At 47.1% G+C, this 71872-nt stretch overlaps 1 protein-coding gene and 1 long non-coding RNA gene across 2 annotated transcripts; one reads left to right on the forward strand and one right to left on the reverse strand.

Annotated features, from left to right (window-relative positions):
- Positions 1-30873: 30873 nt before the first annotated feature.
- LOC105477642 (ssu-2 homolog) lies at positions 30874-56013 on the reverse strand. Its single transcript, XM_011734204.2, has 12 exons — positions 55511-56013; positions 45956-46054; positions 45489-45570; positions 45070-45199; positions 43392-43452; positions 42145-42269; positions 41003-41065; positions 38925-39010; positions 37475-37567; positions 36791-36896; positions 34813-34920; positions 30874-31288 (listed from the first exon to the last, which is right to left on the reverse strand). The coding sequence occupies exons 1-12, from the start codon at positions 55671-55673 to the stop codon at positions 31142-31144; spliced, it is 1263 nt and encodes a 420-aa protein (XP_011732506.2). The 5' UTR covers positions 55674-56013; the 3' UTR covers positions 30874-31141.
- LOC105477641 (uncharacterized) lies at positions 42853-47133 on the forward strand. Its single transcript, XR_984862.3, has 3 exons — positions 42853-42948; positions 43900-44180; positions 46961-47133. It is a non-coding gene; the product is annotated as an uncharacterized lncRNA (long non-coding RNA).
- Positions 56014-71872: the final 15859 nt, after the last annotated feature.

Raw genomic sequence — 71872 nt, forward strand, 5'->3', positions numbered from 1 at the left:
GTAGGTGCCCAATTAAAAGTAGCTTAGATGAATTGGGCAAATTCATTGTTATTGCTTCCCGCTGAGTGGAGGTTTCTCAGAGCAGATGTTTCCTGAATAATCTCCAAAATCCCAGCACTCCTGCAGTCTTCAAAACAAGAACCCGAGAGGGTGGTTACAATATTTGCCCCAGGTTTAACTGTGGTTCCAAAGAGTAAAAACAGAGCCCAGATTCCAGAAGAATTAGGTTACCTTTATGCCAGCGGCAGCTGTTCCAGATTAGGAAGGGTTGGTATCTTGCAGTAATTGTGCCCCAGCCTGCCTGAGAGGCCTTCACCACAGGGAAGGTAAATCCATCAGATCTCATAAATGGAAGTTTACAGGGAAAAATAAATGCCAGGTTCATTCATGACCTTCTTCTGCTGGCTCAGAGAGCAGCCACTATTTCAAAGCCCATACTTAGAGAATGAAACGAAGCATTCTAAGTCATTGTTGACTGCCCTGTGGCCATCCCTGTATTCGACTTGGATTTGTCCTACTATGCTTGGCTGACATTAAATTCCCATTCATTTCCTACTGTATCTTGGAGGAGGCATAGATCTGAGGATGATTCATGCCTGGAGAAGAAATGAAGAAAACTCTCCAGAGGCAGCCATTTATTTGGTTGCAGATAAAGATGCAAAGGAAACTAATTAAGGCTTTTGTTTTTAATTTATGTTCAATTTTGGAATGCACTATTATCAAAAGACCAAAGGAATATGTTTGCAGTGTCTCAATGATTTCACCAGCTAGGTTACAAGAGAAAGCGCTAAAACTTAAAGAATCTGCAAACAACTTTCCAGGGTTCAGTGGGATGGGGTCAGGAATGAGGCAAGAACTCCAGGTCTCTCCTTTCCTGGGACTCTCCTCTTCATAGAGAAAGTCATTCACAGTATTATTACACCCACTCATGCAGCAATGCAGACTCAACTACCAGCTCTGCCCCTTATTAGATACTGACGGGCTAGATGTTTAGCTTTTTTGAGCCTCAGTTTTCTCACCTGCAAACTATAATGTTTGCTTATATGAGTCGTTCTGAAAATTCCAATTGCTCATTGAGTGACAAACTTTGCAAATGGAGGAGTGCTTATCAGAGTTTGAACTTTCTTTAGTTGCATCATGTCTCATCTTTCCCACCTCTACCACCCCTCCTCCAAAGGGACAACAAGTTCTTTTAAGGCAGCATCTCTGTCTTGCCCAGTAGTGAAATGCTGTTCAAGATGAACAGGTTTTGAAATGAGACACATCTAGGCTTAAATTCTACCTTCAACATGTCATGGCCTTGTCAACTTAAGCAAGTTTCTTAAACTGAGACTCTGTTTTTGTCTTCTTGAAAATGAGCTCATACTATTTTTCTCCAGTGTTGGTGTGAGGATTAAATAAAATAACAAATGAATAGCAATGGCCACTTATTAGATCTGCAAAGGATGTTCATTCCATTCCTTTTTTGCTTCTCTCAAAATACCTGTTTTTATAGCCCTACAGTTGTCAGCACTGGGCCTCTGCACATAGTGTAGGCCAACTTAGCGTTTTCTAGATAAATAATTGGTACCAGATAAATACTTTGTTCTAGACTAGCTGACTAATTTACTCAGCCTTGTAGTGCAACAAGAGTCATTTTCCAACAACACATTTTAGTTCCCTAATTACTACTTTCTTTGTGGGAAACCCAGAGGCAACTAATAGAAATGATATCCTTTCAGTTATTAAAAGCAACAAGGTAGATTTCCATCGTCTGGTATGAAAATCATTATCATCTGTTTTGTAACCCTAAGTGCATAACAGGCACCAACCTAAGAGCTTTACAAACATTTGTTCCTTTACTCCTCGTAACAATCCTATAGTTGAAGCTGCTGTTACTAACCCCATTTTGCATGTGAGGAAACTGAGGCACAACAGGCATAAAGAAGGTCTCCAACCATATGAAAGATGAAATTCAAATCCCAGGACCATGAATGGAATTCACTATCAGGTAATTTAAATACGCACATGTATACATAGGTAAAACCACACACTGCAATTAGTTTAGGCAACTATAAAGTTAGAAGGCACTGTCCCCAAGACCACCTTCATTTCTCATGCCAATTGTATACTCAGAGGGATTCCCAAAACCCTCAGCTTCAATAATTTTCTTAAAGAAAAACTCACTAAAAGCGATTACACCCACAGCGCAGTTTATATTACAGTGAAAGAATACAGATTAAAATCAGCCAAGAGAATAAGCTGATAGGGCAGAGTGTAGGAGAAGTGCCAAAGGCGGGGCTGTCATTGTCCTCTTCCCAGGGAATCATGGACATGTTACTCTCCTGGCACCCATATGTGACAATATGCACAGAGCATTGCCTAACAGGGAAGGTTGCCTGAGCCTTGGTGTTCAGAGTATTTATTGAGGTTTCATTACATAGGTGTAATTGATTGATTGGTGGATTGTTTGCCCACATGGTTGATCTAGTCTCCAGGTCAACTGATACTGCGTGATTCAAAGCCCCACCCTCAATCACACTGTTGGTCTTTCTGGTGTGGTCAGCCTCACCTGAAACCACATGTTACTATCCGGCAAGCTTGGGGCCCTAGGCAAACAAAGATCACCTCCCAGGGGTTGAGGGCAAAACCAGACCTTCTTGTAGGCAAGGTTAAACTCTTTACTGTATGCACACATATATAGTTGCACTTGTGTTTACACAAACAATACAAAGTGTATTCAAATACGTAGAAAAAAGACTGGAATAAAACTGTTAATAGTCAGAATTGAATGAAATGGAACTTAAATATTTTACTCTACATATTCTTCCTATATTTATCTATCTATTTATTTATTTGTTTATTTAAAGACAGGGACTCACTCTGTCACCCAGACTGGAGTGCAGTGGTGTGATCACAGCTCAATGCAGCTTTGACTTCCTGATCCCAAGCAATTCTCCCACCTCAGCCTCCCAAGTAGCTGGGACCACAGATGCACACCACCACACCCAGCTAATTTTTGTATTTTTTGTTGAGATAGGGTCTCCCTATGTTACCCAGGCTGATCTCAAACTCCTGGGCTCAAGCAATCCTCCTATCTCAGCCTCCCAAGGTGCTGGTATTACAGGCATGAGCCACTGCACCCAGCCATATTTCTCTATTTTTAAAATCCTTTCCAGTGAGAATATATTTGCATACATTGCTTGCGAAAATAGCTATCTTTAAGACTTTCGGGAATAAAGAACAAAGAGAAAAGAGATTTTACTGTGGCCACCAGGTCAGCAGACATGGTGCCAGGTCTGAATTTCCACGTCATTCTATAAATAGTATAAAATCTGCTGACTTAACTTGGTGTGGAATGGCATGAGCTGGCCATATCGCAGGAATTCACAGTTGGGAAATCCTAGTGAAATGGCACAATGTTGGGATTCAGGAGGAAGGAGAGTAAAGGAGACCAATCCAGGAGAGAAATGATCATCAGACAAGGATCAGGTTGACCTGTGGTGAGCTGGCATCTAAGGCTGGCCTGAGTCCTACCAGAGGAGAAGTGGGGACAGTGGCTGGGATGGAGAACATGGAACTCAGGTCTTGGCATTGAAAATGGGGAATGGAAGGTGAAGGTCAGAGGTGCAGGAGGAATATTCTCCACCCTTCCTGCCTGAACCCTGGCCAGTAGCCCAGAGGTGAGTGGCAAAGCCACGTGTCTGTCCTGTGTGTTGCTGCATGGCACTGTTCCCTCCTCTGGTGCTAGCCACCCACAAGCACTTCCAGCTTGGCACCTTGGGAGCTCCCTGCTTCACACCACACCTCTCTGCACAGAGCAAGGCAGGCCTTGGTCCACCTGTCGCTGCTTGTCAGGAAACACTGCTGGACCCCTGGTCTGAGGGCCCTAGCTGTCCCAAACAAAGGCAAGGCCTGGAGGCTTTGACTTTTGAAATGCAGCTGCATTTTCCTCTCTATAAAGACTTCCTAACAAAACCTAGCAGCAAAGAAAAGCAAACCTACAAAATGTCACCTGCTTGAGAAACACACATTAGGAATCATTTTGAAAGCATAATTCAAGCATCATATGGAACCTAAATTATTTACATTTTCCAGCATTTTTTTCCTTTTTAAAAGAGTCACAGCTTTTTCAAAAGAGTTCATAGTACTATTAGAGGCAGGAAATGCAACAGTCTACTGTGTACCGGGTACTGCGTTCATTCTGTTAATCCTCGCAATGACTCTGCAAAATACTACTCCCATTTCACAGATGAGAAAAACTAAGGCCCTGAGAGGCTAAGAAGCTCAACTCAAGGCCACACAGTCAGTGACAGGAAGGACCACTGTGCAAACCCCAGACTAACTGATGTTAGAGTCTAGAGTCTCTCCAGACAGTACTGAGAGCTCCCAGCCCTCAGAGAGCCCGGTTAAATCTACATATCACACTGACCTATGGTCACTTGGTGCCTGTCAAGCATTGTCTCCAAATTCAACAGGACCTTGAATCCCAAAATGACCTGAGCTAAGTCATCTCTTCAGGGGAATGCATTTTTTAAATCAAAGAGCAAGCCCAGGGTCCAAGAGACGAATGTTATTCTCCTTCAGGTATAAAAGACAGTCTGGGAAGTTGTCATTTGGATACCAGAGTGTGGTCATTCCAGGGATAGCTCAATGGTTTTTGAAGGCCATGGGGCGGAGCAGCAGGTCTTGGGACAACTCAGTGACTCCATGCTCCCATAGTGCCCTGTGTGCCCCTCCAGCCTGCCTCTTACCACAGGCATGGAGGCTAGTGATTGCCATGTGTCTCTCCCACTGGTCTGTGACATGGAACACAAGTCAGTGTCTCAGTCATCTCTGCACCCGGCACCCAGAGTAATACGGTTTGTCTGTGTCCCCATCCAAATCTTATCGTGAATTGTAGCTCCCATAATTCCCACGTGTTGTGGGAGGGACCGGGTGGGAGATATTTGAATCATTGGTTTCCCCCATGCTGTTCTCATGGTAGTGAATGAGTCTCACCTGATCTAATGGCTTTAAAAGGGGTTTCCTGTTTGGGTTGGCTCTCCATCTCTCTTATCTGCCACCATGTAAGACGTGTCTTCTGCCTTCCACCATGATTTCGAGGCCTCCCCAGCCACGTGGAGCTGTGAGTCCATCAAACCTCTTTTTCTTTATAAATTGCCCAGTCTTGGGTATGTCTTTATCAGCAGTGTGAGAACGGACTAATACACAGGGCAATGGTGAATACGGAGACCATACTCAGGGAAAAAAACTTTTCAATGGAAAGGGAGGAAGGGAAGGAAGGGAGAGAAAGAAGGAAAGGAGTAAGGAAAATAAAGTAGAGCAATGTGAGACCTATTGTCCCTCTAGTTATGAACCCACTGAGCTCAGCCTCTGGAAAAGGTTCTACAGGGGAGCTGACCTGCACGAGGCCATAGGCTCCCCTTTCCTTGCACCTGTCGCTCAGGCTACAGCCCTTCCTTGTGACCTCAGTCAGAAGTCCAGAGTCTCCATCACCTGCTAATCAGCCCCAAGGACCCCACACTAGCAGCTGCCCCACTGAACGCCACTGCCTCGTGGCTTGCCTCTCTTCTGGCTTCCAGGGCAGCCTGGAGATTGTTAACCTTCTAAACAGTAGGCAGAGATCACTAGGAGGTAGCATGGGCTAGCTGTGCACGAGGCATAGGTAGTTCAGTTCATTGTCTCATTGCCTAAGACAAGATATTTCAGTCAGGAGTTGTGTGTAGACACAGAAAATCTAGACCACAACTAGGCTTCCCCTAACACTCTTATGAGTAGGTGAAGAAATGAGAGCTACGTGGCTGTACAACCTATAATGTGCTGAAAGACCACCCCCAAAAGGGTGCCGAGTAACAGCTTCATGCGAGCCTGAGAGGGATGCATGTGCCAGCCCAGACGGCATGTTTATCAATGACTTGGGGTGAGGCACAGAGCATGCTCATCAATGGCGTGGGTGGCACTGTGATGAGAAGGGCTGCCAAATGTTGAATGAGAAAATTAGGACCCAAAAATATCCAGGCATCCTGGAACAATACAGCATGAATCCAACAAGGCAAAACTTTAATGGGGACAGATGGTGGAAAGCTCTGTGCTTGGGCCCTGAAATGCAGCTGCCCTAATCCCAGAGGGGGTAGCACAGAGTGCTAGCAGCATGTGTGAGGAAGACGTGGGGAGTTTTGTTGCATGTACGGAGTGTGGGGTGTCTGCTAAGCAGAGCTGTGATCGCAGATGTGTGGTGGGGGGGGCAGAATAAAGTGAGTGTCCTCCTTTTCCTTGCTCTGATTCAGAGCCTCCAGAGCCCCACACTTGAAGGACAGTGAAAAACAGGTACCCATCCAGTGGAAAATGGTGAGGACTGATGGGGACTGAAGCCATGTCTTATGAGCAATGGCTGAAAGCGCTATGTTTAGCATAGAGAAGAAGCTCAGGAGGACATGAGAGCTGCTTTCAAATATCTGAAGGGCTGTCACAAGGAAGAAGAATTCAAACTTGTTCTGTGTGGCTCCACAGGGTGAAGCCTGTGTGTGCAATGCCAGTGACATCAAGGAAGATTTGGGATATGTAGAAGTCAACTCGGTACTGACCAGCAGTCAGGGCTGTCTAATCATAAAATGGGTTGTCTCCAGAGAGACTGAGCTCCCCGTCACTGGAGGTAATCAAGCACAGCAGAACGACCACCTCAGAGGGGTACTAAGAACGGTAGTCGCTGGCCAAGAGGTTCCCTGTGGGCCCTTTTATCTCCAGGAACTGAACCTTTTTCCTGGGAGGCCTCAGAATGGAAACACTGCCTCTAGGGCCAGGTGTAGCAAAGCACCTTTTTCTGAAATTCTCCAGCCAGCCCCTCTCAACAGCTGCCATCCCACTGACTCCTTCTCCTAAATTAGGCTCCCTGGGGCCTCACACAGGGGCTAGAGCTCGGAGAAAAGGGCTCCAGAAAGTAATTAAGTCCGTGATATCATCACTCAGCTTGTCCTAAAGAACACCGAAGCCCCAAGGGCAGGGGGCCAAGTTTCCTCAAATTACCATTCTTGTAGCAGATTTTGGCCTCTTGTCCCTGAGGGCCCAGGCCTCAGCAAGGCGACACCTGCCAAATGGCAACCAAAATAGAGCTGAGCCCTGGGACCCAGGCTATCACCCAGAAAGGGGACGCTTAGTCAAGGACACGCGAAAGTGGCTTCCCACATGCTTGCCCCTTCTCCCTCCACTGGGGGCTGCAGTTGTTCTCTTCTCAGTCAGCCAAACTGTCAGGAATGAGAGACAACCCCAACTGTGAGATGGAAGTGAGACGTGTTCAGATGGGCGAGACTGCGCATGAGTCTTAGGCGTGGGAGAACAGCAGGGCTTCAGAGCACCCAATCCCCTTGCTCGGCAAACATGAGCCAGTGCTCACTACATGCTAGGCATTTTGCTATAGGGCAGACTCGATTCTAATGGTGGGAAAGAAAGGGAATAACAAATGAACAAACGTTCTGTTTTGTGGCATTTGAATACACTGGAGCCCAGAGAGGTTGAGTGACTTGGCCAGGGTCACAGAGCAATGGCAAGGCTGAGGGTCAGACCAGGTTTCCTTCCACCTTTGGTCAAAGTGTTGTTAGAAATGTCAGCCCCACTGGGCCCAGAAGCACAAAGGAGGCCCTTGCATCCTCCAATCTACCAACTCCCTCATCTCTGGAACCTCTTTTTTTCAGGGAATCAGAGTTTCTTGAGAATGAAAACTCCTAAGGCGGTAGCCAACGCACAATCTCTGAGTGTCTCTAAGAGGGAGGTTGGAACCTCACAGAGCAGACAACACCCAGAAGAGCTTGGGGACTCCCAAGACATTTGCAGTAATCCCCCCTTATCTGTGGTTTTACTTTCCACAGTTTCAGTTACCCTAGGTCAACCACAGTTTGAAAAGATTGAGTAAAAAATTCCAGAAATCAACAATTCATGAATTTTAAATTGCACACCACCATTCTGAGTAGCATAACGAAATCTCACACTGTCCCTCTCCGTCCCACCTGGGACTTGAATGTTCCCTTTGTCAAGCGTATGCACACTGTCTGTGTCACCCACCATATTATACAATGTGATTGCATAGAGGCCGGGCATGGCGGCTCATGCCTGTAATCCCAACACTTTGGGAGACCGAGGCGGGCAGATCACTTGAGACCAGGAGTTCGAGAGCAGCCTGGCCAACATGATGAAACCCCGTCTTTACTAAAAGTACAAAAATTAGCTGGGTGCGGTGGCGCATGCCTATAATCCCAGCTGCTTGGGAAGCTGAGGCTGGAGAATCACTTGAACCCAGGAGGGGGAGGTTACAGTGAGCCAGGATCACACCACTGAACTCTAGCCTGGGTGACAGAGCAAGGCTCTGTCTCAAAAAGAAAAGTGATTGCATAGGAGAAAAACATAGTAAACATAATATACATAAGATTTGGTACTATCTGTGGTTTCAGGCACCCACGGGGAGTCTTGGAACATACCCCTTGCAGATAAGGGGGGATTACTGTGCTTCATTCCCAAATGTCCCCTGTTGGGATAACTGTAAACATAAGGGACATGGGAAGAAAGATGGAGACATGTGAAAGGAGAAAAGGCAAGATGAAGACGCTGCCAAAATGGGTGGACCACATTTGAATCCTCACCCAAATAAATAAACTTTAAATAAATATGTTTACCTACCAGAAATGACATAAGGTTCAACCTAATACATTCTGAAGTATTTGTGGATGAAATGACATAATTATAGGATTTCCTTCAAAATAGCCTAATGGGGGTTCCAGAAGAGGGAGAAGTGACAGATGAAACAACTGCAGTTAATAATCGTTGAACTGGGGGCTGAGTACCAAGGGGCCTTGTTATATTTGCTCTTCTCTCTACTCTTGTATACATTTGAAATGTTCCATAATTAAAGTTTGAAAAAATACATTGCCAATATTTTGAGCATCACTGCTAATGTCACAGCCTAGAAAGAGAATTTTAAAAGGATGTGAATATTTTGCAAAGGTCAATTTTGGTATCCATAATTATGTTAGTGCTTCTTAGTCTTCCTGGAAGTCATTTGGCCAAACTGCTATTGAATGGGACAGGGATTAGGAAAATTACACTCATCAAAATAATGGCAAAAAAAAAACACTCAACAAAATAATGGCAAAACTGTTTCTCATCCTCACTTCTTTTCCAGGGGACCAATTTACCAGCTTCGCCTCCTTCTTTGGGAAGAGGGTCCTCTATGGAAGCACCTAGAAGGGAGAAGCATTTCTTGTCCATTTAATTGCTTCATGGTGATCTCTGAGCTGGGCTATTGCCCCCTTGGCTCCAGTGATGTCACCCACAAGTCGGCTTTGGAGATTTAAGCAATCCTTCTGCAGTGCCTGGCCCATCCCAAACTCAGCTGCTCGGATGCCTTCTCTAAATAGAAGCCTTGTTTAGTGATGCCTACCCTTTTGCCTGCCTACAGAAGCCAGGCTGAGAGGCCAAGCTGATTAGTTATGATCTAATTTTTACCTGTGTCCACCTGTTGATGTCCATTTCCACAGGTCCTGAATAGTGTAGTCACATGGTGTGTAATATGACAGCCTGTCTTTGAAGCAGGACTGTCCATGGTATAACGTGAGTATCACTGGCCATTCAGGACATGGCTTTCAATGCTCCACAAATCTAGCATTAAGTAACATTGACTCACACAGTGAAAAATTGACCATATTCTTTTATCACTTCTCTGCCAATCTAGCTGGTTACTTCAAGGAGAAAGTCTCACTTTGAGCTAGGAACGTTGGCTCACGTGTGTTATCCCAGCAAAGGTGGGTGGATCGCTCGAGCCCAGAAGTTGAAGACCAGCCTGGGCAACACAGTGAGACCACATCTCTGAGAAAAATCCAAAAATTAGCTGGGCATAGTAGCATCCACCTGTGGTTCCAGTTACTCTGGAGACTGAGGTGGGAGGATCACTTGAACCTGGGAAGGTGAGGCTGCAGTGAACTGAGATTGTGCCACTGCACTCCAGCCTGGGCAGTAGAACAAGACCCTGTCTCAAGAAAAAAAAAAGTCTCTCTTTGTTGCCACTGTCTTTATCACCTTTCTGACATACTTAATTTCCCTTTTTAGCAAAAACAAAAGTGTTGGCAGGTATCTGACTAAATAGGATAATTTGGTTCGATCTCATCATATTTAATTCTGTAGCTACTTTCTATTTATAAAAGTAATGTTGGTATCATGTATAAGCATAAGACGTGATAACAGCCAAGTGATGCTGGTTCCCATGTAACACCATAAGACAATGTAATAAAACATAAAGTAAATATAATTCAGATATCCTGAAAATTACAAAGAAATAGATTAAACACACAGCTAATGAAGTTTGCATAGGTCCTTCCTGAAGCTGTCCCAGCACCACTCAATAAAAGCACCACTCAATAAAAGAGATAGCATACAGGAGAAAAAGCCAGAGTGAAAAGAGAAGGCAACCTTAATTGATTGGGATTAAGATATCCAACTTTTCAAATTCTAAAAAGCATAGGACCATATGAACACATTTTGTATGTTTTTCCCCTCAAAAAGGACTCCCTTTATCACCTAGCCTAGAACTTCAGGAATCATCCTTGCCTTTCCCCTCAAATCTCACTTATCATCTCCATCCTTCATAGTTATAACTATCATTATCATTACCATCACAATCACCATGCTCACTTTCACTGTCATCATCATCATCACCATCATCAATGTCATGACTGTCATCACCACTATCATCATCATCACCATCATTATAACCATTGTCATCATCATCACCATCATCATCAATGTCATCATTATCATCACCATCATCAATGTCATGACTGTCATCACCACCATCATCATTATAACCATTATCATCATCATCATCATCACTATCATCAATGTCATGACTGTCATCACCACCATCATTATTATCACCATCATTATAACCATTATCATCATCATCATCACCATCATCAATGTCATCATTATCATCACCATTATCAATGTCATGACTGTCACACCACCATCATCATTATCACCATCATTATAACCATTATCATCATCATCATCATGACCATCATCATCAGTGTCATCATTATCATCACCATCATCAATGTCATGACTGTCATCACCACCATCATCATTATCACCATCATTATAACCATTATCATCATCATCATCACCATCATCATCAGTGTCATCATTATCATCACTATTATCAGTGTCATTGCTGTCATCATCACCATCATCATTATCACCATCATTATAACCATTATCATCATCATCATCACCATCATCATCAGTGTCATCATTATCATCACTATCATCAGTGTCAGTGCTGTCATCATCACCACCATCATCATCACTATCGTCATTATCATAACCATTATCAGCATCAACATCATAAATATCACTGTCATCACACCATCATCACCATCATTTTCATCATAACCATTATCATCACCATCATCATCACTGTCATCACCATCATCATCACCGTTATCAGTAACAACAGCCAATAGTATTTACTGAATGCTTCTTATGAACCAGGCATTGTGCTTCACCTCTCTTTTAGTTATTTCAGTGAATCCCTCACAAGCAGAGATGCTGCTATCCAGTCTGTCTTACAGCAGATGAAACAGATTTGGAGAGATTACATAAACTGCCCATGCTTACACACCAGGTAAGCAGCAAGGTCAGGATTTGAACCCTGGTCTGTAGTTAGAGTCCAAGCTATTAATCACTACACCTTCCTGCCTTTAGTTTAATCACTGACTAGCTTAGACTTCCAGTATTTCTTTCCTCGACTTCAATACTACATAACCAACCTGCTGTACTCCTATCTCCTCCTTCTCGTATGGGAACTCAGTCATTCTTTCTAAGCCATCAGCATAGTCTACATAACACTCAAATATTTCCCCATCTAAAATCTTTCAAAGGGGCTTCACCCACTAAATAGTATAAACTCTTTGCACCTATTAGGATTTCTTGATGGAAAGCAACAGGAAAAACTCTGAGTAATTTAAGAAAGGAAAGAAAGGCAAAGACAGGGAATTTATTGGAAGGATCCAAGGTACTTCACTTAGGCTGAGCCTGGAGCCTAAGATATGGTGAGTACTCATCATAAGTTTGTTGAGTGGATAAATGAATGAAAGAATAAGTGAAGCAAGGGAGCAGGCTTAGTGGACCCCACTGATTTCTAGGCAGAACTGTAGAGATCCACAAAATCGCCTCAGAAACCTGTAATGGATGAGACTCTGGGCCACACCTACCCCCTCTCACCACTTCCATCTGTTTATGAATTGAGAAGATTTGTGTAGCCTGGCACAGTGACTCACACCTGTAATCCCAGCACTTTGGGAGACTGTGATGGATGGATTACCCGAGCTCAGGAGTTTGTGACCAGTCTAGAAACCCTGTCTCTACCAAAAATACAAAAAATTTTCTGAGTGTGGTGGTACACGCCTGTGGTCCCAGCTACACGGGAGGCTGAGGTGGGAGGATCACTTGAGCCTGGGAAGCAGAGGTTGCCGTGAGCTGAAATGGCCGCCACTGCACTTCAACTTGGGTGACAGAGTGATACCCCATCTCAAAAGGAAAACAACGGGAAGATTTGTTTAAGACACATTTTCTAAGGGAGTTTACCTCTTTAAAATCATGGGTAAAATAAGTAAAGCACCAGCCTGGAATCTGGAGGTATGCATTGTTTTCCTGGGTTTACCACTCACCAAGTGGATGCTTTGTGGCTAGACATGGCCCCTCTCTCAGCCTCAGTTTCCACATCTATAAGATGGTCATGTCCAGCAACTCTAAGTTGCCCACACTCAGGGAGAGGAGCTATGCAATATGACTACATAAACACTGGATAAGCCCAAACACAAGCCCTGAAGATCTACTTTCTTAATTGCATTTTTAAAGTTAACATTTAAATGAGCTATACCCAGTCACAGGAAATGGTGAGGCCCCAGGGTAGTGATGGGGGGGAGAGGGCCTTGTTCAGGGTTTCCATAGCTACTACTAATAATCCACTAAATGCATTTCCGGCATCAGGATAAGTAGTAGGAAGATGATAATTAAAATAGGTAAGAGTTGGGATTTATCCACCATCCAGCAAGTTCATAATGCAAATAAATTTGGGATGGATTTGTGTGTGTGTACGTGTGTGTGTGCACACTCATGCACATGGGTAAATGTGTGCTCAATGGAAAATGCCCAAGAAAACTTTTCCAACATTAACCCACACAGAGAAGGAAGCTGAGGCTCAGAGAGGCTGTTTCCACTTCTTTTACTACTGTTGACTTTGTACTAATGGTCGCTACAGACCAGTGTCTCCAGGTCTCCACACCTAGAAAGTGTTTACCCTGCTGATATGGTTTGGCTCTGTGTCCCACCCAAATCTCATCTTGAATTGCACTCCCATAATTCCCAGGTGTTGTGGGAGGGACCCAGTGGGAGAGAATTTGAATCATGGGAGTGGATTTCCCCATTCTGTTCTCGTGGTAGTAAATAAGTCTCATGAGATCTGATGGCTTTATCAGGGGTTTCTGTTTTTGTATCTTCCTCATTTTCTCTTGCCACCACCATGTAAGAAGTGCCTTTCTCCTCTCACCATGACTCTGAGGCCTCCCCAGTCATGTGGAACTGTAAGTCCAATTAAACCTCTTTCTTCCCAGTCTAGGATATGTCTTTATCAGCAGCATGAAAACGGACTAATATACCTTCCGTCAACATCCCATACATAAACCCTTTCTAAATCATACCCTGCTCACTTGTCCTCCAAAGAGATCTGGCTACCCAGGAAGTCTCTGGGAGGAGGCTGTGGTGCCCTCTGAAATCATGTGAGGCAGATGCTGATATGTTCATCCATGTAAACTCACCTTATAGTGTTTTCACTTTAAGTGAGTTGGCACCAACACACCATCGACCTGCCAAAACTCTCCTATGTTCTTTGGACTCAAGCCCAGGGTCATCACATCACTTTCCAGGGAGTGGTGGAATTGGCCCCAGAGGAGAGAAACATCTGGAAAGTAGAAAGTAGGCACATATTACTCTTGGAACCTTCACGCACACCATGCGCTCACTAATCAGCATGGGGCTCACCTTTAAGACCAACTGAAGTGAAACCTGGAAGCAAAGCAAGGCCTAGGGGAAGGGCTGGGATCTGGAGTGGAGCCAATGCCTGGAAGCAAGCCCCTACTAAACTCCATACATTGAGACACACACTGTCCTAGGGGACTGGCAGGAGAAATGCTTTTAGCACACTAAGTCCTCACTTAACGTCTTTGATAGGATCTCTGAAACTGAGACTGTCAGCAAAACAACATGTAACAAAACCAGTTTGACCATGGGCTAATTGATATAAACAAGAGTTAAGTTCCTATGGCATAATTCTGGTCACAAAATCATTACCAACTTCTAAAGAAAGACCCAAAACATTCTAATAACAAACATTGAAATAAATGTAAGATACACATACTAAGAAATATTAATAAAAACAAGTAAGAGAATTATTTACTAAACTTTTGGTGAATCAGTGAGTGAGTTAAATCAAGGAGTAAACATATGCAAAGCAAACATTGTCAGAAGCACCTCCTACCACCACTCAGTTCAAACACCAACAATCACAAGTACGGTGGCTTGCTGAGCACGTTGGTACCAAATAGTTTATTGTTGTGCATTTGTATGATTATCGTGAACTTTATAAATTATTATTTTAAAATAATTCGTGTTCATTCATTTATTCATTTTCCAACTTGCTTATTCCAAGTCAGGGTTGTGGGTGGCCAGAGCCGGTCCCTGCAGCTCAGGACACAAGGTGGGAACCCACCCTGGCCAGGACACCATCCTACCTCGGGGCACACTCACTCACACACCCACACAAACTCAAACTGGGACAACTGAGGGCGCCCATTCACCTACAGCACATCCTTGGGATGTGGGATGAGACTGGGGTACCCAGAGAAAACCCGTGCAGACACGGGGGAACGTACAAACTCCATGCACACACAGCAGCCCTAACCGGGAATGGATTTTTTTATCAACATTATAACAAGACAATGTTGAACAAAATGACCATATTTGAGGGTCTTCTGTACAAATTTCCTGGAAACTAAGTCATCAATATTTATTAGGACTCTAAAAAATGTTCATGTTTTCTATCATGCTATAATTCCACTTTTAGGACTCTAAATGAAGGAAATAATTGTACGTGAACGCAAATATGTAAGTAGAGGGTTTGTATATGTTAGTTACATACATATATAAGTATGTATCATTAACTATAATAGCAAAAAATTAAAAATTAGAGACAAAAAGAAGTAAACGCCACTATTATGGGAATGATTATGAGTTGGTTATACAAACAAATTATGGCAATCTATGTGACAAAAAAAATAGGAAGTTCTAAAAATCACATTTACAAAGAATGCTTACTCATAATGCTAAAAAAAATGTGTAGAAAACAAAGTTATAAGAAGGGAATGACTGCAGCTGTATTGAAGAAAAAAGCCTGGAAGGAAATATGGTAAATATGACCTGTGTCTAAGTGGTAAGATCCTGGGTGATTTTTACTTTATGCCATATTTTAAAAATATTTTGTAATGAATCTGAATTACTTTTGTAATCAGAAAAACAGAAACATATTTTCAATCTCAGCACCTCAGAACCCTCCTAGCTGACATGCCTAGACATGGCCTATAAACACTTGAGCTCAGCATCTGATCTCGGACCAAGGCCTGTTTTTACGTTTCTATGGCTCTCTCAATGCTGCGGTCACTTGACCTGTGACCTTGAACCTCTTATAACATCAATTTCCACATCAGTGAAATGGTCACATCAGCAGTTCTCAATATCCTACTTTCTGTGTCTTGAGATCCTAGTTGTTCCCGGTCTCAGTTAAGGAAAGACCTCTCCATGATGGCCTAAGGGGCCCTAGCCTGGGTGAGCTCCTGAGGCTGCTCTGATATTATTTTTTCACACTGAAACATGTAGATTTTTGCAGTTGTTGTTGTTGTTTATCTACTTTAAGTTCTATGGTACATGTGCACAACGTGCAGATTTGTTACATAGGTATACATGTGCCGTGTTGGTGTGCTGCACCCATTAACTTGTCATTTACATTAGGTATTTCTCCTAATGCTAACCCTCCCCCACTGAGCCTCGAAGTTTGGAGTTGCAAGCGGGAATGGCTTCAAGCGGCAGCCAGGCTGCTGGGATATTCCCGGAGAGCTCCCAAATGTGTTTGCTTTAACCTACAAGCCAACTCTTCCCTGGTGTGAACTTGTTGCTCAGCCCCTCACCCAGGACCGAACCCATGTCCTAGACTGGCTTCCATGAGAAAAGCACTCACACCAAGCGGGTCTGTCAGAGTCCTGGCAGGAAACAGCCAGCACACTCAAACCAGGATTATTTGGGGAATGTTCAATGGAGGGAAATTTTGTCAAGGTGTGGGCAAGGCTTATAGAAACCCCAAGGGATTGTGTGACTCCCTAGAGCTAGTAACAGCAGAAGCCAAGGAAGGAGCAACTTCAGGAAGCAGGAGACAGAGAAGGCTGTGGAGAAATGCCACTCCATCACGGCTGAGGTCTTCTGTCGAGAGACCCAACCAGCCCAAGGCAACACAGTTGGGGGATAGGGGAACCAGTATCTCCAGCCTCACTCTTTTCCCTCCCAGGCTTAAATGAAAGCTCCTTGTTGTCCAAACCTAAGTAAAGCACGTATCTTAGGTAGTTTGGGCTGCTACAGAATACCATAGACTAGGTGGCTTATAAACAACAGAAATTTATTTCTCCCAGTCTGGAAGCTGGAAGTCCAAGATCAAGGTGCTGGCACATCTGGTGTCTAGGAAGGGCCTGCTTCCTGGTTTGCAGATGGTCACTTTCTTGTATCTCCATGTGATGGAGAGCAGAGAGCAAGATCAAACCCTTGCATCTCTTCTTATAAGGGCGCTAATCCCATTCATGAAGGCTTCACCCTCATGACCTGATTACTCCCCAAAGTAAAGTGCATTCATATTGAGGGTTAGGATTTCAACCTATGAATTTTGGTGGGACACATTCAGTGCATTGCGCTCCCCATTGGCCAAACCCTCAAAAAAGCCAGAGGGCGAGGAGGTCCATGCAGGAAAGCCTCCCAGGGACCCGTCTAGAGTGGAGAAGGGTCCAGAGAGGATCCAGAAAAGCAAAAAGAACAGATTCATCCACCAAGCATTTGAGGATTTCTCAACAGTTTCCCCTGACAATGTGGGAGGATCCATGTCACCCTGCACCCAAGATCTCCCTTGAAAGTTCTCCACTCAGTACATGGGCACGCCCCAGGCCCTTCTCTGCAGGGCTGGCTTTCTCTCTCTCTCCTGCCACTCACTCCTCCACACAGTGGTCAGTTTGCCCAATCCAATCACTCCCTCCCCAACATCAAACTTATCTCTCCTTAATTATGCAGAGTGATTTAGAGAGCGTCCTGCCCTCTGCTCCAGAGGATCACCAGAGTGTCTCTTCCCAGCCTACAGTGCTCTCCCGAGGGGCAATCTAGCCCATAGCTTTCTCATCTCGTCTCACAGTTTTGGCATTCACATTGCACAACTCAAACTGATTATTAGCTGCAAAACCTTGTTTGAGGAGTGTTGCGAAAAATAATTTTCCCTAATTGATCTGGATAAACATGTGTCTGTCAATATAAATCCCATCTCTTCAGGGACGGTTGCTGCCTCTGCAGCTATCTGCTTCAGGGCAAAACTAAAGAGGCTGTTCTGCAGCTGTGAGGGGCAGCCGCTGAGTGGATCCTTCTTTGAGAAAACTTTCTCTGAGCCAATCTGGAGGAATGAGAAGAATAACCAGATGCTTCCAGCCAGGAAGATTTTCATGTTTGTAGAGTCAGATTGGATCTGTTCCCCTGCAAGAATTTGGACTCCCTGTGCCCACCAATGACCACAGAGCCAAAGCCACCTGTCCATTGCTGCCCAAAGGCAGACCACACTGGCTTCTGCAGCCTGGGCTGTCCTCATTCACTCTCTCTTTCTCAGGGGAGAGTCTGCATTCTGTACCACCTGGAGAGAGCATGTCCCTTAGAAATAATAGGCATCTTGTCTTCCTCAACAGCCTCCCTGACTGTGAGGCAGGGCGATCGTCGATCGTCGGTGGCTGCTGGGGTCACCAGGAAGGAAAATTGGGAGCCTGATTGTCCTGCCCAGCTTCAGAAAGAACTCAGGCCAGTCTAGACAGAGAATCTCCATCCCAGGCCTTGCATCCTCAGAGGAAACCCTCCACCCTGGTTTCTTATCACGTTCACATGTGACATTGAACAGGTCCAAGCTTGCAGTCTTACGAGGAAAGTGGTTGGCTGGGGACACCCAGTGTCCAGTATGTGCATAAACACTGCCCTGGGTGTTGGTGGTTTTACCGCCAGGATTCTCCTCTGCTTCTGGAAATGGCACCTGAATTTTCCTGTAGGAAGCAGGGTTTGCCCTCTCCTTATCCAGGGTGTTTTGATGGGGCAGGTCCCATCCCCTGGATCCAGGCCCGGATAATCAGCTTATTTCAGCACAGGGCCATAGAGACTGGGGTTAGGCTCGCTCAAGCCAGGGTGTTTGGCCAAAGGAGTCTCAGTCCTGGGACCTTTTGTAGAGCAACCAGGAAAGTCATAAGCTCTTGGCTGCAGGAATGCTGAGAGAGTCACAGCCAGTCTGGAACTAAGGGTATACCTCTTGCCATTAGCAGGATAGAGAAGCCTAGGAGACATGTAGAAAGAAACATGTTCAACAGCATCGCCTGAACCTCTGGGAACACCCCAGCCCAGGGCCAGAACTACACCAGACTTCTCAGTTCTGTGTGCCAGTAAACTGCTTCACCCAGGGTGGGTTAGGTTTCCGTTACTTGCGACCAAGTGTTCTAATGCCCACGTGTACATCTATGTTTTCTTTCTGCTGTTTCACTATTTGTTGGTGGGGTCAGTGACATCTATCTGTCCTCTGTACCCCTGCACACCTCCCTCTGTTTGCCTCTGAATAGTCCTGCCCATCTACTGCCAGCTGGGTGTTGGGAGGTGAGATCTCAGGCTCAGCCATACCATGTACAGGTGACCGCCTGCTGGCAGGTCTGAGATGACAGTGTGGAAGTGGGGCTCAGAGACTGCAGGGTCCAGTGCTGGGAGACGCACTCGGAAGGTTCACACCGGGACTGTGCAGTGAAAGGGAGGCAGCGCTGGCTTCTAAGGCACAGCAAGTTCACCAGGAGGCACCGAGTACAAGAGGGGTTGGAGGCCACAGTGAGAGGCTGGCCCTCATGCACAGTTGGGACCACCAGGATGGTCAGGGAGGTGAAGACGGACAAGGAAGAAGCCTGCTCTGTGGAGGCACTGGGTGCTTCTTGGCACACCCCAAGCCTCCTCTGGATTTAAACAGACTCTTTCTTTAATTCCATACTGGAGAACCAGAAGCCAGAAGACCCTGGTCCGGCCCCCCATGCTGCACGGCTTTGGGCAGGAGGCTCAACTCTTTGAACCTCAGGTTTCTCATCTTTTAAATGGGTTTCAAAATAGATGGGCCTCAAAGGACTCCTAAGAGCACGAAATTGAAATGATAGGTGGAACGGAATTGTGTGAACAGGCAGTGTCTCAGTCTGTCTGGGCTTCAATATCGAAGTACTATAGACTGGGTGGCTCATAAACCACAGAAATTCATTTCTCACCGTTCTGAAGGCTGGAAGTCCGAGATCAGAGTGCCAGCAGGGTTGAGTTCTGATGAGGACCCTCTTCCGGGTTGCAGACAGCTGACTTCTCCTGTATCCTCTCCTGGTGGAAAAAGCTAGCTCTCCGGCCTCTTAGAAAAGTTGTTACTAATCCCATTTATAGAGCTCCACCCTAGTGACTTAATCACCTCTGACAGGCCCCACGTCCTAATGCCATCACCTTGGGGACATGACTGCTGGGAGGACACTTTCAGACCCTAGTAGGCAGTTAGTAGCTGGTGTGGTTTAAGAGGCCGTGTTCCTCCATAAGAGAAAGATGGTTCAAAAAAGGCTTTAATGCCTTACCCCTTAGCAAGAATTCACGGTGGTTAGGAGAAAGGATGTAGGATTTTCAGACGAAACATTTTGAATTTCAATTATGCCTTTCATGCTTCCTCTTTAGGAAACCTGGAACAAGCCATTTTGGTTTTTTTAGATGCATCTGTTTCAACATTTTTCAAATGAGAAAAGGAATCCCAGCCTTCCCCCACATCTGGGGTGGGGATCAAATGAGGTAGAAAGAACTTTGTAATAACACCAAAAATATAAACTACCCATTAATGAGCACTTACTTTGTGCGAGGAATCATTTCATTTATGCAGTTAAGTCCCACAATGACTCCACATTGTAAAAGTAACAGTAATAATGACAATATGTGACACCGGACTTAGCCAGGCATGGTGGCACACACCTGTAGTCCCAGCTACTTGGGAGGCTGAGGCAGGAGGATTGCTTGAGCAGGGGTTTCAGGCTACAGTGAGCCCTGATTGTGCCATTGCACTACAGCCTGGATAAAAGTGAAACCCTATCTCAAAAAAATGATTTAATAGTAATAATAATTACTGAGTATTTAGTATGTGATATGGTTTGGCTGTGTCCCCACCCAAATCTCACCTTGCATAGTAATAATCCCTATATGTCAAGGGTGGGGTGAGGTGGAGATAATTGAATCATGGGGGCAGCTTCCCCACACTCTTCTCTTGGTAGTGAATAAGTCTCACGAGATCTGATGGTTGTATAAATGGGAGCTCCCCCAACACATGCCCTCTTACCTGCTGCAATGTAAGACATGTCTTGCTTCTCCTTTGCCTTCTGCCATGATTGTGAGGCCTCCCCAGCCATGTGGAACTGTGAGTTAATTAAACCTCTTTCCTTTATAAATTACGCAGTCTTGGGTCTGTCTTTATTAGCTGCGTGAGAACAGACTAATACAGTGTGTGCTGGGCTGTGTTCTAAGAGCCCTCCATTAATTATGTATCTCTAGTCCTCACAACAGGTCTGGGAGGAGTCGGTACTCTTAATACCATCATTTTGCAGATCAGCAGACCAAGTTCGCAGAGATCGATGAGACGGTCTCAGGGCTGGGATGAGGCTTAGCTAAGATTTATTCAAAGGCAAAATTTGTTTTACAATTAATCATATACATGTTGTGTGTGTGTATACATACACCATATCTTGCATAATATGCATTGTAAGTAATTCTAGTCCCACAGTGGCTGGCAGAGGGGAGGCTCACCCAGGGCTCTACTGGTCACCTTGCCCTGAGCAATGATCACACACAGGAAGCTGTGGATAGGACCCTTACTTGCCTTCCAAAATGAAGACGTTTCTACTCTCGGGTGTGGCTAAAGAGGTTACCTGGGACCAGTATGAGGAAACTGCCCCCATGATTCAATTATCTCCACCTGGCCTCACCCTTGACATGTGGGGATTATTACTATTCAAGGTGATATTTGGGTGGGGACACAGCCAAACCATATCACATACCAAGTACTCAGTAATTATTATTACTATTAATTCTTTTTTTTCAAATAAGGTTTCACTCTGTTGTACAGGCTGAAGTGCAATGGCACAATTACCAGTTATTTGCAAAGAGGCCAAGCTGGCCTTGGCAACAAAGCAACCTGGGGCCAAAACTCCTACTGAAGAAGAACAATCCACTTTCACCCAGCAGCTGCTGTGCTAGGGCCTCCCAATCACAGCCCTAGGCGACCAAGCTGCTCTCCTTACCCAGCCTCCTCTGACAGTTCCTGGTGGAGAAGAGGGGAGCCTGCTGTCGCTGTCAGCTGGTCTGCCCATTTGTCCCCTGGGCGCTGCTGAGGATAACACACGCACCAGCACACTGTGTAAACCAGCACATTGCGTTTCCACCCAGAATTTAAAACCAGGCAGTGGCCTGGCTCTGCACTTCCCGGCTCTATGACTTTTGGCAAGCGATTGAAACTCTCTGGGCTTCCGTCTCCTCATCTGTAAAAATGGGGATAAAAACAGTCCCTCCTTTATAAGCTTGTTGTGAAGACTTAGGGTCTGACACTTGAAAAATAGTTAGAATAGCGCCTGTAACTTGGGAAAAGCTTAATAAATGTTTGCCATTATTAGTACCTGAAAGGATCCCTTAAAAAAGCAAGGAATTGGGAGGGGGTCATGGTGCCCCCCTAAGGGTAGGTCAGAGGAGTCACACAGGGCTTTGTAGTATGACAAGGTGGGGAAGAGACAAGCGTTCTGTCAGTAGAACAAAGTCTAAATGTTTTACTGGGTTGTGCTGGAGGGGTTCAGGCTGTTTGAACCTTTAAAATGACTTTGTTTTCTTCCAGGTGTCTGCGGGCATCTGAAAGAAATGAGGAAGAAGTGCAGCATATCCTCTAGGAGCCCAGGACACCATCAGGGCCAACAAAGATCAGAGAAGGATGCCCCATGCCTGGAGCAGGTGACAGGGCAGAAGATACGCAGGCAGCAGCTGGGCCACCTTCAAGAGCAAGGCAGAGCACTGGGCCGCTGCGGACAGAAGGGGGCTAAGGCTGCCACCCAGCTCCCAGGGGAGCCCAGCAGCTGAGCATTCCGGCTGTCAAAGCCTATCATATTCGAGACTCGAAGCATCACCATCCCCATTTCACAGGTGTGGAAACTGAGGCCCTGGGAGGTTATGTGTGGCTTCAGATGGCTCCAGAAAAGTCAGGCAGAAGCAACTGATCTGACCAATATGGAGGAAAAAAATGCTTAGAGATGAATAAGAAGGGTACAGAAGGCACTGGGATTCCAGGGGCTGGCTCATGGCTCTCTGAGACCTCAGACAGGCACGTGGGTTTGAAAGGCGAGGAAAGCATCAGTGAGGGAGAACATCCTTTAACAGGAAGTTAAGAGAGGTGATCTGAATCCAAATGTCATCTCTTCTGAGAGGCCTTCACCACCCTCTACAAGGGCAAAGTAATGCCCCCCAAAGCTTTGCAACCTCTGATTCCATTCATCCCTGGCATGTTCTGGGCTGGAGCCACAGCTGTGCCTAGAACTCAGCCCTTTGTCCTTTAAAGGATACAAATCCTGGGAGATACAGTGGCCTTAGGCAGGGCTATTTCCCAGAAGAGAGCCTGAGCCAAGGCTTTCAGTGGGGGTCGTTTATTTGGACAGGGATCCCACGTACACTGTTCGGACAGCCACAGGTTCCGCTGAGGGCACCTGGAGCTCAGTCCCTCTGGGGAACGCTAGGAGGCACTCTAGAGCAGCCCTCCACGACTGCACCACCTGGAGAGAATCAACTTCCCACTCTCCCGTCTTTGGCTAAAGGTTGCTCCTACGGGCACCCCCTCCAGCACTTCCAACTGCCAGGCACAGTCGGCAGGAGGACGCCTTCAGACGGGGGCTCAAGGGCTGGCAGCATGGCTCCATCAGAGCATTCCCAGGAACAAGCGGCTAAGGCACAGGGCTGTGGGCACCCACCCTTGAATCGATCTCACGTCTGCTTCGCCCATCAACCAGGGAGAGTGAAGGCTCTGCAGCCCAGCTGCCCATGTCCAAAGCCCTGTTTCTCTCCTAGACCTGAGACCTTGACTTAATTTCTCTGGGCCTCAGTTTCCCCTCTGTCAAGTGGAGGGAATAATAATACCTCATTCACAGGACTCACATCTTGACACCTGTAAAAGGCTGAGAACAGCACCTGACACATGGGTGGTATTCTAGAAACATCTGCCGCTCCCTTAAAGACCAAGAATCCCCAAGGCAAGATCAGGGCCCTATTCACCTTCGTCTCCCCCATGCCTGGCCTAGTTAGTGCCCGGCAGAAAAGAGGCTCAGTTCAAGTCTGATGGATGGATGGATGGATGAATGAATGAATGAATGAATGAATGGATGAATGAATGAATGAATGAATGAATGAATGAATGAATGAATTGGATTCAGGAGCTAACGTATTAACCTAGACCATGAACTTCCAGTCTGGCATCTCAAGCCTGGCTTTCTCAAAGACACTATAGTTCTCTGTGTCATCCTTCCTTTGGGAAGATAAAACAATTTAACTACAGCCTGCAAATAATAGAAGACATACTAAATCCGTTTCTGAAGAAACTTCCTGGAGCCACCTCGATTTTCCAGAGGGTCTGGTCCTGTAAGGGCACTCCATGGCCCAGGGACTGCTGAGAGGAAATTGGATGCAGGTGTTGCAGTCACCGGCCCTCGCTCCTGCGGGAGAAACGGCTCCAGCTCCGAAGTTTCATGTACGAGTGCCTGCTGCCCCCTGGCGGACCGAGTGAAAAGTGCCGGAAGTCTTGGAAACCATCAAGGTTGTCATTTCCACTCCTAGCAAGAAAAGATATTGAGGCAGTGCTTCCGATTGCGAATGTAGCTCGTGTGAGCCTTAAAACAGCCCTGCAAGGTAACTAAAGATTATCTCCATTTCACAGATTTAAAAATATGAGGCTTAGAAGGGGTCCTCCCATGGTGAGCTAAAAAAAATGACACGAGGCTGAGAGTTCTGATCCCAAAGTTCAACTATGCGTACTCTAAATGCCAATTCCCTCTTCTGACCGTGCATAAGAATCCTCTGAGGACACTGGGTAAAACTACAGAATCTCAGACACCGTTATCCCCAAATACCTAAGGGCGACTGAGAATCTGCATTCTGATGAGCTTTCTAGGTGAAGCCGGTGCAGTCAGGTCCCAATATTTGGACTGGCATTTGGAAAGCATTGCCTTCATCACATGGTCTCAGAGTCTGTGTGCGGACACCCCTCTCCCTCCAGTCCCGTGCCTGAGGGTTTGACCTCTCCTTCCCAGCATGTGCCTCTCTCTCCCTGTGTCCCCTCACATAACACCTAATGTGGCTTGAGGACATGCGTGCTATGCACACTGTGTGCACAATTGCACTGAGTCCTCACTGCAGACCCATCACTGGTCCCAGACAAACAGAGGTGCCCGAGAGTTCACTGGTTGACACGCAGTCGAGCCAAGATGTGAGCCCCAGGCTGTGACCATGGAAGCCACACTGGGTGATTTGAAGTCCCACTGTACTGTCTCCCCTAAAAAATATTCCCATCCTGTGTCCCAGTCCCCTGAAAGTCTTACCTTACTTTCTGATTATGGGACAGAATATATCACTAAAATGACGGTAACTGATTTGACCTAAAAGATTCATGTCACCCCATCCCCATTCCCACATCCCATCTTCCTTTTAGCTGGAAGTTTCAATTCCATCAGCTGATGAGAAAAAAGCAAAGAAATGCCACAGGATCAAAGATACAAAAATAAGTAGCAACATGCTTCTGCAGCTTGGAGATCAGGATAGAGGGAGGGGCCTCTGAATCTGGATGCCCCAGGGCCCATCTGCTCTAGATAAAAAACGGAAAAACTGTCTGCTGCCCAGAGCACCCCTCAACAGGGCTCTACAGTGCTTTTCTTCTCAATACGTGTGCCATTCTGAGAAATAAGCAGAAAATCAGATTCAGCCAAGGTTTTAATTCTTAAAAAAAAAAAAAAAAAAGAAAAGAATTAAAACTTTTGGGAGTGTCCTGTGGTCTATTAGATATGCAGCTCATCCCCCAGACTCACACATGTGGTGGCAGGGAGGCTCTGAGTGGCTCTACTCTGGCTGTGTTCAGCTGAATTTCTAGAAGCTGAGGGCTGGAGGTGAGCAGGGCCCAGGCGCTCAGGCAGGGAAGGGTTCTGATGCCCCACACACACCCAACCACAGCAGTCCTGCTTGATTCGTGTGATATATCAGTGAGAAGTACACAGTGCCATAAGAAAGGAAAGGAAATATAAGATCCAACCCCATTCTTCACAGTCCAAGAAAGAGACCTCAGAGGTGAAAGGACTTGCTCAGGATTGCACAGCTGGTAGAGGCCAGGCTGGAATTAAAATTCAATATTCCTTGTATTAAATCAACATTCTGCACTTTTATTCAGGCTTTTAGTCATGCTTGCTGGCATTTATTGACAGGCACCAGTGGGACAGGCAGATACAAGTCAAATGTTCAATAAATACAACAATGCATGTGCAATACAGCAAACACATGTACAGTTGCTGCTAAGATGTGAGCCCTAAAGGAAGGACACGGGATCTCACCTGAATAAAGAGCAAGGGAAACCTCCCCAGGGAAAGCATCTGAGAGCTGAGACGAGTTGAGAGATGAATAGAGGGCCACCGGCCGGGAAGCCATATCTCTCCTATAAGCAGCCACTGTGGTGCAGGAGGCCCGGATCACCAGCCCCCAGGAGAGGCCGGGGACCAGCAGCCAAGCACTGACCCACCAAAGAGCTCGATCCAGGGAGAACGAGGACCCTTCTAGGTACTCAGCACCTCCTCATGCTGAGCTCTGCATGCCTGATCTCTTTTCATCTCTTCAATCCATCCTGCAAAGCAAGTGCTATCATCCCCATCTCACAGATGAGGAAACTGAGGCTTAGCCAGATTAGATGAATTGCTCAACATCTTAGAACCGAAAATAATCAGGGCCAGAATGTGAACCTGAGTGTGTCTGATTCCCAAACCCATACTCTTTCCACAACCCCAGACCACTCAATGCAAACCAAAAGCAGAGAAAATGGAAATCTGAGTGTAAACCAACAGCATCCAAGCTGCTGTATCTAGCAGGTGCCTTCCTGCTGAGAAACATAACCCCACTTGGGCTGTTTGACCTGACTGAAAAAAAAACAGTTCTTTCATCATTCTCCATTTAAAGTTCTGCCCGTGAACTAGAAATTTAAGTCCACCATGTTACAACAAGGTGATCACATGCTGAGGGCCAGGGTATTGGGAACCAATGACAGGGTTTTGGGAACCACAAGAATGACAGGGTCCTGGAAGGAAGGGGAGGAAAACAACAGTGGGGAGAGAAGTCCTTCCTGCTTTCAAAGAAGTGATCCTCCCAACTGGAACACATACACACACCTCCCCCCCCATGTATGCACACCACACAAACTCACACACTTATACCCATGCACACACCGTGCATACACACATTTCAGGACCACATGCCTCCCCTGAGCCCTGCAGGAAGGAAGCCCAAGGTCAGTCCAAATTTGTATTTGTAATAACCAAAGCGCAAAGGCACAGCAGACCTGCAACCCCAACAAGTACGGGGAAGGGAGGTGCAAGGCTCAGGAGGGAAAGGACCCAGCCCCAATCGCTCCTCTTTGGCATAAGATGTCATTTGGGATAAAGCACACAGAAAATTCCAGAATGCCATCCTGGATGAACCCGGCACTTTTTGTCTGCCTCTCCTAGAGGACAGGTGATGTTTCTGCCTGCAGAGCTTCCAGTCGCCTTTCAGATTTGGCCTACACTGACAGAACTTAGCTTGCGGGAGGGTGTGGTCATGTGACCTAGGTTGATCAATGCAGTCACTGCATTCCCTGGCCAGTGACTGGGCATGTGACCCAGACCAAGCCACCGAGAGCCTTCCCTGGGAATTTCTGTGGAAGTTAATTAGCAAATAAGCTCGTAGCATTCTCTTTCCTGGGTTCACTGAGTTCATAGGATGAAATTCTAGAGCTGCTAGTAGCTGTCTCACTACCAAGGCAGGGAAAGCCTGCCTGAGAACAAAAGCAAAAGAGAGAAATGCTTATAGGACAAGGAGAAGACAGGAGGCAGGGGAGATCGTGTTGGAATAAAATTGTTCAAATCCCTGGGTCCAGCTATACCTGAAGCTAGTAAACTTGATTAAGGTGACAGAATTCATCAATGACCTGTTTCCTGTTTAAGTCCATTTGAGTTTCTGTCATTTGTAAACACCACCACCAACTTAAGTCTTAGGCCTTTTCATCTGGTACAGCTATCTGACTCTCATGCTGAGCCTTTCGCTTTCTTCTGTTTACATGTAATGCTTCCTATTATCCTGAAGACTTAGAAAAGAGACCTCAGATCTTTGCAAAACCCTCACTAAGCCCAGCAGGGCTCTGGCCACCTAAAAGAGACCCTGTGATTGTTGCTGACTGGTGAAGATGAGAGCTCATGTTCCCCTTTGACAGAGTAATAAAGAAAAGGCAAACCACATGGGTCTAACGTTATTCTAAAACAAAACTGAATCAGGCTCAGAGCCACAGTCTCTGGTGGCCAGTTTTAGGATTAAAGGTGTCCTTATGTTCTATTCTCTACCCCTAATGACTTCAACTGAATCTAGGGCTATACCCTAACAGCCGAATCAGCCCTACGATAACAAAGAGAGGCAGAAATAGCAAATTAAGTCATATCCTGGCTTCAGTGAATGTCATGAAAACAGATGACACTGCAAGGGAGAACATGCAGCAGTCGTCAAATGGCCAGCAGACCCACTCTCCATCAGAACTAAGGATGCTGCGGCTAGTGGCTCACCGCTGCTTTCTCTCACTTGCCGCCTAACAGGAACAGTGGTCCTTTGGGCCCATGTTGTTGCAGCATTTTCTTTTCGGATTCACAAACCAACGGTGCATCTGGGCTATTGAGCCTCAGCCTCAGCATACACAGTGCTTCCTTTTCATCCTAAAATCAAATTCATAGGCTAGGCATGATGGCTCACACCTGTAATCCTAGCATTTTGAGAGGCTGAGTCAGGAGGATTGCTTGAGCCCAGGGGTTCAAGATCAGCTAGGCAACGTGCTGAAATCCCATTTCTGCCAAAAAGGTACAAAAATTTGCCAGGCATGGTGGCGTGCACCTGTAGTCCCAGCTACTTGGGAGGCTGAAGTAGGAGGACTGCTTGAGCCCAAGACGTGGAAGCTGCAGTGAGCTGTGATGGAGCCACTGCACTCCAGCCCGGATGACAGGCAGACCCTGTCTCCAAAAAATAAAATAAAAATGATGTATAGCCTACTTACATAACAGATGTTTTTAAAACAGGAATTTAATGCCCAGATTATAAATATATATACAGGAGCAATAAAATACAGAGGAGCAATTGGAAGAAGGTAATTTTTTACATACATGTGTTTCAGTTTGTAAATGCTCAGGCACAACCACGTGGGGAACCACGATGCCGTCATCAGTTATGCCCACTTAGAACACACATTTGGACTTAAGAAAAGTAAGATGATCTGAAGTCATTTCAGACAAGACATATAGGAAAAAACAAAAAACACAGGTGAGTACTAAATAAAAAATAAGCATTACATTAAGAACTAACTGATAGGACTTTTGTGTATAACTGACATTCTGCATGAAGGTCAGTGTGTTATGTGCAAGTCGTGTAAGATGCAGAACAGCATTGCTGGATGCCTGGCCTTCCTAGACTCTGTGCACTTAGTGCCAGTGGTGTCACTTCCAATCATTGCAACAACCAAGAGCTGTCCCCCCAATTTGTATCATGTGCCTGACAGGCAGAAGACTCCCCTTTGAGAACCACAAAGGTAGGCCATGGGGGTGGGAGGGGATGGTCTCACTTGTTAAACCAGAGCAGGGGCCTCCCAGACTTCAGCGTGATGGATGAAGATGAAGTGAGGTCTTCCTTGGGGAATGCTCCCTCTTCCCCCTGCCACCAGCAGGTTCTGTCCTTGGGACCAGCTCCTGCCCATGCCCCAGTGCACCCTGACCCAAGGGGACGCCTCGTCCTGCCCTTGGCCTCCCTGACATACTGAGCTATGGAGTGAGCAGGAGCTGAAATCTAAGCCTGGAAGGTTTGCTGAGCCCAGGCTTCTCCAGGTTCATCTCCCTTTGCTTCTCTGTCCGGTTTCCCTTGGGCTTCTGTGGGGTCCCAAGGGAGCTAGAACCCCCTAACCCCTGCTGTTCCTGCACGAGGCTAGCCACCACGCCATTAGCCAGGACCCACCAGTGTGTGGGGTTCCTGTGGTTCAGCCAAACTTGGGAAATAGCCACATGCAAACAGGACGCAGGAAAATCAGGGTTCGGCAGTAGCGGGTGAGGATGAGAGTGCTTATTTCCATATTATTTATCAGTGATGCCCTGGGGGATGACCTCAGTCTCCCCACCCTCCCTCAACTACTAGGCCTGTTAAGTCCACATCCAGATAAGGGGATTTGGGGATCAAGAGAGGGCACCAATGGCCCTCTGAGGGGCTGCTTCCTGAGGCCACTCCCTGCTGTAGCAATCCCCTTCTGGGTGTGGGGCAGGCATCATGAGATGACGGAGGTTCTCTGGTTACCTACAACCAGATGCACAGCTACCTGCCTAGCCCAGGACCACCTCTCCAAAGCTGATTCGGCATTAGGACTGCAGGACATCCCCTCCGGCACCACCCCCAACCCAGCCTTACACCACCAGGTGGGAGCTGCTGCCTGTGATGGGTGCACAGAGCATCAAGCTCACATCTTACTCAGTGGGCAGGCTCTAAGGTCAGCCTGTGATGTAAAAAACTGTATCTATTCGAAAACACTCTCCAAATTCCTTGTATAGACACCACACTAGAGATTGGCATGCAGACTCTTGGTCCATCCAACACAGCTGGTTTGTTCTCCAGCTGTCAAACAGATCTCTATTTCTTCAATTGGGATGTACATGAGAGGCACCCACTCTCAGAGCTGCCATCTTGTGAGGACGCTCTTGCTGCATGCAGAGGCCACGTATATGTGCTCCACCTGACAGCTTCCCTACTGGGGTCCCAACCACCAGCCACCACCAACCACCAAATATCTGAGTGAACCAGCTTTCAGATGATTTCAGACCCCACCCTTGAGCAGCCCCAGGCTTCGAATCTTCCAGGTGAGGCCCCAGATGTGACGGAGCAGAGATAAATCATCCCCACTGTGGCTGTGTCTGAATTCCTGATCCACAGAATGGTCAGTAACATATTGCACTTTAAGACTAAGTGTACTATGTATTGTGCATTAGGACCAGATAATTTGTGTGTATCCTTAAACATTTCAGTAACACTCAGATCGTCAAGGGGCTCCCACTAGAAGAAGCACACCAGAACCAAGACCGACAAGGGGAAAAGCAAAATCAACTCACACGCCTCATCAGGGCATTAACTTGGAGACCAGAGGCAAAGACCCTGCCATTTAAATTATTTCTCTCATTTGTTCTACAGGAATGTGTGTAGCTCAATTCTTGTAGATTAAGCATATGAGTGATGGATTCCACCACAGGAGCTGCATAAGGAGTTGGAGCTTGATGGATGATAAGCTGGTGTTTCTGGAAGGACATGCCAGGGTTTGTATGTGATTGTCCAATGCAGCCAACAGTGAACACACTCAGAGAGCATCCGTCATCCTCCTTGGCAAACATGAATGGCAGGCTCTGGGGACAGCTGTGCTACGTCACACGATGGTACAGCCACAGCAATACCGCTCAGGATAGTCCACCGCATACACCTGGTGGTCAGTGCCATAGATGTAGTAGACATAAGTCTTTCCTTGGTACCAGTAGTGAACTTCTGTGAGGGGGATCAACTCAATGGTCTGGCGCTAAGGAAACAAATAGCCAAGGAAAATGTCAGTGTTCTGTTCAAGTCACTCACCTGCTCAAGAACTTTCAGTAGCTCCCTACTGTCTGTGGTATGAAGATCCTGCTCTGGAGTTGGCATTTGATATGGTTTGGCTCTGTGTCCCCACCCAAATCTCACCTTGAGTTATAATAATCCTCATGTGTCATGGGAAGACCCAATGGGAGGTAACTGAATCATGGGGGTGGGTTTTTCCCATACCATTCTCATGATAGTTAATAAGTCTCATGAGATCTGATGGTTTTATAAAAGGCAGTTCTCCTGCACATGGTCTCTTCTTGCCTTGCCTGCTGCCATGTAAGATGTGCCTGTGCCCTTCCTCCACCTCCCACCATGATTGTGAGGGCTCCCCAGCCATGTGGAACTGTGAGTCCACTAAACCTCTTTCCTGTACAGATTACCCAGTCTCAGGTATGTCTTTATTAGCAGCATGAGAACAGACTAACACAGCATTCTACAATCTGTTACAATATGCCTTCAATCTGCCTTTCTAGATGTATCTCCTACTGTGCTCCTTCACGCGCCCTAAGCTCTGGCCAAAACTAACTTCTCATCTTTAGCTACCATTTGATTCTAGGTTTCACCAAGTGGGGACAGGCATCCCCAGGGGAGTTCCAGGGTGTATGGAAAGTCACCAGCCAAGTAGGACAACTTCCAGAAACATTAATTTTTAGATGGAGTGCTGGGGGACAGTGGAGGAAAAAGTCAGTTTAAACATGTGTATATTAAAACAACCACAGAGGTATTAGGAAGTGGTTTATAACATTTCAATCAAATTTTAAGATAAAACATTGACCCTGAAGACATTTGAAAGTTTAGTGGGCTGTGCCAGGCTATTTTCAGGATGGAGACCTCATTCCCTCCCACAGGGTGGTGCTAAGTCGCTCATTCTCTGGCCCCTTCTCTGAGCAGTTACTCAATAACTTTTTGCAATGATGAGGCCCTAAATGGAAACAGCAGCCTAATGTTGGGAGCAAATATTAGGCTCCCCTCTGCACTGGCTTCTGGTGCTCTTTTGTTATTGGCAACTACACTACATAGTTGAGGTAGGAATGTTGCTTCTAATCATTTAAGCCAAGCTTTCTTGTGGACTTACTGTGGGCCAAGCTCTGTGCAAAAAGCCCTAAGTTCTTCTGCCCAAGCTGCTCTCCTGTCCCAGACTCAGATTTGGGGACCCAAACCCAGGGAGAGGTGGCATGATTGGCCTGGGGTCAGGCCCTCTTTACTTGCAGGGAATTCTTCCTGTTGGGAAAAGAGCTCCAAGTCCTCTTGCTGTAGTTGATGGCTTGAAGACCCTAGGGAAGAGGCAAACCAGGCCTGGTGGCGGCCTGAGGCTGAAGCCATCTGGCTGCTTCAACTTCTCTCTCCATTTTAGAAAAACTGCCCTGGCCATCCCTGGAGATCTGGGCAGTGGGGGTGTATTTTGAGAGGTAGGCCCCCGTTCTGTCATAAGAGAGGCCAAGGGCAGCACGACATTGCAGAAGGAAGAGGGGAATCAGAATCAGGGCACGAAATTTCCACACAGCTTTCCGTGTGATTTTGTGCTCCAGTTCTCTAGGCCTCAGCTTCCTCATCTGTGAAATGGGAATAAAAACTCTCATTTCACAGAGTTGTTGAGACAACCAAATAAGACCCCGGTGATTGAGTTTTCTTCATATGCCAGAAAGTGGAATCCAAATGACAATTTTGGAAATAAAAGGTGGGAGATGCCTCTTGAAATTTCAGTGCAAAGGACCCCAAATAGGAACTAAAGGGCACAAGGAGATGGGAGTCAATGTCAGTGCTCGGAAGGCCTGGACACTGAAGTCAGGACTACTCTTGTTCCCAGAATTTTCTATTAAGATCCAATGGTGAGCATGGCAATACCACTACCCCCCCACCAACAACCTCCACGACCCCCCTGCCTCCATCTGCTTCTGGCTCAAAAAGTCTCCATGTTTGAGGCCACAATTTGCTCAAGACATCAATTGCCATCAAGTGGTCATGATGTAATTGGCTGTTTTTCTGTTTGTGCAGCTCAGCCCCCACAATAAGCAGATTCCAGGTCTCAGAGTCACGGCCAAGGCCAGGAGATGTAATTTAGCCACCTATGCCCTCATGGTTGGATTTCTGCTCTAACTTCTCCATCTTGAGTAAAATATTAGCATGAATCTTTGTCTACAGCTCTAGGACCAAAGGCAAAATCAGAAAAAAGATTCAGAAAAGTGACCACCACTCCCATTATACTCCTTTTTAAAGAAAACTGTGTATTTGCCCCCTGGTTTGCCCTTCCTGGCTCCAGGATTTGTTTACAATGGCTTGTATTGGCAGGGGCAGGGCCTCAGGAGACCCGAGTTCTAGTCCTGGACCTACCACCAACATACTGTGTGACTTGGGACAGGTAACTTCCCCTCCTTGGGCCTCAGTTTCCCCAGCTATCAAAATATTGAAAAACTAGAAGGTTTCATCTAAAAATCTGGACTTCAAACAGTCTGAAAACACTGGGTCTTGTGCCTACAGAAAGCTGAGCATTGACCGGCCCCTTTGAATGAGGCTCTGTCACCACCTCCTTACTGCCTGGCCCTGGTAGGCATGTAAGTGTCTGAATTGCTTGATTTCTCAGTCCCCTTCCAGCTCCAAGATGGTCCGTATTCATTTAGATAAAATGCATCTTCTCTCTCCTACAAATCAGGGAGATGTGCAGAGAGAGAGAGAAGGGGAAATGCTCGTTGCAAAGGGACATTTTGAGCACAAGGTGCCAAACACATTAAGAGGGTTTTGCTGCAAAACCCTCTGATGTGCTTTAGTGTCTTTTTTCGCAGGTGAAGAGTGGCTTTGAAGGAGGGGAGAAGTGGCTGGCCCAGGATCATGCTGGGATTCAGGAAATGCAGGATCTCAGCCCAGTCTGCAAGGCTCCCGTCCTGGCTGCTGAGTCCCACTTCATGCAGCTCCAGCAAAAGCATGTTACCAGGCCAAACTCCCACCTTAGGGCGCCCTGGCAGGCTGCAGCAACAGCAGAAGGGGCCGCTCAGGGCTGCTCCTGGGGATGTAGCAGCCACCACTGCCACCTTGTGGCTGTCAGGATACAGCAGCCAAAACCCCAGAGGCTGGGAGAAGACAGGGCTGGGGTTTGGGAAGTGCCAGGGCCTCAGAGGCAAGCCAGACCTGTGACCTTCAATCTCAAGCTTTTCCTTCCCCTATCTGAACACCAGGGAGTCAGAATCAAAATCTCATGACACCACATTCGTGCTTGAAACCCTGCCATCGCTTCCGGGAATAAAAATGCAAACTTCTCCCCTGGCCCAGGGTCTTTCCCGCCTCTGTGTCTTGCATGCCCTGCTCTATGCCCTGGGGCCTTAGGTCAGGCCCTAGCCCTTCCCGGGCTCCTCCCCCGGGACCTCCCTCACTTCCACATCCTCATCCTTCTGCTCTGACATTCTCAGGAAAGAGGGCTCAGCAGCCCAGGAAGAGACGTCAGAGCCAGATGGCCCCTCACCCCCGGCTCACCTGCTGCAGGACACGGGCACGGGAGGCCAAGGCAGCGCTGTGCTCTGCAATGCCCCTCTGGGAGGCCAGCGAGATGTCCCGCAGGGGGAAGTCCACGATGGGGTACACCTGGGGGAGAGAGCGAGATGCGGACCACCTGGCTGCCGCACCTGGAGCTTTGGAAGTCAATGGGGCTGAGCAGAGCCAGAGCCAGAGCCACAGAAGAGGGCCGAGAGAAGGCCCCATATGGTGGTCTCAGGAATTTCAAAAACAGGAAAACAGGGGCCTGCAGTCAGAGAGAGAACCCTATCACCTGCAGCCCACTCGATCCCCCAGCTGTGTGCCTCCTGTGTGCCGGGCATCGTGCTAGGTGTGGGGCAAGGCAGTGACCACAGCAGGTGTGGTCCCCATCAGTGTGGACTCGTGGGGTCTGTACATGTGTAGCAGAAAAGGAACTCAGATTCATTTCTCATTTAAACATTCAAACGGCCCACTAAGGGTCAGGCACTCTCTGTGAGCTGTGGATACAAAATGAACCACAAATAAGCCCAGGTGCTTGCACTCAACCTACAGAAAGTCCAGGCACTGGGGCATCTCCTCGGTGCCCAAAGCCCCCACATCCCCTTCTGCCAGGCTTGAAAGCCTTCCACATATTAAGGGCAAGCATAGCCCTCCCTTGGGGCTCCCTGTTCTGCCCCTCATTGTGGAACCATGGCCCCTCCCTCCACCCTCCTTCTAAGTGTCCACCTGGGCCCAGTGCTGCTGTGGACGCTGAGGGTGAGACAGCAGTCAGAGCTCAGCACCAGGCAGGGGCAGCTCACAGAGCTGCCAGCAGCCATTGACGCCTAGGGATGGGCCCCAGTCTGAGCTGAGCACAGGGGGAGGCCTCCAACTCAAATGGAAGAGCGGGGTACAGGGCTTCTGGTGGGGGGACGCCTGAGGTGAGCCTTTAAAAAGCCAAATTACTGGAACAAAGAAAGGGGCTGACATCCCTCCGTATGGTCTGAGGACCCCACTCCGAAGTCCCATTGAAGCCAATCTCGCTGCCAAGGCCAACAGCAAGAGTGAGAAAACCTTTTCTGCTAAGAACCAAATAGTAAATATTTCAGGCTTTCAGACCCTGTAGTCTGTCATTACCCAGCTCTGCCTCACCATCAGGAAAGCGGCCATAGACAACCTGTCCACAAATGGGTGGGACTGTGTTCTAATAAAGCTTTATTGGCAAAAGCAGGCAGTGGGCTGGGTGTACCAACCCCTGGCCCACAGGACCCCCTCCTCTGGCTGAAGGCACCTCTCGCTTCTGAGCTCCTAGCTCTGCCCTGCTCACTGCCCTCTGCCATTCCTCAAGGCCTCTGCCCCACTGTCCCCTCGCTCCCACACCACAAGGTCCACTCCCCAACTGCCCTGCGTCCAGGTCTGTGCCCAAGGTCACTTCCACTGAGAGGCCTTTCCCACCTCCAGCTGGAACGACACTGCCACCCCTCCCTGCCCCTTACCCTGCCTGAGTGTTTCTCAGTGCCCCTTCACCATCTGACATTGCTATAAAAGTGTCCATCATAGTCCCCTCACCAGACTGTAAGCTCCATGAGGGCAGGGTCGTTGTTTTATTTGCCGTGGTCTACCCAGGGCCTAGAATAGTGCCTGATAGAGGAGAAGGGTCTCAAGGTTTGTGGAAGGAAGCAGGGGATGAGGGAGGAAGGAAAAGAGTGGGAAAGAAGGGAGGAGGGAGGGAAAGAGAGAAAGAGGGTAGGAGGAATGAAGAATGGCAGATGGTGGGGGGAGGGGAGGTGGGAAGGACAGAGGATTAAGTATGTAAGAGTCAAAAGAAAACTGACAGCCCCCAGGCTCCCCATAGCCTCATCCATGTCTGGGGAACTCTGCTCTCACCCAACCTGTCCTTCCAGGGAATGCAGCCTGCACACACAGCCAGCAGCTCCAGGCCCACGAGAGCGGAGGAGGAACCCAGCTTCCTTTGTTCCCATCCACAAGGCCCTCTTACCACCGAGTTTTCATCCTTAAAGAGGTTTTCTCCTTTGGCTTTAGCAAGGAGCTCCCTGGGGCAGTTGAGCCGATGTTCAGACACAAACTCAAACAGGCTGTTCTTCCTGGAGGGAAGGAGGATGAGGAATGAAAGCACACAGTGTGGCAGGTTAAGAGCACGGCCTTTGCAATCAGACAGACCTGGGGTTGAGGGCTTGAATTGCTACTGGAGGGACCTTGCAAGAGTTCTGTAGCCTCTCTGAGCCTCAGTCTCCTCGTCTGTAAAATGAAGCTAGTAAGGATAGTGACAGTTCAGCTCCATTACCTCATTTCATCTTTGCCTGCAAAGCACTTAGCAAGGTGCCTGACACAGGAGAAACCTTAATGCGTGGAAGCCCTGGCTGACTTAGGGACATAGCAGGATGCTACGGCTCTCTTCCTACAGGAAGGGCTCAGTTGTCGAGTGGCTGCCGCACTAGAAAGTGGTGATGGTAGAATTTGAACTCAGGTCTGTCTGTTCTAAAGCCAGTCGGCATCCCACAACCCCACACTTCCTCTTTCCAGGAAATTCTCCCCCTTCTAAGTCCTGGCAGGTTCTTGCACTGTGAAAGCCCCAACCAAGCAGTTTCTCTGCAGAAACCAGTCCAGGGTTCAGTCCCTCAGCCACCCCCGCGTGCCACAGCATTGAGACACTGCCACATACCACATGATGACCAGCTGGATGAAGTGCAACAGCTTCTTCTCCCCCTTGCAGGTGGCGCAGGTCTTGTTCCCTCTCCCTGAGCAGGTGCTGCATCTGAGAAGGGCACAGAGTCGGTACCCCCAGATCAGCTGCAGGTCCTGGTGGCTTCCAGAGGCTCCCACCCGCACCTCCTTCCTCCTGAAGGTAAACTGTGGTGGGCTTGCATTGTCTGTACCTGCCCACCGCCTAGTCCTCCTTCTGCTGGCAGTACCCCAATATCCCTGTGGGGACCACCCTTCCCCCACCCAGCTCACATGGCTCTAGGGCCTACCCAACCCCTTCTGTGACCAGCTTGGGACCAGGGACTGGCCAATCATCTTATTCCATGTCCCTGGTCTCAGTGGCTGATACAAAGATGAGCACATGACCCAGGCGAGTGCAATGAGATCTGCCCCAGGATGTTTGTCAGGACTATCGGGGAAGGGACATCTTTTCTCCTGGGATTAGTAAGCTTGGAGCTACTGGTGGTCTCCTCTGCCACTACAAGGAACACCCTGCCTGAGAATGAAGCCCACACAAAGGAAAGCAAAGTGAGAGGTGGAGATAGATTCCTGGTGGTGTTGTTTAAGCACCTGGATCCAGCTGAGCCTGAAGCCATCCCTGAAATATACCCCGGTCTTCACTCTTACCTAGGCCTGTAAATTTACTTTTTGCCAAAGCCAATTTGAATTGGATTCCTTTCACTCGCAAATGAAAGAAAAATAAGCATCTTTTTCCCAAAGACCGTCTCTACCAACCACAGTGGAAGGTGCACCAAAGCTTCTCCAACCGGCTTGTCAGAAGGATGGCCTGGGCTTTGGTGAGGCAAAAGTATCATTAATCAACCCAACCTTGAGTATTTTCACTCCTCATGGTTTCCTGTTTCCCTTAAAAATTTATAAATACATTAAAGGATAGGATTTACAAAATGCAATGGCCCAGTGTTTGCAAAGCTGTGAGCAGTGATGAAGGTTTGTTGATTGTTTAGTCAATCAACCAAATTTCCTTGACTCCTCCTCCATTCAGACCACAAAATGAGTTATAAATAGGGGCTTGCCCAGGACCTGATCCTCAGAGAGTTAAAAATCTGGCCTTTCGGGTGGTTTTTGATATTCACTTCCCCACCCATTGGCGGGAGAGGTCTCCTTGCCTGGTAACCCCGTCCCTGTCTTTCCTCCCTGCAGTGCCTCTTTCTTCTCATCCTTTCCACACATATATTGCGTGACAAGTTCCAGCCTTGTCCAGAAATGCCAGGCCTTGAGAAAAGCTCACCTACTCTTCAAATAACCACAGAGCACCTACTATGTGCAAAGCTCTGGGGACACAGCAGTGACGAGACAGACGGGTGCCTGTTTGCCTTTCAGATGGGCAGGCAATGAAAAGCCAGAAAGCCAGAAAGCACGAGCACCGTGGTGCTGGGAGACGCTCCTACCTCCGCCTGCCGGACCCCGCGCAGAGCTGACACCTCCGGGACTGCTTGGCTTTGCGCTTGGCTCCGCAGCAGGACGGACACCGCACCTGCGGACACACCACTGCCTCAGCCCCCGCCGGCCTCCCAGGAAGCAGGGCCAAGGGCATCCCAAGACCTGGATCAAATCCCAGCCTGGTGACCTTCCTCCCCCTGGGCCTCAGCCCCTTCATCTGCAAAATGGTACAGGGTAGACATGAGGTATCTTTGGATCCTTCCAGTTGCAGCTTTCAAAGACTCCACTCCCTAAGATCCCTGTTTCTTCTGAGACATCAGCCTCTCCTGCCTCTTCTCTGATCCCCACAAGCTCCAAGACTGGACCCCGACTAAGTGTTGGGAGGAAGCTGGGACAGAGGCACTGGTCAGGGGCCTGGCACTAGAGACAGGAGGCTCCTTTTGAGAAATGGCCCCAGAAAAGGCCTAGGCTGTGCTCCCACAGTTGGCTCATGTGGGCTCCAGATACATTCCAGGGAAAGCCTGAGGGAGGTGGGAGGGGAGGAAGGGACAGAGAAGACAACAGGGAGGGAGCCTGGGAAAGCCACTTGAGGCAGGTGGCAGAAGTGAGGACTCGGGAGGAGAGAGAAAGGCCAGGCGAAGGCCATTACTGGGACCCACAGGCAGTGCGGGAGTGAGCAGAGGATGCAAACCCAGTAGGCGAGGGGTGAAAGGTCTGGTGGAGAAGACAGTTCAGGGTAGGCAGTGTCAGAGCATGGCCAAAGGGTGAGGCTCAAATCAGGACAGCATGTAACATGAGGAGTTTGGTTAATAGGCCTGAAGGTTTCTGAAAAGACAAGTAATGCCATGACTAATGCCACTGAGGGGCCTGTGCTGGGTTAAATTGTGGCCCTTCCAAGTTCAAGTTTACTGGAATCCCAGAGTGGGACCTCATTTAGAGACAGCCTTCGCAAATGCATTTAGTTAAGATGAGGTCGTATGACCAGGTAGGACCTAAATCCGATGATGTGTTCTTATTAGAAGCCCATGTGAAGACAAAAAGCCATGCAGGGAGAAGGCTGGGTGACAAGGGAGGTGGGGAATGAAGTGGCACAGTCACAAGCCAAGGAACACCAATGACAGCCCGCAGCTGCCAGAAGCCAGGGGAGAGGAAGGGGATGGCTTCCCTCTCAGTGCCTCCTGAAGAACCAGCCCAGCCCAAACCTTGATTTTGGACTTCTGGCTTCCAGAACTTTGAGATAATAAGTGTCTGGTTTTTTTGTTTGTTTGTTTATTTTGTTTGTTTGTTTGTTTGTTTTTGAGACAGTCTTGCTCTGTCACCCAGGCTGGAGTGCAGTGGCACAATCTTGGCTCACTGCAAGCGCCGCCTCCTGGGTTCACGCCATTCTCCTGCCTCAGCCTCCCAAGTAGCTGGGACTACAAGTGTCCGCCACCACACCCAGCTAGTTTTTAATATATACTTTTTTAGTAGAGATGGGGTTTCACCGTGTTAGCCAGGAAGGTCTCGATCTCCTGACCTCGTGATCTGCCGGCCTTGGCCTCCCAAAGTGCTGGGATTGCAGGCATGAGCCACGGTGCCCAGCCGTGTCTGTTGTTTTAAGCCTCCCATTGGTGGTCATGGCTTATAGCAGCCAAAGGAAACTAACTCAAGTGTCCTGTTTACTTTGTCTCTCCAAGCCTTCCAAACTTCACCTGCTCAGCACCCACCACCCTGTTCGACAAGTGGAGTTGCTTGTTGGTTTCCCTGACTAACAGGGACTCCCTGAGAGGAAGAACCCCAGGCCTTGGTCCTCTTACAGGACCTAGAGGCCAGAGCCAAGCAGGTATTCATTGTATGTTGGTAGATGGATAAGAAAAGAAGAGAAAAATTAAAATCGAACTGTCAAAGTGAAAGTGTCATTAGAGACCACCCAATCCCACTTTTTCGTTTTATAGATGGGAAAATGGAGGCCCAGAAAGGGAGGAAGATTTGCCTGAGATGACACAGTTGCTGCAGGGAGCCCCAGGCCACCAGCCCAGCCCTCTGTCCCCAGGATCCCCCACCACCACACCCTCACTGACTCACCAATGGTTCACAGATGACTCACCGTGCCCGCCCCATGGCAGCCGCTGCACTTGTACCGCCCACGCCCGTGGCATTTGTGGCATTCCTGAAAGTGCAATGCTCTCTTGGGATCTAGTTTCCCAAGGGCCACTTCTCCCACACCCATGACATCACCATCTAAACCGGAGGTGCAGCGGCTCAGGACCAGTATAAGAAGATGGCGCAGGAAAGAAATGGCCGTTCCCATTTGACTACAATTCCAGAAGACTTGACTGCATCAAGAGATCATGTCACCATTTCCTCTGAGCCCCAGCCCAGTCTGGATGCCAACAAGCGGAGATGTGTTCTGGGAGCCCCACATCCTAATTCACACTCTACAGTTTCCTACCGGGCTGAACCACAAAGGCTGATGGTATTTGCCCATAAGGTAGCTAATGTGGTCTTTGGGAACAGAAGTCACTGAAAAATGGACAGGATTTTTGTGAAAGGCAAAGAGCTAGCTAATAGTATTTAATCACTAATTTAAAATAGCCTTGCCACCCTTGAGAAAGGATTAGAACACTTTCTTGACCTCTCAAAATCCTCTTTGTCTTAGAACTCTATAAAAACTCATAGAGCAAAATTGCACCCTTAAATCCAGTCCGAAAGTGTAAAACAGGCAGCAATCGGAAGAGAACACAATATGAGCTATCTCATTCATGTTTTTGTAATCCACTAGGCTTCTCTCCCTTCACGCCATGATTATAGGTCCATAAAGCAGGATGGAAGTCAGATTCTGTTTCCTAACTGACTCTCATGGAAAATCCCAGCAGAGTTTTAAGTTTTTGTTTCATATAAATTTCATTCAGCACTCCAGCTGTTTAAGCTAAAATACATTTTTAAAAAAATGAAAACCACACTCAACCGATCCAGGAATATCACTGCTCACTAAAGCTGGTGACAATTCGTAAATCGGATGATCTGTTTGCTGCCTGAACACTCCCAGATTTGCTTGGAATTTTATTTGGGACTACATTCCATACACCAGGTTTTATTACATTATGTTTTATACATGTTTATTTATAACCAAGAAATGAAGCCCCAGCCTGAATTTTGGGTTTCCCTTCAAAGGATGAGTTTGAGGAAACATGCAGTGCCTGGAAAGCCTCTCAGGGAGAAGGGCAAGTACTCCAGTAATCGTGTTACCTTGACCAGTGATGAGTGAGGGACCTGGAACTTCCTGATGTCTTCCTGAAACATCGGGGGAACCTGAACCTTGATGTCCCAGAGCCTGGGGGAGGCGCCTCTTTGCGGCCCATCCACAGAGTGGTCTGATGCAGAAAGGGGTCATTGTAAGAATGACAAAGGGCGGCAGGGATAAACTTTCATTTATCCAGCAAACAGCACGGAGCCTTCACTTGGTACCAGACATGAGTCTAGATCGGAGCTACAGGGATGGGTAGTCAAAGTCCCCCTTGGAGGCAGTGATTACGCAATCAAGATTTAGAGAGAGACAGATCTGGGTTTGACTCCTGGCTCTTTTATGTCCTAGCTGCTTGACTTTAGAGAAGTTTCTTACCCTCTCTGAGCTTCCATTCTCTCATCTCTAAAATGGGGATCGTCATGGCACCTACCATACAAGATGGTAGTGAAAATTAAATGGAAGAATGTATATAAAATTCTTAGCACCAGGGCTGGCACATCCTGAGGGGCTGACAAACAAGAACTGTCATCATTATCATCACTGTCCCCTTCACCATCCCATCCTCTTCCTCTTGCCCTGTTCATGGAGACAGACAGCACCATCACAATAAGATGTGATAGGATATGATGCATGCTTTGGACAAGAGTTTCACAAAGGGCTCTGAAAACGCAGAGGACTGGCCCATTCTGCTGGGAGGGGAGCAGCAGGAGGAGAAATCCTGAAAAGCTTCTTAAAAGAAGTGACACATGAGCTGAGTCTTGAAGAATTGACCTGAGTCTTGAAGAATGGACTGGTAGAGAAAACAGGTAGGACATAGGTCTTCCCAAATAGAGAAACTTAGGCTTCCAGTGGGGGCTCAGCAGAAGGTAGATGGCAAGGGGAATGGGGAGCACAGGGGCTTAGGGGCTTAGGAGGAATTAGGGGTGGCATGAGGGGGTAGGCGAATGTTTAAACACACATGATGCTTTACAACCTGGCCCCATGTGGCAGCACCAGACTGCAGCAAAAGCAAACATTTGGCTTTTTCAGGACCTCCTGCCTCCTGGGCAGGAAGCATTTACTAAGATCAGAACTGGAAAGTCTCTGAGATGAAAGTCCACCCTCTCATTTTGCAGAGAATAAGGAAGCCAAGGCTCCAAGCAGAAGACCATCTTATTTAAGATGAGTGCCTGAGTCAAGTCCTGATATTTTCCACCAGCACCCTGACTTATTTGCCCCCAGTTAAACTAATTTCAGACAATTCACTTACTAGTAAAGGGTTGAAATGTCCACTCGCTTACCCTGGATTCACTAAAGGTCTCTAGTCGATACTAAAAGGAAAAAAAAGCATGTTCACATTCGTGCCCCTTATGAAGGCAGAGCATTATGCAAAAAGAGGAAGCTCTTTCCCTGCCAGGGCTCAGTGGGGAAACTGAGAGATCCACACACAACACCCTCGGCTGCTGGAACTGGCTGACAACAGCGATTTCTATTCCACGTGCCCCCAGATGTCTGCCGGGAAGTCAGCCAACCCCAGGAAATCTCCCCTGACAGGCTCAAACTGGAGCTAATTCAGTTCCCCATGAATTTATACAAAGATTCTATGAGACAAGCTTCAAAGTAGTAGCTGTCTTTGGTAGACGGAGGCCCCTGGAATCTACGGCTTTGAGATTTCCCTTGTGGAGGAATTTATCTGCCTGATATCAAAATCTGATTTCCCTTGTGGAGGAATTTATCTGCCTGATATCAAAATCTTCCTTCTTGATCTTCATCCATAGAGTGACAGAATGGAAAGAGGTCTTGGACATCCTTTGCCCTCTCCTTTTACATGTGAGTAAATGAGGGCTCAGAGAGATTAGCTGATTTCCTCGAGGTCACACAGCCACACAATGGCCACTTCTTCCAGATTCCTGCTCTAACCACTGCCTCCAAGGCTCATCTGATTTCTGCGCAATTATGTGCTCCTCAGAGGACGGCTGGATCAGCAACACTGGAAAATGTGAACGTAAAAGCTGCCCGTCTGCTCTGTCAATAGAGGAGACAGAAGTGCCTGCCAGAGGTAGGACTTCCCTGCAGCAATGAATAAATAATTTCTCGGCACAGTCATGATTTGGGGGAGGCAGAGGGAGCTGAAGTCTAGTGGCGGGTAGATGAACGTTTCTCAGCCCATCCCTTGTAGAAGTATGGAGCGAGGACATAGGCTTTGAGGCTACCAAATCTGAGTTTGAATCTCACCTCTGTCACTTCTAGCTGCATCTTCTTGGGAAAATCACTTAGGCTCTTTAAATTTCCAATTTCTCATCTGTAAACCAGTGACAGTGATGCTACTGTATAGGGCAGCCATGAGGATTTGACAAGGTGTGTGCGTAGCATGCGCTCTATGATGCCTGGCATGTTCAAGCTTGTCAGTGGTGTGTGCTGACACCTGTCCTTTTTTCTTTTCTTTTTTTTTTTTTGAGTTGGAATTTCATTCTTGTTGCCCAGTCTGGAGTGCAATGGCACCATCTCAGCTCACTGCAACCTCCGCCTTCCTGTTTCAAGCAATTCTCCTACCTCAGCCTCCTAAGTACCTGGAACTACAGGCATGCACCATCATGCCCAGCTAATTTTTGTATTTTTAGTAGAGATGAGTTTTCACCATGTTAGTCAGGCTGTTCTCAAACTCCTGACCTCAGGTGACCCACCTACCTCAGCCTCCCAAAGTGCTGGGATTACAGGTGTGAGCCACTGCACCCGGCCTGACACTTGTTCTTTTTATTATTACTCACAGCCACAGACAAGTCAAGTTGCAGATGGGATTCAACATCACCACCATTCACACTCACACACACTGCCCCCAGGACTCCTTTCCCCTGGCTGCTACATCACACAAATAGCCCACCACTGTCCCAAAGTCCCCAGCCCACCAGCCCCTTGGCCAAGGCCCCCTACCAGCTCTGGCCTCTTACCCTGCAGAGGGTCTGCTGATTCAGCTCCCGGATGACGAGGTCTCCAGCCACTGTGCTGCTGTAGCAGCATTTAGAGTTCACGAAGCTGAGGAGGGCTTCCCGGGCCACCTCCTCTGTCATCACAGGGACTCTGCAGGGGACCAGACAGAGAGGCAGGGACTTCTGGGAAGGGCCTGTGGGCTCATGCAGGCCAGCCAGACTCCTCAATGTGCAGGTGAGAAACTGAGGCCACAGTAGTGGTAAAATGTAAATCCCCAAACCCCATCCCTGGAGGATCTAGTGCAGTAGGTCTGGGGTGCAGAGGGTCCCCTCCAGGGATCCTGATGCACTGCCAAGGCTGAGATCCTCAAGGAAGGCTCCTGTGCGGCAAGAGTGACATAGGAAATGCACGCAGTCACACAGCACAATCTGAAACTCACCTGTGTTCCAGGAATGAGGACCAGGACCTTTGCTCCTGGGGCCTCCCCAAAGCCTCCAAAGGCGGGAAAAATGTCTGTCCTCCTGGAGAAGGGAAGAGTCAGGGGCTGGACAGCCCAGGCCAAAGGAACAAACACTTATGTGATGGAAGAAGGAAAGACTGATTGAATGTGAGAAAGAACAGATAAAGAAAAAGTGATGCATTTAATACATCTAATGCAAAAAGAATGGGGACTCCAAGACCAGCACCATCTAGGTCTTAGAGGGACCTGTCATGGCCATGGACTGTTCATAGACAGAAAGCCTATGCCCCGTTGCTTCCTATTTCCACTTACCCATGATGAGGCGCTTCCCAGGGTCCCCGAAGGGAAAGGGGAGCTATCTCAGCACCACCTTTTTCCAGAGACATTCCCCCAACCAGCATGAGCCCTAGGAAGAAACCCAAAGAACCAAGCCCCCTTGGACTTACTGCCTGCTTGAAGAAGCCAGTCATAGCTGGGCAGTCTCTCCAGGAGCTCTGTGGGGGGTGCCAGAGGACTCTCAGCCTCAAAACTGAGGTCTACCACACCTGCAGAAAGACAAGCATGCCTGAGCCTTGGGCAGGGAGGGGAAGGCTGATCAGGGTTTCACAGGAAGCTGAAAAATGAGGGTGGGTGCATTATCAAAAGCCTCACAGTTTAAGCCAGACTCACTCTGGCATCCTTGGGACACAGAATACATCTGCAGGGCAGGTGGTGGTAGCAGCAGTAATAATACTGATGAGAAACATCAAGAATGCCAGCTCCTATTTGCTGGGTACCTACTCTGTGAATATGCATTATTGCATTCATGAGTCTGTAATTCATTGTGGTGAATTACAGATGGCTATGTATTCTTTGATGCTTCCCTTCCATTGAACCTAGGAAGATATGTGACTGCCTCAACTAAGAGAATACAGTGGAAGCATTAAAAGACGGCAGCTTCTTCTGCCTCATGGAACATTTGTCTTGGAACCCTGAGCTTTAAGTCAGGCTATTATGCTGGAGGGACCATGAGGAGACCCTAAGACTACATGGAAGGAGATACAGTTGAGTTCAGCCTTCCAGTCATCCCCGCCAAACCAGCAAAGCCATCCTGGACCCCCCAAGCCATATCAGCCACCTGCTGAATGCCACTGGATGACCCTAATCAACACCACGTGGAGCAAAAGAATCTCCTGGCTGAGCCCTACCCCAATTCCTGACCCAGAAAATAATGAGATATAATAATATTGTTGTTGTTTTAAGGCACTGAGATGTGGGGTTATTTGTTATGCAGCTTCCTCCAGTGGACAATCTTTGCTCTGAGATTCCAGGCAGACCTGACCAAGACTTTCTTGGAGCCACATGGAGTCGGAGACTCCTCCTGCTTAGTCTCCTTCCTTCCCTCTCTCCCTTCATAGATGTCAGACTTGCATTACAGTCTGAAGATATTCCCTCCTCTTTTCTCTTCACAGGTATCTTCAAGAAACCCCTTGCACATCTAATGCCATCTTGGTGTCTGTTTCATGGGTGACCCAAACTGATACACTAATGCCTTCCCCCATTCTACCAATGAGGAAACTGAGGCTCAGAAAGGTTGTGACTTGCCCAAGGTCATACAACCAGCAAGTGGTGGGTGGAGCTGGATTCAAACCTAGACTCGTCTGACTCCAAAGTTCATGTTCTTTCCAAGTACAGACAGTCCCCAACTTAGGATGTTTGGACTTAATTGATTTTTCTTCTTTATGATGGTGCAAAAGCCATACGCATTCATTTTAAACCAAACATCAAATTTTGAATTTGGGTCTTTTCCTAGGCTAGCAATAGACAATATGATACACTCTTGTGATGCCAGGCAGTGGCAGTGAACCACAGCTCCCACTTCACCACTGCCTTGTATATTAAATGCCTTCTTGACTCTTCTGATATTTTCAATTTATGATGGGTTTATTGGGACATAACCTCACTGTAGGTTGAGTAGTATCTGTACTTTTCATGAGGCAAAACTACGAAAAAATCGTTCACTATATATCTGTTTTCAAAACCTCATCCTAGCCTATTAGGTGTGACATAGATACATAGACAGGTGTGACCCTGAGATACCAAGGAGGAAAGCATAATATAGAAACTGGCCCCTGAAGCACTGGATGCTTCATGAAACACCTTCCCACACCTGTTGCCTCATCCCACACTCCCACCTGGGGGTGTGGAAGGCAGCACTTCTGACCCCACTTGACATGAGGCACATGAGGCTCAGAGAGATTACTCCAGTAATCCTAGGTCACACAGCTGTGGAGTTAGAGCAGGACAGAGGTCCCGGAGGCCTCTGGACCAAGAGGTCTAGTTCCAGCCCACTGGGCCACCCCTTAAAACTGTTCCTATAACCCCTCACACTGGGGGACAAGAATCCCTTGGCTCTGTCTAGCAGCCAAGTCAGTCACAGGAGTTGACTTCAAACGGTGCCTGTGAAATGGTCATAGAAGGGGACACTGTCTCAGTCACTGAAGCAAACCCGGGTCAGACTTCCAGCTGAACTGCCCCATCTCCTAGAGCCTTTTTTTTTTTTTTTTTTTTTTTTTGGTGGGAGGAACCTATTTAAAGCCTGTAGCTCTCTCCCTTCACAAAAGTAAAAATAATATGCCCTGTCCTTTCAAGTTGAATAAAAACAAAGACCAGACAATAGCAGGTTTTGTTTTAAATGAAACCAACCTAGGCTGATCTGGAAGTGTAGCTGTCAGCAATTGAGGAAGGAGGAAATCTTGAAAAACATGGCTGAGAATGATATAGGGAGTGAAGTGTCATTAAGACAAATGAACACTCCCTTTTGCCACCTTCCAAATTAGGAATGCCCCTGACCTCTGAGAATAAGAACTATTATCTTCATCTCTAAGGTTTTTTCTCCCTGCAGAAAACCCACAAAGGAAAGTGGATAGAAGAAGGTTCGTGATGTAGAGAGTACCTTTCTAAGCAGGAAAACCCATCTTTGTAAGCAAATGGTTCTGCCAGGAAACAGGGGAGAGATCTGAGATAGATGTGGCTAGGATGCAAAGTGACATCATCCCAAAGCTTCAAACTGATGCCTGCCAATGTGCGTTGAAATCTCCAGTGTGACAGTTCATCTGGAATTAATATTAATAACTTGATTCTCAATATTGCTTTGCTTCTAATTAGTTTAGTAGCATTTGAAGCTATGTTAGCCACCAGGGACCCAAGGGTTAGCAACAGTTATCTATAAAGAGCCACGTGGTAAATATTTTAGACTTTGCAGGCTGTACAATCTCTGTCTCAGTTACTCAAGTTGGCTGTTGTAGTGTGAAGCAGCCATAGTCAATACACAATTGAATAAGTGAGTGTGGCTTCGTTCCAAGAAAACTTTGTAAAAATAGGTGGTGGGTCCGATTCGGCCCTCTGAGTCATGTTTAGCCCATCCCTGACTTAGACACTCACCTGTGTGTCTGCTTAGACATTCTCCTGGGAATGGGCTTGAGGGGATCAGAAAGGTAGAGGCTGAAACCTGAGCCTTTCTGGGGCAAAGGCCCATGCATGTTCACTGTAGTTTCTGTCAGCTCCATTATGAGAATTAAAGATCAAGTTCAGGGCTGGACTGTAGCAGTGGAGGAAGGAGGGGATGCCCTTAGGACGAATGAACTCCCCGTCTCTACCACCTCCCAAATTGAGGATATCCTCGTCCTCTGACAATAAGAAATACTATCTGCATCGCTGAGGTTTTCTCCTGCTGGCAGAAAATCTACAAGGAAGGTAAATAGAAAAAAGTTTCATAGATGTAGAGTGCCTTTGCAATTAGGAAAACACATCTTTTTGAGCCAATGGTCCTGCCACATTTTGACCGGAGTCAGAAACCCAGAGGCAGCATGGTTAGATATATGGGTTCTGACATGTCACCTTGGGCCCAGGCTCTCCACATGATGTGACACCATGTAAGCCACATATCCCTGTAGAATTCAACTCCCTCCTTGCAAAACAGAGCAGATGATATTAATACCCAAGCAATGAGACAATGTGTGCATAGTACTTCGTCCTGTGCCTGGCCTATAACAAAATCCAGTCACCGCCTTGAACCAGAGGAGGGTGGGTCTTCGTCTTTCTTTGTGCTCGTTTAAACCAGGAGACAACAGTGAAAGTATCAAGCATAGAAAGACTGTCACAGCCCTGTCCCCTGGGGATGGCCCCCCACCCACCCAGAAGTCTTGGGTCTGCTGGGGCATCAATATTTCTCTTGACAAGAAGACAGGGAAATACCATGCAGCTGCAACGTCCTGCTGGAAACCAAACAAAAGGAGCAGGAAGAGGGGAAGAATGAGAGGTGGGAAACTCAGACTCCATTCCTCAACCAGGAGCCACCCTGACCTCTCAGGGCAGCTACAGTTCGTCAGAGCTAAATTAATCTCGCCATTCTGTTATGTACAAAAATAAAGGACTCCAGACTGAACTAAGGAGGATGTGTCATTTCCTGTACAGATCTTGACGGGCTCAGCAGGGAATGTGGACGTCACGGGGCATTGTGTGACACCCAGCATGGGACACTCAGAAGGGGCTACCAGCCACATTGCTGTTCCCATGGTGTTGCAGCTGAGTTTCAGGCAGTTGTCCAGCTGGGCCACCCCGCCCTAACACACACATTGTGTCCCGTGGCTTCCAAAGGGACAATGTAGGCATGATCTTCTTTGTGTTTCATGATAACCAGTTTTCCCTATTTCAGAGAATGAAATGAGGCTCAAAGATGTGGTTTGGGGCAACTTGCTCACACACGCATGGCAGAGATAGAAATTGCACTTAGAGCTCAGATCCTGTCTCCAAGCCCAGTGACCCCTTCACTTAGCTGAACCCCCTTTGGCTCCATGCAAACAGCATCAACTGAATGCTGAGAAGACTTTGCAAAGAGGGTCGCCAAGGTAGTGTTTCAGCTCACCAGTCACAAGATATTTTTCTTTTGTATAGAAAGGAATTTTCCTTGTGGAGAAAGGCATTATTAATGGGTAACCCCTTTAACTTTCTCTTTTTAAAAATGTCAGTCCTTTGACTTCAGATGAGAAAGGAAATCAATGTCCTTTGCCCCTAATTCCACATTAATCATCTTAAAAGCACTGAAGTGTGCCCAAAGGGCTTCCCATCACCATCTTACTTGAGTTTGTTTCATACATTGTCTCCTTTGACAGGTGCGAGGGCCCCTTTTGGACAGGGGTCCCTCTCTCGTATAAGAAAAGAATAGCATTCAGCACTCAAACAAAGAGTGGGAATACAACAGGCACACGTAAGTGTTAGGGGAACAACAAACCTACCACAGTGGGCATATTGTTGATATACACAAATGCCTCATTATTTGAATTATACTTGAGATGATGCCAAAAAGATTCAGGTGGTCAAACTCAGACACACAAAGTAGAGTAACGGTTGACAGGGGAGAAGGGAAGAAGGAATTATTTAATAGAGACAGAATTTCAGATTTACAAGGTGAAAGGAGTTCCAGAGAAGGATGCTGGTCCTGGCTGCACAACAATGTGAATGAACAGTACTACTGAAATGTGCACTTAAAAATGGCTAAGATGGTAAATTTTATGTCATGTATATTTTATCACAAATAAAAACAACTTGAGAAAGAGAGAGGTGATCATAAGAGAAAGAAAAGAAAGAAGTTCTATTTTGCCATAAAGAACAAATAATTGGCCACACTAGTTAAAAGACTTTCTAGCAAGACCAGAAAACCTGATCACATCGTTCCCTCACCTAATCCCTGCAGTGACTCACTATTACCCACAGCTAAATCCAAGCTCCTGAATTTGGCAGGTAATATCCCTACCTTAGATGGCCTTTACCCCCAAGAGAGGAAGGAAGGATTCTCATCTGCCCTCATGCCAGGGAAAAGCCTCCTACGGGTGCAGACCAGGGTGAGAGAAAGTAAGGCAGCTAACTGTGGAAGGAGGCAACAGTAGGGAAGAAGAACAGAGAGAAAATAGGAAGGAGAGAGACAAGGAGGGCAGAAAGAAAGAAGGAAGGAGAAAGGCAAGCCTGCTGGAGAGAGAAGCATGAGTACTTGGTTTGAGAGCCATTGAAAAAATATTTGGAGGAACAAATGTTCACCATGTGGTGAGACCAACATCAAGAGAAATGGGTGAAGAGTTGGGAGAAGTTTCGCTTTAAGTTGTGAAGGCTGCCTGGGTTGCCAAGCAAGAATGCAGCAAATATTGCAATTTTTGTTTTCAATTATTTAAGATTGTTATTTGTCAACATTTTTCAATTATTTGGAATGTGAAATTAATGCTTCTTAGAAAGTGTTGTGATGCCAAGACAGGGCCACACAGGGGCTGGGCTTTCCAGAGGTGTCCTGTGGCTTCATGATACAGACATTTGTACTCACCCTCACACACCCTGTGCCATTTCCCCAACCCTGGCTGGGGCTGGTCCTGCCCATGGCATCCCTGGGCACCCCCTCCAGCCTGACTTAGCTTAGACCTCACCGTCTCCAAAGGTGTCTGAGTGCAGCTCCCTGTCCTGTGTCCCTTAGCACTCCATTTCACTTCTCCACTGTTGTTTTGCCAAATGACTTTTTAAGAATCCTTTGAAAATGTCCATCTGGGGTCTGTGTCCCCCACCAGACTTGGAGTACCCCAAAGGTAGATCAATGTTTTATTCATCCTCATTTTCCCAGCAATGAGCATGGCACAAAATACCTAACCCACTATGCAGTCTCTGGGGAGGAAAAATCACTCAATTTTTTAGGGCCTTGATTTCCTTTCCCTAAAAGTAGGGCTGAAGGGAGTAGGGTCACTGAGAGGAGCAAATGAGACAATGCATGAGAGGGGACTCTGGAAACTGATTCAGGAGAGCCCTGGGGATCCTGCCTAAGCTGTAACAATTTCATTAAAGCATTTTATTTCTTACTCCTCCCCAAAGTAGATGCTGTATCTTCCCATTAGGGGCTACCAGAACCACTATCCCCCTCCAGAAGTGTGCAGCCTGTGGGAAAGACCAGATGGGCCCCTAGAGGCCAGGGCTGACCTAGCCAGGAAGGCTGCATTCTGGTGGCCCCATCCAGGGCACGTGTGAAAAACACTGAGATCTCGCGTCAGTCGCCACTGCTAATGGCAGCTTGGTCCTTGCCAAGAAGTCCAGCACCCTTTCTGACCGAGATACATGGAGAGACTGAAAGCTAGTCTTGGTACTGAAAGCTTGCCATCCCTAGTCATGGAGGGCAGCGGCATTCTAATGAGCAAGCTTTCTGGGAGCAGAGTTGGCCAGGGTACCAGGGGAGAGTCCCAGCTCCTCAGCACTGGGTCAGGGGTGGTGATGGCAATGTGACCTCAGACCAGGGCTCTCACTCATGAACTCAACCCTGCCCCCGTCCACAGGGACTCATGCCCAGGAGTAAAAAGGTACAACCCACGTCTTATAGTCCTAGACCAGAAAAGCTGCCTCCTAGAATTACCAGGGGCTGCATTTATAGACCATCTTACTTGAAGAGGCTCTTGCTCACCATTTCTAGAAGAGGTTTCAGTCTGCAATCAAAGAAATAAGTTCCATCATAAGAGATATGGTATATAGAATAAAGGAGGGGTTCTTTTCTCTTCTGCTCTGTACTAAGATGCTACACTTAAAGAAAAGAGTGATTACATCTGGGACTGTTGAAGAAACAGGATCTGGTTAGGCTAGAAAAGAAAAGACTTACAGGGCTCTTATTTTAAACAGGGAGCAGACATTCTGAGTAGACTTGGGGCCTGGAATCAAGACCAAAAAGTAGAAGCTCCAGGTAGAGAGATAGCAAATCACTGTAAGAAAGAACTTTGGACAGTCTTGGCTATAAAAATTGGACCAGCCCATCACTGGAAGTGTGCCAGCCAAAGTGGGATATGCTGCCCTAGTCAGGGATGCTGTCACAGGCAGTCAGCACCTGAGGGTGATGATCAAAGGCCTCTTTGAGGAGACCTGCACGTGGGTGCCACATCCCAGAATGTTTCTATCCATGCACTTTGGTCCCAAAACATATCACTGGAGGAAGGTTTCCTCCCTCTGAAGTCGCTCACATTATAGACCTGAACAGTGAGGGGACAACACTTTAGTGCCTGCAAAGTTAACTCGATTGGATAAAATCACCTCTCCTCTAAACAGGCACATTTGAATTACGTAAGGCCTGTAGCGGGCTCCCTTTCTGACACTTGGGGGGTAAAAAAAAATCTACCTAGTTTCTGATTTCATTAACTTAACTTTTTCTAAAAGCTTCCCTGGGTGCCCCCATACCTTGCAGTGTACCCCAAGTGCTCACCTGAGTTCCATCACATCTGAGACCAGCACTCAGCATGACCCTATGAAAGACTCAGGGTTCCTAGACTTGTAATGGGGCCAAAGACTTCACCTTTCTCTCACCTTGCTCACCAAAAGGCATGAGGTCAAAACAGGAACTTCACAGGAGATAGTATTTCCCATTAATAGCAGTTTACTTTTAAAGTTCTGGGGACCCAATCGTTTCCTAGAGTCAATATTGACTCCATGTCTACTCTGGGCACTCACTTTGTAGCCAATGAATCTTTGATCAATCCTGCAAGATGACACCATCCCTTTAAAAAAATTATGGGAAATGAAGTTCAGAGAGGCTAAGTGACTTGAGCAAAGTCACCCAGAACTAGGAGGCAGAGCATAGGTTTGAGTCCATATCTGACCTAGTCCATTGCTACTATGAGAAACTCTAATCATAAATGGAAAGACTGCTAATAAACAGTGTTTTGAAGAAAAAAGATTGCATTAGAATGTTATTTGAAGCTTATTAGAATAAGAGTATGGATACACAATTTCCAATATATTAGAGGTCAGATTAAGTCCTCCTCCAGTACATGCTAAAATATCTCCAGGCAGTCTTCAACTTCAATATGAAAAAAGATTCCAACAAAACTTAAATTGAGCTCTCTAAGTTTAGTATAGGTTAATTTCATATTCTACTTCAGGTCTAAAACTTCAAGCTTTAAGATACCAACATTAAAGACAAGAAAGAGTGTTATGCCTGCAAAGCAGCTCTGATGTCATCAAGTCTGGTGACTATGAAAGTATGTTAGTGTCATGGGTCTCTCTGGATTCAAACAAAAGCTATAGACCTCTCTCTACGTTCCCCACAAAGCATGTTCAGAAAACACTTTGCCCACACCCTCGTGGGCAAAGATTAGATTAGATTGAGACCTCCTAAACCAATCTCGTTTTATAGATGAGAAAATTGCAGCTCAGAGAGATTAAGTGATTTGCCCAAGATCACACAGCCAATTCAGAGTAGAGTCAGGACTTGAACCCCCGCACCCCCCCCAACACCACCCCTACTGCACTGTCTGTTTCAAATTCAGAATCAAAAAATTCCTTTTTTAAAACATAGCATGTTTCTTCCTGAAATATCACTTCCTTCTTCATGTTTTAAATAGCCCTGAGAATCCATTGTATTTCTGTCCTGGTAGTGACAGGATGGGGTCACCTGGGCTATGTTTCATAAGCGATAATGAACGAGCCAGCTGTTTGCCAGAGAAAGATCATGAGTGAAGACTTTTCCCAACCTTTCTGTAGAGTTAACCTCATCTAAGAACTGAATCCAATTGTGACTGAAATAAGAATCCTGAAAATCTCACTTACATTTGGCTGGGAGCAGGAGATACTGTCAACTAGAGAAAAAAAAAGGAAAAAGAATATAAGGTTTGCACAGTGTCACTGTGATAGAGAGAAAAGTTCTCAATTTCGTCTTTCACCTTCCTTCTCCATTGTCCAAAGGCACATAACAGAAGAAGAGATTGCAAGCTACAGGTAGGTTTTACATATGAGAAGAAGGAAGAAAGGGGTGCTCTCGGCAACCCAGATGCAGACCCAGGACTGCATTTAGGGCAGATGGAAGAGTTCACACAGTGCTAGCTACAGAGCTTATTAGAAAAAACTATAGATACACAACTTCCAACATATTAGAGGTCAGATTAGGTCCTCCTCAAATGCAGGCTAAAATATCTCCACACAGTCTTCCATGCCATCTTCGAGGCTCTACTTACTGTCATCTTCACTCAGATCCCTGTCCATGGTCCAGACGTCCTGCCAGAGAGATGTCTGCCCTTCTAGTGTGCTTGGACCGATGTGCTCTGATGGACCACCCTCAGGCCCCTCCCAGAACAGCAGGCCCATTGTTACCAGTTTGAATACAACAAAAGGAAACATCTATACCATTCATCATAGCAGCTGCTCGGCACCCAATCCACCGGGTTCTGGGAGCTCCTCTTCCACAAGAGCCTTCTACTGTCCAAGCTCTTGTGGATGCTACTAGTTACTCATGTCCTCACTGCATGCCTTTGAGAGGGGCACTGGTATCATGCCCATTTTTCTGAGCAGGATGATAGATTCACACCCTCATCAGTCTGACTCTCCAGTCAGAGTGCCTGACCACTGAGCTACATCGCCCAGCTGTAGGAGGCAGAGTCCTAAGTATTGTAGGGGGCACGCAAAAAAAGGTCATAACCACAAGGAGAGTACCTCCCCAAGGGGGATATTATATACAGATACTCAGGCTGGGCAGGGCCTCTGAGGTCTTGAGCAGCACCAGCCTCATCTCCCTGGGGAAGAAACAAAGCTGGGATTGTGAGGCCACACTGCAAAGCCACACGGCACCTCATGGGCAGAGCTGGTTCCCAACCCGGCTACGTGGGCCACTACTGTTCGCCACACCAGCCTTGCCCACTGTGAAACATCTTTGGATTTGTAAAAGGTCTTTTCCTAAACCTTTTCCATTGGAGTTTGACACCCCTTCAACCTCAGCCCTCGGAAGATCATCCTCCTCTGCATGAGTCTAAACACAGAACTTGTGAGCTGGTCCCTGAGGCTGTACGGGTCCCACTCATTCCACTGCATTCTTGGTAATCACTCCTCTGAAACTGAACCTGGGGTTCTCTGGCCAGGGCGATGAAACTGCCCTATGCCTTGACTTCCCCATCCCAGCAATGCACCTGGGATGTGCCATGCTATTCCTCAATGACAACCTGGGATTGCCTTCACCAGGGAAGCATCAGGACTATTTTGTCAGTGTCCTAAAGTTTGGCCTGTCAGGGATGGCCACACTGAACACAGAGATGGCTCCCAGCTGCTCCATAAAAAGCGTGTCTTTGTTCTCTCTACTGTCTTCACCCTCGTCACTGAATGCCCATTGCCGATAGCATGCAAGTGTGAACTTCAGCATTATTCACAATTTCACAAACACTTTAGGTGACTCAGTCCTCACAAATAGGTTTTTATGGCTGGTAGGAGCACTGGATTTCTGATACTTGAGAGTCATATAAATTTCATTACTGTGTATACACAAGGAAGACCATGATCCTGAGGAAGAAATGTGGTCTTTTGATACCTTTATACATGAAGCAATGATTTTAAGCCCTTATCGAATTGTCCCCATGGTAAATAGGATTATCATTTGTGTGCCTTTCTCTGTGTGTATATTTTACCCTAAACATGTGTGTGAGCATCCATTTCTGTGTCTATTTATGCGTGTGTTTGCATATGTGTATGTATTTGAGCCAAAATATGATAAATGATAGATAAATTAATGACAGAATACTTGCAATTTAACTGAAACAATATACCACTATTATATGTTGAGTACTTTTTAAGCAGCAATATATGCTTACCTAAAACCCTCCTCAGCATTTAAAAGGAACAACCACAGAAAATTCTTTAAATGTCAAATTGAACAAAATGTTAAAGAGAATTGAGCACTACAAGGACCCGAAATCTGAGGCTGTAAAAATGCAGACAACCCTGAGCTGTGTCTTCGTAACCAGGGAGTGGTGATCAGCAGGAATGACAGTCATTTTCTGAACATTACTTAGGTCACATAATAGTAAGTTAATAAAAAGCTCTTAAAATGCATGGAAGATGAACAAATCAACAGCTAGACCTTTCTAAGCTTGCTTTGGCATCAGTACGGAAGTGCTGTCTGCAACAGTGTGCTTGAGTGACTCGGGGCAAATAATGTACCCATCAACACTAACATCCGTGGTGTCAGCAGGAACAAGCAGCATTAGCTCTAGGACCCATGACGGTGTGAGGCTAGTACTGGTTCCTGCCTCTTACTATTATAGAATCAAAGGAGGTTGGCGTCAGGGAAGAGAGGCACCCACGCTGTGCCTGACATCTGACGGTCATTCTGCCTCCCTGCTGTTGACGGAAATGAGTGGGCTCTGAGAGCTCCTCCTGAACTGGCCCTCAGGGGTCCATGAATATGAATCATTGCGCACCTCGTGTACTGCATGTGCTAAGTGCTCATGAAACATTTGTGGAATTAGCACAGCTGTCCAGGAGCTGACTCTATCCATTGATTGCTGTCTGAGAACGTTGTTTGTTCTTGGAAATAAAATCTATGTAATCTCACAGGTGGGTGTCTGTCTTGGGATATGTCATGGTTGCAGGAAGGATTAGGGTACGGCAGAGCTTTAGAAGGGAATCAAGGAACCATGTGGTCGGACTGCAATTGAACATGATAGTGAGGGAAAAGCCTAGAAGCAAGGCTCAATAACTGTCTTCAAGTATTTAAAGGGGCATGTGGGAAGGCAACAGCAGAACAGAATCTCAGGACACCTGTCCTATCCATGAGCAGGCATGCGGAGAGCTGGTCTGGAATGGAGATCATTTTCAGCTGAACAAAGAAACTTTCTGTGAGAAGAGTTTCTTATCTTTGGACTGAGCCCTTCAGAAGAATATTAAAGCAAAAGCTTGGTGATTAAACGAAGTGGGGTGTGGGCAGTAGTAGAACATCACAGTCTATGGCTTCAGAGTCAGGGTAGACTGAGTTTAAAGTCCTAAAGTGGACACGACAGTACTGCAGCCTCTTTCCAGATCATCCCTGAAGGACCGTGGTGAGGAAAGGCACTCCCAGGGGGCAGAACCTTGAACAGTGCCTGATCTGGTTATTTCTTTTTATCTCAGAGAAGCCGGCTACTGTTCAGCTCCTGCTGGATGAAGGTCTCACCCCACCATCTACAGAGCCCTCACTCTCATTCATCCAGTGAATGCTCCCTGCACATCCACCAGGAACCAGGTCCTGCCCCAGGCCCTCTCAACCCAACTGAACCTAGAGCCACCCAGAACCCCCACAGGAGCCAAGACTACCAACAAAGGAGCTCTGCCCCAAAGGGCCTGGCAGCCACGATAACATTGTTGTTGGCTTATCTGCAGCCTGGGTGGATGGAGACCAGCGGTGCCCATGGTGGGAATCGAATATGGAGTGGTGGAGAATGGGCTTGACACAAATAAGAAACTTGTCCAAGTAGGAGGTCTCAAAACACTGTGCCCAAGCACCCTCCTCTCTCTGGGAGCCAGGGAAACTGGCACATCCCTCCAGGCCCAAGTCGTTGACTTCTAACTGCACAGACAGAAAACAGGGACTGAGATATTTTTGATGCCCCCCAAATACCACAAAGGAAGGGAGATGCTTTCCCAGATGCTTTCTCATTTAAACCTTCACAACAGCTCCATAAGATAGATATGGTTCTCCTTATAGATGAGAAAACAAGGGCTTAGAGAGGTTGAGTGACTTACCCAAGGTCACACAGCTCTGGTGTGGCAAAACTAGGATGAGAGTAAGTTGGCACCAAGGCCCTGATGTAGATGACAAACAATTCTGTGCATTGTTACGTGTCATTGTAAGAAGCTGGGGGAAGGAGCGTGGCATGGTTTTTACTGACCTGGCTACTTAGTGGCTTGGCCCGTGTAAGTCTGGCTACCCAATCAGCTGAACGGAAAGCAATGGAGGAAAGCTGAGAAACTACGATGCCTGCAGGCCAGCGGCCTTCAGGAAGGTCACCCTCCACCTTTCCCTTTCCTAGCCAAGCCTGAACCTTTGTCTTCCCAACAGCAGAGCCACACTTTAGCCGGTGCCCCCGATCCCAAAGTCTTTCTGGAAGCTTCCAATGAGTGCTCACCAAAGCCATACTGTCTTCTGTGACTCTGGTCTGTTGCTGCCCTGGGCTTCCCTCTGTCACCTCCTCCAGGCCCCAGAACCCCTTCCCTCATCCCTTTGACATAGCTGAGGCCCCTCTTGGAAGCCTCCCAAAACGCAGCTGGGGAAATGATGAAACACAACACAAAAATTAACCTTGACCCTGGATACATCGCAGCTCCAGGATTCCACCAATCCTGATGCTCCAGGAACCCAACTCACCAACTTCCTTAAGAGACTCTGGCCGGCCCTCACTGTCTAATGATGGCCTGGTTGCCTTCCCCTGGGTGCTTTAGTGAGTGCTGGGCTGCCCTCCCAGGTCCTCTCAGGATGAGAACCTCATCTCCAGTGCCTGGCCAAGCCCGTCCCTGACTCACCCTGGGCCTGCTCCTGAGCCCCTACCCTCCAACAATGGTCGAGACCTTCATCCTGACTACAGGGCGACTCAACTCCTCCCTATGCAAAATCCTGCTGCCTTTGCTTCCTCACAGGACTTGATTCCAAAAGGACCCCCAGCTAACTTCCCACATACAAAGTTCCTCCTCCTCAAAGTCTTCTTCCCAAGAACGCTGCCTGCAACAGGAACTTTCACCACATCTCACCACATCCAGGGCCCCAAGGCTCCTGCAGTTCATGAGAATGGCAGGAATTGCATTTCTCCTCATTCCCAGAGCAATTCCCAGGGGCGGGCAAAGTGGGATGGTGGCTCCTCTCCCTCAATCTCTAAATATCAGGGTGTGCCCGTCCATCCGTGCTCACTCCCTTGGTGACCTCCTTCGGTGTGATGGTTGTCCACACACTGACCATTCCCAATTTCTGCCTCTGCCTGGACCTCTCCTCTGAACTTCCGACTCCTGTATCTGGCCGGGACATCTCCCCTCAGTTGTCTAACAGACACCTCAAGCTCTCTGTGTGTGTTCAACGCTGAACCCCTGGTCTCCACCCGCTTTCACTCCCCCTTTTCCTCATACCCCCATTCAATGTCAGCAAGTCATATCGGCCTGGGTCCCCTCCCAGTCTGCTTCCTTGCTCCCACTCGTGCCTGAGTCCCTAGCCCCCTTCACCTGGATTGCTGCAGTCACTTCCTCATGCGTCTGCTAGCTGTTGCCCTGGCCCTGACAAAGCCCATGCTCAACTCAGAACTCAGACTGATCTCTCTACACCTGTAAGTCAGCAGACAGCCCTCGTCTGCTCAACACCCTCCCTGGCTACAAAATCACTTGGACTGAAAGCCAAGTCCTTGCCATGCTCTGCTAGGGACACTCTGCACCCTTCCTGCCAATATGGCCTCTACCTGCTTCCCTTCAACCCTTTCCTCCAGCCCCACCAGCCTCCTCATCGTTCGCTGGTCACACCAAGCACATTCCCACCTCAGGACCTTTGCACTGACTGTGCTGGTGACCTGGAATTCCCCTCCAGATCTCCACACAACCTGTTCCCTCACCACCTGCAGGCCTTTGCTTAAATGTCACTCTCCCAGGGAGGCTGTCCCTGGCCCCTATTTAAAATTGAACACCCTGCCGCCACCACCAATTCTCCAGTCTCAAATTTTCTTTCCTGCTTTTGTTTTTCTTCATGGCTCTTACTTCTATCCAACACATTAACTAACTTATTATGTGTTTTGTTCAACACCTGTCATAATCCGGATGTAGGCTACCAGATAAAAACCCAAAAAGCATATTTTTCTCTGTTTAGTTCCCTGCTGTATACTTAGCACTGTGAACAGGGCCTGGAAAATAATAGATGTTCTATAAATATGTGATGAATGAATAAATAAATAAATATACATTTTTTATTATTAGGCAGGGACTTCATCTTCCCATTGTCCTGGACTTCTAAACAGTTTTCTCCAAAGATATGCTTTGTTCCAACTGTGGTGAAACTGACAGAAAAAAAAAAGGCCACTAGTAATTTTTAAATACCAGTTTGTCCCTCTTTCTAGACACTCACTTCTTCAAAAACAGGAATCCAGTCTGAGTGCCGCATTACAAGAATAGCAGGAAGGAGTTCAGTTTGACCATGTAGCTCAAAGACTTAATGAAGGATGCCTCCCTGGAAGCTGGGACTACAGGAAGCTCCATCCCGTGGCTGAAAAACTGACTGGTGATCGCTCCTGCTCCATCCGTGGCCTGGACTCTGAAAGACATTTCCCATGGAGCTTTTCTGTGGGTCAATGCAGATGCACCTGGGGGCTTCAGATTAAACCAACTAAAACAAGCTTCTGTGGTTCTGGCTGCTGTCCTCACTAGGCTAGAAAATGGGAGAGGTTTTCAATCGTGGCTCCTGGCAGGCAGGGAGAACAGAGTGGCTTATTTCCAGCAAAAGGCAAAGATGCTAATCTCATAATGCAGAAGGCTGCCTGCCAGCAATTGCACGCACATTGCACAGTCCCTCCGTTTCTCCCTTCCTTCCTACTAATCTGATCCATTTATCTACAAAACCAATTTGGAATTTTAAAAGGCCAGTCTATTTGGTCACTGAAATTTTCAAACACAAATTCAATTTGCTTTGCAAGGCACCACCAGCCTTCCCAGGCCACGGGACAACACTAACTTCCAGTCCTTGTGTTTGCAGAGGGTGTTTCTGTCATAAATGCTTCAGGATCCAGCCCATTGCATCTCTCTGCTATCTCAGCAAGAGGGGAGGCAAGTGAGGGAAGCCATCATTGCTGATGGTGAGCACTTGTTGACACCTCAGAATTTTTCTTGTTCTACTTCTTCACTGTGCCCATGGGGAAACCAAGGTCAAGAGAAAGGAAGGGACTTGTCCAGGCTCCCATGGCAGTGAGTAGCAGACCATAGCCCAGGATTTCTTCCAGGACAAATATGCTTTGCATGTTGCCCTGAGGTCCCCAGAGGTGAAGTGACTCCTGAGGCCACACAGAAAATTGGGAGCAGAAGCAGAATGAGGCATCGTGTATTTTTTTCACACATTATTAAGAAGCTTTGGTTCCTTGCAGAGACCTTGATGGGTACCAGAGCGATAAGTAACATCAGACATAGCCCCATTACAGAGTCTCCCATGAAGCCAAAAGTGGCAGAAATGATTTTTTCCTCCATCCCCTGATGTTAGGCCTCCCATCCAATGTCAACTGGAGAGAGAGCCCTCAGCAAGGATGGACGTGTTCCCACGGCTCCAGCCTAATTCTCTTTTTCCCCGTGCCAGCTCCTCCCCTCCTCTGCCTCTTCACCATCATGCCCAGCCACACATACAGGAAACCCCTAATTATCCGCAACTCTGGTCTCTTATCTTCCCACATACACGCACCTGCCAATCTCTCCTCCCTCCATCTCCGTGGCGACTGCCTCAGGCAGGCTTCCACTCACCCTTCCATCCTGGGGTCTCTGCCCCCCTCCGCACCTGCTTAGCACTGCCAGCCAGTGGGAGCTGTTCTACAGTGTGTCCTGCATGCACAGTGATGACCAGGAAACGATGGAGGTCAACCATCCATCTCCAAAAGGAAAATCAAATGATCACATGATCAGGATGACACACAGTGTCCACAGTGTGACAGAACTCTCCCACCTTTCCTGTTGAGTCCTTGATCCAAGCACATAGAGACCTCTTTGGGATGTCTCCGATCTCCCTCCCTCTGCACCTGTACCACAATCTCCCCCAATCCCAGGGTTTCAGGTGCTCTGTGATCAGGAGTAGCCTTGTGGACCATTTACAGAAATGGCTTTACCAGCTCTGGATTTTTCCCAATAAGATATCTACAAGGCAAGCAAACCTTTGTGTCACTAATAGTAGCTGCCTTCCATGGCATAACCTCAATGCTTATCTTGTCTACCCAGACTGTCTTCTATTCCTGCTGCTCAGAGTCTCCCTCCCAAGAAGGCAGGATAAGAGAGAGGAAAGAAAGGGGAAGGGTGGAAAGCTTTTCCTGCCTACTTAGATCTGATTAAGTCTCCTGCTTCAAATCTTCTGTGGCTCCTTATTACCCTAGGATGAAGTCCAAATCTTCAATCTGCCTCCAAACAGCCTTTCCAGCCTTAGCTTTCACATGTTTTCCCCTGATATACCTATACCAAGTTTTGTGCATACAGTTTCCCCTATTTGAAACATCCTCCTACCATTTTCTGCCTGGCAAACTTCTACTCATGCTCCAAGGACCATCTCAGATGCCCTCTCCTCTAGGAAGCCTGGCCAGAAACAACTGTTCTCTCTTCTGTGTCTGCAGGCCACTCTCCACAGGGCTATTATTTATGAATATAAGCATGTGACTGACTCCCCCTTTCCCTCAGGCCATCTCCCTGGGAGTGGGGAGGAGACGGGGCTCCTCTTTGTCCTGGGGATCCCACCTAAGTGGCCTGAGGCTCCGCCATGGTGCCTGGCTTCCAGAGCCAGTTCCACATCCACTTGGAGAATGAGAATCCACAACCAAAAACTCAAATGACAGCCGCAAGAATGGACACCTTTTTGGATCTAAATTAAGAATCACATGGAGATTTAGTGTCATCCAACTCAAACCTGGTCATCTATCTGGCTGGACATGAAGCAGGTCAATGTTAATCACAGACCTCAGAGCAAGAGGCAGGGGCCGCAGACGTCATCTGCTTCAAACTCCCTTTCATTGTCCTCTTTTATTTACCTTCACCATTATTTTTTATATTTATAAAAGAAATATCCTAATCCTTAAAAAATCAAAGTTTTGAAAGATTAATAGCTAAAAACTAATGGTCACCCCACCTCCAATGTCCATATGTCTATTTACATGTAAATCTGCTGATAAGTGTGCATACACTTAGAATTTTTTAAAAGCATAAATGAAATCATGCTATAAATATTGCTCAACCTTTTTGTTAAAAAAAAACACACAAAATACAATATGGATATCTTTCTGTGTCAATAGCATACACAGTTTTATCTTGTTCATTTTATTGCTGCTGTAGCAAATTTTACATTTAGCACACAATCTGGTTTAAATTCAGGCACTGGGCTAGATACTAATAATATAGAAATAACTAAAATATTGTTCACAAGACTTTTGTTTTTACTGATAATTTTTGAACGAGATTATCTTTCTTTGAGTACATTTTATGGAATTATAACACACATCATTTAAAAAGCACAAATCTTAAGCACACAACTGGATGTATTTTGACAAAGTAAATGTACCTGTGTGACCAAAACTCAGATCGGGAACAGAACATGACCAGTTCTGAAGCCACCTCAGGCCACTTTCCAGTACTCACTCTCCACCTCCCGACCCTCCCACCGCACCCAATGGGAACCATTCCCCTGCCTGTAACACCATGGCTCAGTTTTGCCTGTTGAACTTGGTACACTTGGACTCAAACAGCAGGCACTTATATTAGTCAACTCAGGCTGCCATGACCACAGAATGGTGGCTTAAATGACAGAAATGTATTTTCTCACCATTCAGATGGCTGGAATTCCAAAATCAGGGTGCCAGCATGGTTGGGTTCTGGTGAGGGCTCTCATCCTAGCTTGTAGATGGTTGCTTTCTTGCTAGGCTCTCATGTGGAGAGGAGAAAGACAGAGAGCAAGCTCTCTTCTGTCTCTTATAAAGGCACTAATCCCATCCTGGGGACCCCACCCTCACGATCTCATCTAAACCTAATTATGTCCTGAAGACCCCATCTCCAAATATCATCACATAGGGGGATAGAGTTTCAACAAATGAATTTTTAACAAAAGAATCTGGCTTCTTTCACTCAACATCGTGTTTGTAGAATCACCCACGTCATCTCAGACTCATTTCTAACACTTCATAGTTTCCCATTGTAGGAATGTATCATGATGTATTTAACCATTCTCCTCTCAATAGACACCCAAATTGTCTCCTATTTCACTGCAGTTACATTGTTGTGCTTTAAAGATAGCCTTGTACTTATGCCTGCACATGTGTATGTGTTTCCATAGGGTAAATTAGTAGGACTAGAACCATATCACCCCACTTTACAGATAGATACCGGAGCTCCGGGGAAAATATAAATACCTCAGTGTCTCAGTGGGTGTCCTCCCCAAGGTCTCAGTGTGCGGCCTTCCCAAAATCACAGTATGTGGTCTTCTCCCGCAGATCTCAGGGTGTGACCTCCCCAAGATCACAGTAGGTGGCTTCCCAAGGTCTCAGTGGGTCATTCCTGCCTTCATTAGTCCCCACAACCTCTATCTATTTCATCCCTCTGAAAATATTGACTTGGAATTCATTATGCACACAAACTAGTTAGAATCCCAAACATGCCTCGAATCAATTTTCTGATTGACGTCAATGAATGAGCTGACAGCGTGGAGAGAAAGCACCATTTCTTTGTTCAGAGCCAGTCAGCAAACTGATAACACAGCCTCTTGCTCTTCTGTTTTTGTCAGAAGAATGATTGAAGGTAGAGTAGAAGACTCAGGAGGCAAACACATAGGCCAGGATTTCAAAACCCGTTCTGTTCTACCCTAAGTTCAGAATACTGGGGAATTTTTCAGATATCTCCACTTTTTTTTTTTCTTCTCCTACCACTGTGGAATAGGGGAAATCGAATTTCAAAATAATATTATTCTAACTGAATATAAGCCTGTGCTGCTATGAAAACAAAGTTTCTAGTTGTTGGGTGGTTTGTTCTGTTTTTTAATAATTTGTGTCCCACTTCAACAATAACCAAGGATATAAGATTTTAAGAAAGAGAGACAAAGAGAGAGAGAGAGACCAGGTTTGTGCAAATCTTAAACAGAACACACCCAACTGAAAAGCCTTCATGTTTAGGTTCGAAATTGAGAAACTGAAATCTCTGACAATATATTCTCTCCCTCTTTTCCATGTTCTGCTAAAAGCAGCTAATTTTCCCACGAACAAGTCTGGCAGGAAAAGGAACAAAAGGTTTGGTCCAGGACACTTTTTACTATTTATTCCTCTCACATACAGGAAATGAGACGTCCTGGAACCTCGCTGCTGCCTGCCACCTGGCCACCTCTGCCCAGTTTTGTGTTCCCAGCCTGGCACAAAACCTGCTTATGGGTTGATCATTCCAATTCTTGGGCTCTCAGCACCTCTTGACAGCACCAGGCGGTCACTGACTGTGTCTCAGGGACAGAGCAACAGCCATTCCACAAACAGTCGTCATGCCCCACCATGTGCCCTAGGCTGGGGACACCACTGGGAGTGAGGAAGACACAACCTCTGCCCATGTGGAGCCAACATGACGGAAAGGACGAAGAGGCCACATCATCTCATTCAGTCCTCACTACAACCCTGTGAGTTGAGAATTGTTATTAGTCTCAGTATATAAATGAGAAAACTGAGGCACAGGGAGGAAGTGACTTGACCAAGCTCCTATAGGTGGGAAGTGGAAGCCAGGATTTGAACGTGGGTTTTTCTGGCTCCCATGATGTGTCTGCCTCCTCTTCATGGGATTTACCACTCTGTTTCATTTTTTGGTTTGTTTGTTTGTTTGTTTGTTTGAGACGGAGTCTCACTTACTCTGTCACCCAGGCTGGAGTGCAGTAGCACAATCTCAGCTCATTTCAACCTCCACCTCCCAGGTTCAAGCAATTCTCCTACCTCAGCCTCCCGAGTAGCTGGGATACAGGCACGCACCATCACGCCAGGCTAATTTTTGTATTTTTAGCAGAGAGGGGATTTCACTCCTCTGGTCTGGAACTCCTGACCTCAAGTGATCCTACTGCCTCGGCTTCCCAAAGTGCTGGGATTACAGGCATGCGCCACTGTGCCTGGCCCACCACCCTGTTTTATAAATACCTCCTTTCTTAGCTCTCTTTCCTGATTAACTCTAGACTTCAGGATAGCGTCTCAGGCACCTTCACATCACTAACACTGCACTTGATGAGTATTTGTTGAATAGGTGGGTGGATGAATAATCAATCCAAAGGGTGGTACAAGTCATGGAAGGTTTGGAGGCAGAGGAGTAATACAAAGTGGCATGAAGAAGCCCAAGACTCAGCCCCTACCCTCAAGCAGCTTTCCACCCAGGTAGGAAGGCACAACATGGACACGTGGAAGGTCTCTAGCACTGACAGGCCGCCCTCCTTGAGGTGTTCCATGCTCACAGACAGTGAGGTCAGATGAGCCCACTCCTGTCTGGGAAGGGGGAGATCAGGAAAGGCTGCCTGGAGGAGGCAAGGCTGACACTGGGCACTGAAGGATGAAAAGAGTCAAGTACGTGGAGAAGAGGAGGGAACAAAGGCTGACTATCGAGATTATGCTCTTTCTGCTACATCCTACCAAAAGGTGAGTACAGAAGGAAGGGAAGGAGGGAAGGAGAAAGGAAGAAAAGCCTTCACTGTGGTAACTCAAGGAGGATTCAGTTCTGTAGGCTTTGACACCCTGGCCTCACTCTTACTTATCAGAGAACCAGGCATGGTGCCACCCTTGCTCTCCAGTATGCGTGCGTATCTGCTGGTATCAGCAGGCAGTGGGGCTCTCCCAATCTCTTCCCGGCCTCCACACCTTCATAGCCCTGCACGGGCAGGACCACAGGCACCCTTCTCCCCATGACGACTCCAAGGCTGGCTCCTCCCTGTTCTTCACCTGTGTGGGGAGACAGTGAGGGAGGTGAGAAGAGCATCCACTCTGTAGTGAATGGGCCTGGGGTCAAACTGCATCCCAGCTGGGTAACCCTGGGCAGGTCACTTAACCTCTCTGAGCCTCAGCTTCTACATCAGAAAACTGGGGATGTCCCTCATGGAGACATTTATTACAGGCTAAGAGACAATGACGTATGTAAGCAGTTAGCGCAGTGCCTGTGGCTAGCATAATTTCAGTGAGTGGAAGGCATTGCTATGATTAGGATTGCTGTTATTCATATCGAATAAGGAGGTAAAACTAAGCCTTTATTGCTCCTTGCCTGACCACTTCAGACACTCTCTCAGTGAGAGTTTCTGGTCTCCTAGTCTCTGGCTAGAGGAGAAAGAGGGGCACTCTGGGCCTTTCTGGAACACCTGGTCTCCTTGCCAGGCAGCTGGTCCCCAAGGGGCAGGGCTGTTTGCTTCCCACTTGCTTGCTGGAGACCAGCCTCCATTGGCGACTGGCTTGGGTCGCCAGGCTGGGTGGGGCAGGTGTGTAGACTCTGTGATGCATTCTTGGGCTCCCCAAGGTAAAAATAGTTTTGCTTTGTTTGGCTAAGTGGTTTACACACTCGTTGGCCTGGCAACCTGCCCGCTGGAAAGGCAAAGGCCAGACTATTTCTGGCTGCAAAAACAAGCCCCCGCCAGGCCCCAGCATCAAGCCTCCAGATAGCAGTATTAATATTCTGCTATCTCATTCTTTCAGGCCACACAAAAAAAAAAGAGAAGAGAAAAAGTCCTATGCCTGCATGACTTCTCCTTCTATTACCCACAATCACAGCTGCCACAGCTACTGCAGACAATGCCCAGGACTCTCAAATGCCACGTTCCCCCAAACAAAACAAAAAACAAAACAAAACAATGTACATAAAGGCTATAGTAGTCATAGTATTAACAATAACATCAACAAAGTACTTACCATACACAAAGCACTATGACAGGCAAGTTGCTTCCATGGTATCCTTTGTTCACAGCAATGCTAAGAGGTACATATTACAAGGCCCATTTTCTAGAAAAAGAAACTATGGTTCAGAGAGGTAAGGTCATCTGTCCAGAGTCACACAGTGAAAAATCAGCAAGGCTGAAATTCAAGCCCAGGTCTGCCTGACTCCGAAATCCATGCTGTTTCTTGGCACCACTTCTCCTTACACCTTACTAAAGAAAGCATGATTGTTTCATTGTTTTTCTTTGTGGTTGTTTTTTTTTAAAGTAACAAACCCCACTGGGGCATTTTCAGTGGTTTTCTCGTGTCATTTCTCCCAACTTAATTGCCTCCTCTCTTCTTTTCTCGACAAAATCTCCAAGCTTTACTTGTCTCCTGTCTTCCCTTTGGCCCATCAGATTCTCAGGCCTTTGTTCCCTCCGCCTCTCCATCCATCTAACTTTTCCCATCCTTCAGTGCCCTTCTCCAGCCTCGCCTCCTCCAGGCAGCCTTCCCTGATCTCCCCCTGCCCAGAGCAGAGTGAGCTCCTTTCTTTCTGACCTCTGGTCATGCACACTGTCGACACCTCAGCAGAGGGGGCCTTTCAGAGTTAGAGAATTCCCATGCCCATATGATGTCTTTCCAGCTGGGTTGGAAGAATCTGCTGGAGGCCAGGGGCTGCCTGTGCTTCCTTGTGTCTGCTCACATCAGTCCCCTGACCCAAATCCTCAATGGGCCTGGGATCAAGTATTCATCCACCTACATGCACCATCTGTCTGTCCTTCCATCCATATATTTATTCGTTCATTCAATGGGTATTTATTGTGTGCAGTATAAGAGATACGGAGATTCATCAGATACCTGAGGTCAGAAGAGAGAGATAGAAAAGGATTCAATTAGAACACAGTCAATAAATGCTATGGAAAGTGGCATGGGTTCATGAGAATCTTTCCAGGGAAACAGACATCTGAGTTGGATCTTAAAGGGAGAATGGAGTTAATTAGGTGAAACTAGGAAACCATCTTCAGACAGGCTCTTAACACATGTCCTCTAGGGTTTAACCTAACATTCTTCCCATCTCATCCCCATCAGCCACTCAGATCCCAACAGGGAAGCTAGCCCACTCCAGTCAGATCCCAGGAGGCGTGTTAGTTTCCATAGGGACTACACAATCCCTAACAGGCAGGGTTGGGGACCACACAGGAGAGTGTGGTTACCTGGCTAGTTGTAATGGAGTCATTACCACTTGAAAAGGTGAGAGGAAGGAATTTATAGAAATCCAAAAAGAGAGAGATGGTTAGAGACCCCCCTGAGGGCACAGTGACTTTCCATCAAAGGACAAGAGCAGTCCAAGGCAACCTCGCAGGCCAGGAGCCAAGATCAACACCCTGACCTCACTCGCCTCTCATCCACTTGAGGCAGAAACTTAAAATAAATATGCATTTATTCACTCCAAGAAAAGTAACAGGCAAGGCAAGGGTTAAAAAGAAAAGAACTCTGCCTAGCAAGCTCACTTCAGGGACAGTTATAAGATAACGCTGTGTAAGAAGCCAAGGCCAAAGGAATGGGCTCCAGACAATCCCCCGCCAGAGCAAGGTTGAAGGGAAAAAAAGAGAGAAAGACAAAGTTCTTCACTGTTACTCCTCCTTTCCCTGGCTTCTTAAGTACAACTATGTCTTATAAATGTCTGTATTTAGCCAGTTCTTGTTTTTCTTTCAATGCAGCTACAAGGCCAACAGCTATGCAGGGCCACAAGTTATACTATGCTATGGATTATGTGACCTGTCATATGATTCACTGCTTTTGTTTTGCTCCTGTAAGTCCACTTATAAAAACCCCGCTCAGTCTTTGTTCAATGCTCAGCTTTGTGGATATGAATCCCCTGAGCCAGTGAATACCTAAAATAAACAATCCTCCTGTTCTCCATATCGGTCTCTCCTGTTCTCAGTTTCCTGCAACACAGTCATCTCTCACTGGCACCTCCCATTGGCCAACCCAGACAGAGCAAAGGGACAAGGCCAGGCTGCCAGGACAGTGAGCAGGAAGTGAAGGGTAAAGAGTGACTCTGGAAGGATGGACGAAGCAGTCCAGCCCAGCTGGTCATGCTTTTCTGGCTCTCACGCTCTTGGACTTACTGTCTGACTCCGAAGTCCATGCTGTTTCTTCTAGTCACTGCTCCTTACACTTTACTAAAGAAATATTTTACAATTGTAGGTAACCAGACACTGTCCCCTGAATCTACTCTTGGCCTTCGCACACACCTCTGTGCTCCCATTCACTCTGTTCCCTCTGCCTAGAACTCCCTTGCCCAGCTTCCTAATCCATCAAAATCTTATTCCTCTTTCAAGCCATGCCCAACAACTGCCTTTTCCTGTAACTACTCTGAAAGTATTCACTTTTTAACTTGTATGTCATTCTCTCATGTATCCTTTTCAATCTACACCCATTTGTCTTTGAGCAATTTAAGAGTGGGTGCTATGGCTGATTCATCATTAAAATCCTAAATTCTGCCTCCTCTAAGTCATGAACCTGGAAGCTGTCAAAAACTGTGAAAGCAATGAGATTTTACCCTACCTGCAAGCCAGCAAGTCAGCCTGCCTGTTTCATGGATGCTGACAGAATACATGAGAGACTCCTGTATCCGAGACAAAGGATTTTATTATCACAGCAACAACAGTAGCCAGACAATCAGGGTTTTTGCACCAGTGCCCTCAGCCTCAGTTTCCAAAGGACCACATGAAGAAGGCCACGTAATACTGTATATGCAGTGGGTTGCATTACAGAACAGCAGTGCTGAGCTTGGGGAACCTGCATGTTTTACAATTGTAAGTAAGCATATGGTTTATGCTGATACGGTTTAGCTGTGGCCTCACCCAAATCTCATCTTGAATTGTAGCTCCCATAATTCCCATGTGTTGTAGGAGGGACCCAGTGGGAGATAATTGAATCATGGGGATGGTTTCCCCTCATACTCTT

The sequence above is a fragment of the Macaca nemestrina genome, chromosome 2 (genome assembly GCF_043159975.1).
Source record: "Macaca nemestrina isolate mMacNem1 chromosome 2, mMacNem.hap1, whole genome shotgun sequence".
Classification (NCBI taxonomy): Eukaryota; Metazoa; Chordata; class Mammalia; order Primates; family Cercopithecidae; genus Macaca; species Macaca nemestrina.

Bases quoted from the DNA above. Each gene is read 5' to 3' on its own strand.
- LOC105477642 (XM_011734204.2), bottom strand. From the start codon at position 55,673: ATGTTTCCTTTTGTTGTATTCAAACTGGTAACAATGGGCCTGCTGTTC. The intron at 37,568-38,924 runs GTAGGAGCGTCT...TGCCCTTCTCAG, and splicing joins GCGGGGTCCGGCAGGCGGAG to ATGCAGCACCTGCTCAGGGA. The intron at 31,289-34,812 runs GTGAGCCGGGGG...TTGTTTCCTTAG, and splicing joins GTGCCCGTGTCCTGCAGCAG to CGCCAGACCATTGAGTTGAT.